Genomic DNA, 69,727 nt, shown 5'->3' with positions numbered 1-69,727 from the left:
CTGTAATCCCAGCTACTTAGGAGGCTGAGGCAGGAGAATCACCTGAACCCGGGACGCGGAAGGCAGTAAGCTGAGATTGCACCACTGCACTCCAGCCTGGGTGACAGAGCAAGACTGTATCAAAAAAAAAAAAAAATAGGTTAACTCTATCTGGAATTTCCCTGTCCCCAGATCCCCTAGTCTTTACCTCTTCCCTAAGCAGACAAACTTCAAGTCAACTCCACCCACCTTGGTCTCATCCCTCTGATCTTGGGAGGATTTAATGAGCAAGTGCACGTAAAGCAACACAGGGCTGGGCAAAAAGTGAATGCTCCACAAATAGAGCTATCTTCTGTGGCTCCCAGAGTCCTCAACAAAAACCCAAACCTCAGCCTGGGCAACACAGTGAGATCCCATCTCTATAAATACAAATTATATACAGAGATGTGTATATACACAAAAATACATATATACAAAATAAACATATACATACATTATATATATGTGTATGTATATATAGATATATTTTTTTTTTTTTTGAGACAGAGTCTCACTCTGTTGCCTAGGCTGGAGTGCAGTGGCACGATCTCGGCTCACTGCAACCTCTGCCTCCCAGGTTCAAGCAATTCTCCCGCCTCAGCCTCCCAAGCTGGAACTACAGGCATGTGCCACCATGCCTAGCTAATTTTTGTATTTTTAGTAGATATGGGCTTTCATCATGTTGGCCAGGCTGGTCTCCAACTCCAGACCTCAAGTGATCCACCTGCCTCGGCCTCCCAAAGTGCTGGAATTACAGGCGTTGAGGACCGGGCCCAGCCCCAGCCAATTTTTTTTTTTTTTTTTTTTTTTTTTTTTTTTTTTTTTTTTTTTTTTTTTTTGGAGTCGGAGTTTGCTCTGTCCCAGGCTGGAGTGCAGTGGCATCTGGCTCACTGCAAGCTCCGCTCCCGGTTCACGCCATTCTCCTGCTCGCCTCTCCTATCTGGCTACAGGCCCGCCACCACGCCGGCTAATTTTTGTATTTTTAGTAGACAGGTTTCACTGTGTCTCGATCTCCTGACTCGTGATCCCCGCCTCCCTCCCAATGCTGGATTACACGTGGCACCGCCCGGCAATTTTTTTAAATATTTTGTAGAGACAAGGTCTTGCTATGTTGTCCAGGCTGCTCTCAAACTCCTGGGCTTAAGTGATGTTCCTGTCTCGGCCTCCCAAAGAGCAGGGATTATAGGCGTGGGCCACCTCTCCAGGCCCAAATTTCCAAATTTTGTAAAGACACCAGTCATGATGGTTTAGGGACCATCCTACTCCATTATGACCCCAACTGATTATATCTGCAACGACCCTACTTCCAGGTAAGGTCACATTCTAAAGTACGGTGGGTTAAGACTTCAACATGCCAATTTAGGGAGTGGACCCATTCAACCCATAACAACATCATTCAGGCTGGGCACGGTGGCTCGCGCCTGTAATCCCAGCACTTTGGGAGACCAAGGCAGGCAAACCGCTCGAGGCCAGGAGTTCGAGACCAGCCTGGTAACATGGTGAAACCCCATCTCTACTAAAAATACCAAAAAAAATTAGCCAGACCTAGTGGTGCACATCTGTTGTCCCAGCTACTCAGGAGGCTGAGGCTCAAGAATCGCTTGAACCCAGGAGGCAGAGGTTTCAGTGAACCAAGATCATGCCACTGCACTCCAGCCTGGGTGACAGAGGGAGTCTCCATCTCAAGAAAAAATGAAAACTAAAAATAAAAATAAAAATAGAGATGAGGTCTCACTATGTTGCCCAGGCTGGTCTCAAACTCTTGGGCTCATGCAACCCTCCTACCTCGGCCTCCCAGAATGCTGATTACAGGCATGAGCCATCATGTCCGCCCCATGTGTTCATTTTTAGATCTGCAGGACAGTCATGGTTTTCCCTTTTTTCCCATAATTATCTTGTAACAATATTATCCTCAAGAAGGCCCTCTCTAAGCCCCTGGCTCCTCCATTGCTGGCCAAGCCACTGTGGTTGTCACAGGTCCTGTGCCCTCATTGATGTCCTCAGCACACTCTGCAAGTGGCCGGGCTCAATGCAAAAGCTCACAGGACCTTTTGTTGACCAGGCTCAGGGCTGAGAACTTGCCAGGGCCCTCAAGAGAGAAGGGACATCACTGCTTCTGCCACTGTGAACAAAGGGGCCTCTGTTGCCCAGAAATGGGGGATGCTGGAGGAATTAGTAATGACTCCTGGGCTGGGAGGCGCTCTCTCTCTCTCTCTCTCTCTCCTCTCTCCTTCTCTCTCTCTCTCTTTCACACACACAGACACACACACGACAAATGGTAACACAAAAGTGATCACCCTCACCCACTTACACAATTGCACATCCAGACAAACCCAATCCAGCCAGAGACACAACACATCAAACACACCTTTATTCAGCCACACAGCTATACAAAAGCACACCTTGCTCTCAATACATGACAGCCCTGGCCAAGCACGGTGGCTCATGCCTATAATCCCAGCACTTTGGGAGGCCGAGGTGGGCGGATCACTTGAGGGCAGGCAGGCATTGGAGACCAGCCTGGCCAACATGGTGAAACCCCCGTCTCTACTAAAAATACAAACTAGATGGGTGTGGTAGCGGGCACCTGTAATCCCAGCTACTCGGGAGGCTGAGGCAGGAGAATCGCTTGAACCCAGGAGGCAGAGGTTGCAGTGAGCCAATACTGCATCACTGCACTCTAACCTGGGCAACAGAGTGAGACTCTGTCTCAAAAATAAAAAACAAACAAAAAAATTCTACTACATTAGGCAGGGAGAGAATGGGCAGTTTTCACAGGTTTAAGACACAAGGCACACTCCCACGTTTTAAAGGTTGTGAATATATGCAAATTCCAAATGCATATTTCCAGCCCAGGAATTTTCTTTGAATTCCAAATTTTTACCTCCAACTCCTACTTCACATCTATACTCGGGCGTCTGATGGGCGTGTCAATCCCGAGTTCCCGTTTCTCCCCTGCACCTGCCCCACCTCGGAGCCCCTCCTTCCTCAGTCTTCCCCATCTCAGGCAATGGCAACTCTAGACCAAGTCTGGAAACCTTGGAGTCACCTTTGGCTCTTTTTTATTCCCCTCGTACCTCGGCCAGTTACGGTGGATCTACTTTCAAAGTATATTCCTAGGCTGGGCGCGCTGTGACTCACACCTGTAATCCCAACACTTTGGGAGGCCGAGGCGGGTGGATCACCTGAGGTCAGGAGTTCGAGACCAGTCTGGCCAATATGGTGAAACCCTGTCTCTACTAAAAATACAACAATTAGCTGGGCATGGTGGCAGGCGCCTGTAGTCCCAGCTACTCCGGAGGCTAAGGCAGAAGAATCACTTGAACCTGGGAGGCAGAGGTTGCAGTGAGCCGAGATCACGCCACTGCACTCCAGCCTGGGTGACAGAGCAAGACTCCATCTCGAAATAAATAAATAAACAATACAAACGATACACATAAGCTGAAATGTACCGTTAGGGATATTCTGTGCATTGACACTGTTGTACAGCCATCACTCCTGTCTAGCTCCAAGGCATCTTCACCCTAGACGCTGCCCCGTATTCATCAAGCAGCCCCTTTCCACTTCTCATCTCCCCAGGAGTCTCTGGCTCCATGAATCTGCTTTTTGCCTTAAAGGATTTGCCTGTTTTGGATATTTCACATAAATGGACTTGTACAACAGGTGACCTTTTGTGTCTGACTTAGCAAAACGTTTTTGGGTTTTTTGTTGTTGTTGTTTTGAGACGAAGTCTCACTCTGTCACCCAGGCTGGAGTGCAGTGGTGCGATCTCGGCTCACTGCAACCTCTGCCTCCTGGGTTCAAGCAATTCTCCTGCCTCAGCCTCCTGAGTAGCTGGGATTACACACACCCACCACCACGCCTGGCTAATTTTTGTATTTTTAGTAGAGACGGGGTTTCACCATGATGACCAGGCTGGTCTTGAACTCCTGACCTCATGTGATCCACCTGCCTCGGCCTCTCAAAGTGCTGGGATTACGGGTGTGAGCCACTGCACCTGGCCTAGCACAACGTTTTTGAGGTTCACACACGTTGTAGCACGTATCCACCTCACAGTTTTTGCATTTACTGTGCCCTCTGCCTGGAACAGTTTTCCTTCAGATAACTGCCAGGTTCTCTCCTCGCTTCCTTCATATCTTTGCTCAAATGTCACTTTTCTTTTCTTTCTTTTTTTTTTTTTTTTTTGAGATGGAGTTTTGCTCCCGTTGCCTGGAGTGCTAAACAACAAGGCTGGAGTGTAGTGGCACAATCTCAGCTCACTGCAACCTCTGCCTCTGGGGTTCAAGCGATTCTCCTGCCTCAGCCTCCTTAGTATCTGGGATTACAGGCGCCCGCCACCACACTCGGCTAATTTTTATAAAAGTAGAGACAGGGTTTCACCATGTTGGCCAGGCTGGTCTCGAACTCCTGACCTCAGATGATCTGCCCACCTCAGCCTCCTACCAAGTGCTGGAATTACAGGCATGAGCCACCATGCCCGGCCAAAATGTCACTTTTCATTGTGACCTCCCCTGACATCCTATTTAAAACTGCAACCCCACCCCAGCATTCTGTGCCCCCTCTTCCTCATGGCACTCATCACCTCTGACATTCTATGTATCTTACCAATAATGATTTTGGTTTTTTTTTTTTTGAGACAGAGTCTTGCTCTGTTGCCCAGACCGGAGTGCAGTGGCATGATCATGGCTCACTGCAGCCTCGACCTCCTGGGCTCAGGTGATCCTTTCAACTCAGCCTCCCAGGTAGCTGAGACTACAGGTGCACATCACCATGCCCGGCTAATTTTTGTATTTTTTTTCATAGAGATGGAATCTCACTATGTTGCCCAGGCCAGCGTCAAATTCCTGGGCTCACGTGATCCACCAGCCTCGGCCTCCCAAAGTGCTGAGATTACAGGCATGAGCCACCATGCCCAGCCTAAGCATAATTTGTTCATGTTCTGTATCCATCTCTCCCTACTGGAATGTGCACCTCAAGTTTTTCTTTTTGGTTCGCTTTCCTGGTATGTGCCCAGAAACTAAACAGTGAGTGGCACATGGCAGGCCCTCAAATCCTTGTCAGATAAATGCATCTTTAGGAAAATATTTAGTAAGCTTACTGTTGGCTGAGTGCAGTGGTTCAGGCCTATAATCCCAGCGCTTTGGGAGACTGAGGTGGGCGGATCACTTGAGGTCAGGAGTTCGAGACCAGACTGGCCAACATGGTGAAAGCCTGTCTCTACTAAAAATACAAAAATTCGCTAGGTGTGGTGGTGCATGCCTGTAATCCCAGCTACTCGGGAGGCTGAGGCATGAAAATGGCTTGACCCCGAGAGGCACAGGTTGCAGTGAACTAAGATTGTGCCATCGCACTCCAGCCTGGGCGACAACAGCAAGACTCTGTCTCAAAAGAAGAAAAGAAAAAAAAAGCTTACTGTTGAGTCGCTTTTATTAATGAATACAATTTCGAACATTATTCATTTTCACAAAAACCATCTATAAAAACACATGGTGAAGCTGTGGCAGGAGAATCACTTGAACCCGGGAGGGGGAGGTTTCGGTAAGCTGAGATCGCACCACTGCACTCCAGCCTGGGTGACACAGCGAGACTGTCTCAAAACAAAACAAAACAAAAACACACATGGTATTTATCTGAATGTTCACAAACATTTAAAACAATTAAATCATGTAAAAACCGTATGTGAAACAGGAAAGCAAACTCGTTCCTTTGTTAGCACCAACCAAGGAAATTCTTATCTCACTCTCCCTGTGATAACTCTTATCTCTCTCTAGGCCAGCACCAGGCACTTGGAATTCAGGCATGTTGGTGGGGAGGGGGTATCTGTTTAATTTCCGGCTCAAATAAGCCTTTGTACATCCTTAAAGGGAAAAGGCATATTTCAGATTTAAATTTTTTTTTTTTTAAGTAGGGCTTATAGGCTCTTCTTCCACTGGGTGCAGAATTTTTCAAAGACCCACTGAGTTCCCGTCAGGCCTCTTCAGTTTGCCAGGAACACAGGGTACCACAATACAAGTGCATATGGTGCGAGGCGGGAATCTGGTATAATTTATTCTGGTCAATACGGTACTCAAAGGAGCCATCCCAAGTCATTTGTGTGCTGGCTACACAGAGGTATACGGTATCTGCAGGTGTCTGGGAGCATTCTGCGGTGCAAGTGACACGGGTACTTCCTCAAATGCCACCTTCTCAGTGAGGTCTTTTTTCTTTTAAAAATATATTTTTTACATAAATCTTCAAATGTACAGGTCAGTGAATTTTCCGTATGTATAATACTATTTAACCACCCCAAATCAACATATGGATCATTTCCAGTTCCCCAAGTTTTCTCACGCATCCTCCCAATTAATTCCCTCTTAAGGGTCACCACTGGCCTGACTTATTTCATCATAGATCAGTTTTGCCTGTTCTCAAACTTCATATAAACGTAATCACATGCTGTGTACTCTTTATGTCTGGGTTCTTTCCCTTGACATTATGTCTGTGGCGGGTGGATGGATGGATGATGGATGGATGAGTGGATAGATGATGGATAGATGATGGATGGATGGATGGATGGACGGACGGACGGATAGATGGATGGATGAATGGATAGACAAGTGGATGAGTGCATGAATAATTGGATGGATGAGTGGATGGATGGATGGATGAGTGGATGGATGGATGGATGGGTGGATGAGTGGATGCTAAACCTAATGATTTTTTTTTTTTTTTGAGATGGAGTCTTGCTCTGTCACCCAGGCTGGAGCGCAATGGTGTGATCTCAGCTCACTGCAACCTCCACTTCCCGGGTTCACGCAATTCTCTTGTCTCAGCTTCCCAAGTAGCTGGGATTGCAGGCGCCCGCCAGTACACCTGGCTAATTTTTTGTATTTTTAGTAGAGATGGGGTTTCACCATGTTAGTCAGGCTGGTCTCGAACTCCTGACCTCAAGTGATCCGCCCGCCTCAGCCTCCCAAAGTGCTGGGATTACAAGCATGAGCCACCGCACCCAGCCTAAACCAAATGGTTTTAGCAGCCATTGATGATGGTTGCCCATGAATGGATGGATGAGTGGATGGATGGAATGAATGATAAATGGATGGATGGATGGATGGATGGATGGATGGATGGATGGAATGGATGATGATGAATGGATTATGAGTGCTGGAATAAGTGGATGGATGAATAATGGATGGAGTGACATGAATGAGTAGATGAATAGTGGATTATGACTGGCTGGATAAATAAGTGTATGGATGGATGAGTGGACAGATGGATGGGCAGCTGGGTGGATAAATGGGTTGATGGGCAAGTAGGTGAGTGGGCAGGAGTCTAGCCAGGTGAGGTTTCCCCCAAGAAGGAAGACCACTGATATGACATCCTGTCCTTCACACCCACCTTCTTTCTCCTCTCTCCTACTACCCTTAGTCCCTCCTGCTGTTCAATGTTCCCTGGACACCAGCAGCAACTGCGCCTGCCTGGTGGTTCACATCTAGCTGGAGCTCCAGCTAGTGGGCAGGGAGACATGGTGCTGCTCCCGGCAGCCACGCTGCAGCTCCATGCCCACTGGGAAAATACCTAGAAAGACAGCTGGGCCCTCAGGCCAGAGGCAACAAGAAGCTCCAAAAATCAACTGCAAGGAGGTGGCAGCCCTAAGTAGACTTTTCTTTCTTTTTCTTCTGAGCTCCTTATATAGTAAACAATCATACAGCACTTGGCAGTGTGCTGGGCACTGCTGTCAGCATTTACAGCATAAATAAGGTAATAGGCATAACCTTATTTAACGCTAGACACCAGTATTATCTCTCGTGAGGCTCAGAGAAGTTAAGTGACTTCCTCAGACACACAGCTGGTAAGGGGTGGAGCCAAGATGTGATTCCAGGAGCTTGGCTCCAGGGTCCATGCTACTAACCAATGCCCTGTATCACCTGCATCAGCAGGTGTTGATTAAGCACCTTCTGCATACAAGTTTCACGTTACCCCCATCTAATAGTTAAGGGTGTTTGGGATGTCAGAGGGAAGCTGTAGTTACCTGTTCATAGAGTTCAGATGGGAAGAATCGGACTGAGCAGACTTGAAACCAACCCCCCAGCTCTTAGGTGGGGAGTCCAGTATTGCTCCTGATTCTACTTCATGTGGGTGGGGTGGGGAGAAGGGTGCAATCCAGGCTGACTTCCTGGAGTAGAGGGGCTTGAGGACAAAGGGGCAGGAATCCAGTGAGCCAGGGAGAAGGGCCCAAGGCTGATGTGCCAGGAAAAGGAGGGGTGAGGTGGCCAGACTTGAAGGCCAGACTCAAGGTTTGGATGGATTCCCACCAGTGACAGGGCCAGAAGCGAAGCCTGGGGAAAGCAGCTGAGATGGGGGAGGGGGCATCAGGGCATGTTTCAGTTAAGTTCTGGTCATAAGTGTCTGAAGCCAAGTTGTGACTGGCTTAAGCACTTGGCTCCTGTAATTGAAAAGCCTGAGGGAGGGCTTCAGGCACAGCTGGATCCAGGTGTTCTGATGTCATCTCCCTGAGTCTGTCTCCCTCTATCTCCTGTCTCTCCTTCCTTAGGTTCCCTACTACCTCTGGTGGCTCACTGGACTGGAAGCCCAGAACCTCTATGTGGAATCCTAGACCATCACAGCTTTGGGATATGTGACACCCTGAGATTCTGTCCCTGGATTCTAGCCCCTAGGGGTTCTAGGTAAGGTCACAGACTGGCAATGGGAGAAAAGACAGGTGGGTGGTTGTTAGGGGTGAAGCCTGACACCCTTGCTCACTGAAAAGCAACAAGGGTTTGACAGATCTCTCTCAGCAACTTCTCACCCTGCCCCCACCATGGCAGACACATGGCCCTAATGGCCAGAGACCCCTGTCTGCCTCCAGGCCCACTGCCAGAATCCACACCCTTCCCTCCCACTCACCCTCTACCTTAAACCCCCCGTCTCCCACTCTCCAGGTCAGGAACCCCTGCTGGCTCCCACTCCCCAACTCTAATGGGCGGCAGTCCTGGTCAGGGCCGGTGTGGAGGCCTTTGTAACCAGTGTGAGCCACTCAAGTCTCATCAACTGACCCCCAAGCCACAGCCCCCAGACCTCCAGAAGGCCCACTGGACAGACCTAGGAAGCGGTCTCCACGGACCTGCTCCCGCCCATTCAGAAAGCAGCACTAACCCGCTGGCCCTCCCAGGGTCTAGCTGTCACCCTGCCTGCTGCAGTGTGACCCCTTGAGGGATCCTGCGCAGGAGTGACAGGAGAGTTAGGGCCGATTGGGACCTCCCAGACTGTCTGGTTCCTGGCACAGGCTCAAGGCGCCTCCTGGCGGCCACTGTCTCCCACGTCCAGATTCTCCTTGAACTTGGGCAACCCTGCATTTGATGGTCACACAGGATCAGGGAGTGGGGGCATTAGTGATTACGCAGGACCACAGCGGTGCTATGAGGTTGCTCCCAGCCCTGAACACCCCCTCCCCGGGCAGTTCTCAGCAATGGATACCCTGCCGCGGCCTGCTGGCTGACCCTCCTGGGCTACCTTCCAGCCTTGTGTGGGCAGGCAGGGGATTAGCTCATCCGCAGCCCTGATTCTCTCCCACACCCTCCCTGCCACCTCTGCTCAGTGCTCTGTGCTGGTCCCCACCCCCCACCTTTTTCTCCTTCCCCCAGACCTCCCTGCCTTTCACCTGTCACCTTTGGTCTACGTGCAACTCCTACCCAGTCCCACTGCCTCAAATGCCACAAACCCACACGCTGACCACACATCTCTCCCGGCCCGCCAGGTCCCCTGAGCTCTGGCTCCTGTGGCCGCCAGCTCAGCAACACTGCCATCCACAAGCCAAACAGGGAGCTCAGGGCGAATCCGGCCAAAGCCTAATCTCAATTTCTCGGCCCCAAAACCTACTCTCACTTGAGTTGTGTCTACCCGATAACATGGATTTATTTTTCTTTTCCTTTTTTTCTTTTTTGAGACGGAGTCTCGCTCTGTCCCCCAGGCTGGAGTGCAGTGGCGGGATCTTGGCTCACTGCAACCTCCGCCTCCCGGGTTCAAGTGATTCTCCGACGTCAGCCTCCTGAGCAGCTGGGATTATGGGCACCTGCCACCATGCCCAGCTAATTTTTGTATTTTTAGTAGAGACAGGGTTTCACCATGTTGGCCAGGAGTCCTCTGACCTCAAGTGATCCAACCCCCTCAGCCTCCCAAAGTGCTGGGATTACAGGCATGAGCATGAGCCACCACATCCAGTCTTTTTTTTTTTTTTAAATAGAGACAGGAGGACAGGAGTCTGGGCAAGATGGCCCACGCCTTTAATCCAGTACTTGGGAGGCTGAGGCAGGAGGATCACTTGAGTCTAGGAGTTTGAGACCAGCCTGGGCAATATGGCGAGACCCCATCTCCACAAAAAATACAAAAATTAGCCAGGCATAATGGCATGCACCTGTGTTCCCAGCTACTTGGGAGGCTGAGGTAGGGGGATCACCGGAGCCTGGAGAGGTGGAGCTTGCAGTGAACCATGATCGCACCACTGCACACCAGCCTGGGAAACAGAGCAAGACCCTGTCTCCAAAAAAAAAAACAAAAACTGCAATGCATGATTGTCTCTAGCACCTAAATAGAAACCACTCCAGGTACCTTTTTTTTTTTTTTTTTTTTTTTTTTTTGAGACGGAGTCTCGCTCTGTCGCCCAGGCTGGAGTGCAGTGGCGCAATCTCGGCTCACTGCAAGCTCCGCCTCCTGGGTTCACGCCATTCTCCTGCCTCAGCCTCTCCCAGTAGCTGCGACTACAGGCGCCCGCCACCACGTCCAGCTAATTTTTTGTATTTTTAGTAGAGAGGGGGTTTCACCGTGGTCTCGATCTCCTGACCTCGTGATCCGCCAGCCTCGGCCTCCCAAAGTGCTGGGATTACAAGCGTGAGCCACCACGCCCGGCAACTCCAGGTATCTTACAGGGAATTGGGTGCTTACAAAATCATGGGAAGCTGGCCGGGCGCGGTGGCTCATGCCTGTAATCCCAGCACTTTGGGAGGCCGAGGCGGGCGGATCACGAGGTCAGGAAATCGAGACCATCCTGGCTGACACGGTAAAACCCCGTCTCTACTAAAAAAATAGAAAACATTAGCCGGGCGCAGTGGCGGGCGCCTGTGGTCCCAGTTACTCGGGAGGCTGAGGCAGAATGGCGTGAACCAGGGAGGCGGAGCTTGCAGTGAGCCGAGATCGTGCCACTGCACTCCAGCCTGGGTGACACAGCAAGACTCCGTCTCAAAAAAAAAAAATCATGGGAAGTGGGAGCAGCAGCTCTAGGCCAAGCCCTCAGAAATGACACCCAGGACAGCACTGAACTGACCCAGCAGGGGCACTGCTGCCTCAGGTTCTGCTGCTGGAACTGCTCGGTTCAAGGCCGCCAGGCCCAGCTGCGATTCCGGGATCACTACTGCCGTCCACGCCTCACAGCGTGTCTCTAATTGTTGGCACCGAATTCTCATCCAGAATCCCAGCTGCTGAAGTGTCTGGGAAATACAGATGTTGCTTCTAACCTCTGATGAGAGGATGGAGGGAGGTCAGCCCCGCCCACCCAGCACCCACCACCACGAAGAGTGTGGGAGCATGTGGAGAGGACACAGAAAAGCGGATCTAAGGAAGAAAATAAAAATCCCCCAGCCAGGGCGTGGTTACAGGGCGTGGCTCACACCTGTAATCCCAGCACTCTGGGAGGCCAAGGCGGGTAGATCACCTGAGGTCAGGAGTTTGAGACCAGCCTGGCCAACATGGCCAAACCCAGTCTCTACCAAAAATACAAAAATTAGCGGGGCGTGGTGACACGTGCCTATAATCCCAGCTACTCGGGAGGCTGAGACAGGAGAATCGCTTGAACCCAGGAGGCAGAGATTGCAGTGAGCCAAGATGGTGCCACTGCATTCCAGCCTGGGAGACAGAGCGAGATTCTATCTCAAAAAGAAAAACAAAGGAAGAATCCTATGGATTCCTTTTTTTCAAGTTTGCTCCATTACAGAAAATTTGGGGCCTGGCTCAGTGGCTCACACCTGTAATCCCAGCACTTTGGGAGGCCGAGGTGGGTGAATCACTTGAGGTCAGGCGTTTGAGACCAGCCTGGGCAACATGGCAAAACCCTGTCTCTACTAAAAATACAAAAAGAAAAAAATTAGCCAGGCGTGGTGGTGTGGGCCTGTAAGTCTCAGCTACTCAAGAGGCTGAGCTTAGGGGATCACTCGAGCCCAGGAGGTTGAGGCTGCAGTGAGCTGAGACAGAGCCACTGTGCTCCAGAATGAGAGCCTTCCTCAAAAAAAAAAAAAAAAAAAAAAAAAAAAAAAAAAAATTGGAAATGCTGGAAAACAGAGTAAGGAGGAGTCCTCTGAAATCCTCCCACTCAAGAAGAGACTGCTGGCATGGGGGTTTGTCTGATGAACGCCAGTGTGGACGGCAGCAGATCCTGTTTGCTTTTTCCCACAAAGTATCCAAACACGAACACCTCCCAGTGGCTGCAGGCACTTCCGACCCCTCGGTTAATGGCCACAGAGGTGGCGTCCATGTGGCCAGGGCCCGCCCCGTGTCCATGACCACGTTTCCTCCCATTCTGCAGAACATTCTCAAGGACCAGCCTGTGCAAAATGCTCTTCCCCAACTTCCGGCTGTTTCTGTAGGCCACGTTCCCAAGTGTGCAATCACTGCGTCAAAGGGTCAGAGCATTTGGGAGGAGCCTCTGGCACAAATTGCAAGTTTCTGCATCTTTTCAAAATCATCTTCCCCCACCCTAACATTGTTATTAACAGCAAATGCTCACCTAGAGCTTCCCCTGTGCCAGGGCCTGTTCCGATCGCTTTCACGTGCAGACTCACTCATCCTTGTAATAACCCACAGCAAGATAAGCACTAACGTTATGTCGGTTTCACAGACATGACACTGAGGCACAGAGAGGTTGAGTAACCTGCACAACATCACACAGCCAGTATATAACAGAGCGGGTCTGAAATCAGGACACAGACTCCACCATACTCTTCACAACCTCATACTGCTGCTTACAGATGGTCTCCATGTTTTTTGTTTGTTTTTTTTAAAGAGACAGGGTGGCAGAGATTACAGTGAGCCGGGATCGCATCATTGCACTCCAGCCTGGGTGACAGAGGGAGACTCAAAAAGGAAAAAAAAGAGACAGGGTCTCACTCTGTCGCCCAGGCTAGAGTGCAGTGGCACGATCATAGTTTACTGCAGCTGCAAACTCCTGGGCTCAAGAGATCTTCCCACCTCAGCCTCCTGAGTAGCTGAGACTACGGGCACATGCCATTATGCCCAGCTAATTTTTTTTTTCTTTTACAGATGGGGTCTTGCTATGTTGCCCGGGCTGGTCTCACTCCTGGCCTCAAGCAATCCTCCCATCTCAGCCTCCTGAAGGGCTGGGATGACAGGGGCAAGCCACTACATTCGTCTGGTCTCCATCCTTTTAAAAAGCAAAGTCATACCCATGCCACAAGCTTTTCTTTTTTTTTTTTTTGAGATGGTGTGTCACTCTGTTGCCCAGGCTGGAGTGCAATGGCATGATCTCGGTTCACTGCAATCTCCGCCTCCTGGGTTCAAGCCATTCTCCTGCCTCAGGCTCCTGAGTAGCTGGGATTACAGGTACCTGCCACCACGCCTGGGTAATTTTTGTGTTTTTAGTAGAGATGGGGTTTCACCATGTTGTTCAGGCTGGTCTCGAACTCCTGACCTCAGGTGATCTGCCCACCTCAGCCTCCCAAAATGCTGGGATTACAGGTGTGAGTCACCGCACCTGGCTGATGCCTGAGGCTTTTATAATCTGGGGGACCCACTTTAGGAAAAATAACACCAAGTTACAGACTCAAAAGCAGATGCAGGGACATGATGGAAACCTGTGCCATTACATGGCCCCGAAACCCCAATGTGCCATTTCCCTATTAGGACACTTTCAGTCAAAGTCAAGGGAATTTTTCTGTGCATACTACCCCACCACCTAGATTCTACCCTTAACATTTCAGTGCTTTTGTTTTATGGGGCATCTATTCATTAATCCACCTTGTTTTACATTTTTGTTTTGTTTTTTTCTTTTTTTGAGACAGTTTCACTCTTGTTGCCCAGGCTGGAGTACAATGGCATGATCTCAGCTCACTGCAACCTCCATCTCTGGGGTTCAAGTAATTCTCCTGCCTCAGCCTCCCAAGTAGCCAAGATTACAGATGCCCTGCCACTACGCCCAGCTAACTTTTGCTATTTTTAGTAGAGATGGGGTTTCACCATGTTGGCCAGGCTGGTCTCAAACTCTTGACTCTCAGGTGATTCGCCTGCCTCCCAAAGTGCTGGGATTATAGATGTGAGCCACCGTGCCCGGCCTGTTTTACATTTTTCAAAGGAAACTGCAGACATTAGTGAAATTCAGCTTGCAAACTGTTAGCCAGAGTTCTGTATTTTATGTTTTAGTCTTGCTGTCACCGAGGCTGGAGCACAGTGGCATCATTATACTACACTGCAGCCTCCGCCTCCTGGGCTCCAGCCTCAGCCTCATTGAGTAGCAAAGACTACAGGAGCACAACACCATGACTAAATAATTCAAAACTTTTTTTTTTTTTTTTTTTTTTTTTTTTTTTGAGACAGGGTCTCATTGTCACCCAGGCTGAAATGCAGATTTTGGCTCCCTGCAACCTCAACCTCCAAAGCTCAGGTGATCATCCCCACCTCAGCCTCCTGAGTAGCTGGGACTACAGGCATGCACCACCATGCCTGGCTAATTTTTTCCATCTTTTATAGAAACCAACGGGATTTTGCCATGTTGGACAGGCTGGTCTTGAACTCCTGGGCTCAAGCAGTCCACCCACCTCAACCTCCCAAAGTGCCAGGATTACAAGTGCCACTGCACCAGCCTAAAAAGTGTTTTTCTAGAGAGGGAGTATCGCTATGTTGCCCAAGGTGATCTCCAATTCCTGGCCTCAAGCAATCGTCCTGCCTGGGCCTCCCAAAGTGACGAGATTACAGACATGAGCCACTGCGCCCAACTGAGTTCTGTACTTTCAGGCTTTTGACATAAAATTCGGATGTGAAATGCCATTTCCATGCAGACACACACAAACGCCTTTGCTGTGGATCCCCCATTTTGCACACGGGAACAGACACATTTTTCCAGGCAATTAAATACCAAGGACTTCCTGAGGACACTAAGTGTCCAAGCCACAGAGTTTGTCCTTGAGTGGCTGTGACCACCCTCACCCCTGGGTATCCAGGAATGTGCCCGATGCCCCAATCGCCGTCTCCAGGCATTAAGAGCTTCCTCCCCATTTCCAGCAGTTTCCTTCAGTCACCCCTGAGCAGAGTTACAGGGTCAGAGGCTGGCCTCCTTGGCAGATGGCGTTTTTTTTTTTTTTTTTTTCCTGAGATGGAGTTTCACTCTTGTTGTCCAGGCTGGAGTGCAGTGGCGCGATCTCAGCTCACTGCAACCTCCGCCTCCCAGGTTCAAGTGATTCTCCTGCCTCAGCCTCCCAAGTAGCTGGCACTACAGGCGCGTGCCACCACGCCCAGCTAATTTTTGTAATTTTTAGTAGAGATGAAGTTTTGCCATGTTGGCCAGGCTGGTCTCTAACTCCTGACCTCAGGTGATCCATCCACCTCCACCTCCCAAAGTGCTGGGATTACAGGCATGAGCCACTACGCCCATTTTTACCTCTCCCTACTGCTCTATTGTCCACACATCCACCCCCCGCCGCCCCCAACACACACACACACACACACACACACACACACACACACACACACACAAAGCTGTTTTCCTACCTGCAGAACACCCCTTTTTATTTAATATGGGAGGAGGAAGAGCAGAAATAGCTCCTTAAAGCCTTGTTCTATGGCATGTGGTGGGGAGGTGGGAAGTTCTGAGGTAAGTCTCTCCCTTCTATTTTATTCATTTATTTATGTAATTATTTTTTGAGATGGAGTCTCACTCTGTCGCCCAGGCTGGAGTGCAGTGGCACGATCTCGGCTCACTGCAACCTCCGCCTCCCGGGTTCAAACAATTCTCCTGCCTCAGCCTCCCAAGTAGCTGGAACTACCGGCACACGCCACCACACCCGGCTAATTTTTTAGTACTTTTAGTAGAGACGGGGTTTCTCCATGTTGGTCAGGCTGGTCTTGAACTCCTCACCTCAGGTGATCCACCACCTCAGCCTCCCAAAGTGCTGGGATTACAGGCATGAGCCACCATGCCTGGCCTCACTCATTTCTTTTATAAACTGCCTGCTCTATTCTTATAAACATTTTGTCCTAGAGAAGCCTTCCTAAAGGCCATAGTATAAAACGGAGAAAGACCAACAGAAAACCTAACACTGAACCCTTCTTCCTGACAAAAGACGCCACATACAAAGTCAAAAGTCAAAAGCAGCCTAGGGGAAATGTTTGTGACATGTATGACAGACTGTGGATCCACAATAAATAGCTACTACAAATAAACAAGAAAATGACAAACAGCACAGGAGGAAAATGGTCAAAAGGTTTGTACCAACACAGAAGAGGAATAGGAATGAATGGTCAGTAATCATATAAGGAGAGAAGTTTAAGACAGGCACAGTGGCTCATGCCTGTAGTCCCAGCACTTTGGGAAGCCAAGGTGGGTGGATCGCTTGAGGTCAGGAGTTTGAGGCCAGCCTGGGCAGCATGGCGATTCCCCATCTTCAATAAAAATACAAAAGTAGCCAGGCATGGTGGCATGTGCCTGTAATCCCAGCTACTTGGGGGGGCTGAGGTGGGAGGATCACTTGAGCCCAGGAGGTCAAGGCTGCAGTGAGCCAGGAAGCTGGGATTGCACCATTGCACTCCCGCCTGGGGAACCCTACCTCAAAAAAAAAAAAAAAAAAAAAAGTCCAACCTCACTGGCAACCAGACACAATCAAATAAAAATAGTGGGATCGCACTGTAGCAAAGATACACAGAAACAGGCAGGCTCCTCCTACGCTACCAGAGAGTAAAAATCAGCACAGCCCGTTTGGAGAGCAACTGGCTTGAACCTATCAAATGACCTGTTACAGATACATGTATTCTTCAGCCAAGACTCACTTCCAGGTACTTAACTACAGAGCAAGTAAAAAGGCACGTGGACAAAGACGACAAAGACATTGTTTCAGTTTCATTAGGAGGAGCCACGCTGGCCTGGTTAAGAAACACAAGGCACATCCACGTAATGGGATTCCACGCAGCCACAAAACAGAAGGAAGCAGCTCTGTACAGACGCAGAATTACCTCCACGATGCACTGACGGCCAGCTGCAGAATCACACACAGTGTGATCCTAAGACACCGAAAAAAAACAATTCTATCCTCACAAGTACATGTGTGAAATTTACGTTAGTTTTTTGGGGGGGGGGGGGGGGTGAGCCAGGGTCCTCTTTGTCATCCAGGATAGAATACAGTGGCGCAATCTCAGCTCACTGTAGCCTCCACCTCCCGGGCTCAAGTGATTCTCCTACCTCAGCCTCCCCAAGAGCTGGGACTACAGGTGCACACCACCATGCCCGGCTAATCGATTATGTAATTTAATAGAATCACATAGGGAGCATAATCACTCACACCACACTGCAGTAACTGCTTGACAGGCAGCTCCAGAAGAGGGGCGTGAACGTGACTGAAGGGCAAAGGTCAACAGTGACAGACACGTTTTGACAATGATTTACAGTGAGAATAAGTTCTTCATTTCTTGTGAAGATTTTAAAAACGTTTTCAAAATAGGCATAGAAGGGAGGAAAATTACATCATTTTATGTGCCTCAGTTTCCTCACCTTTGTTACTTAAGTTTTTGATACAGGTCTCCCTCTGTCACCCAGGCTGCAGTGCAATGGCATGATCACAGCTCACTGCAGCCTCCACCTCCCAGGCTCAGGTGATCCTCCCACCTCAGCCTCCCCAGTAGCTTCGACCATAGCTGCATCCCACCACACCCGGCTAACTTTTGGTAGAGATAGGGTCTGGCTGTGTTGCACAGGCTGGTCTCAAACTCCTGGGCTCAAGTCATCTGCCCGCCACAGCCTCCCAAAGTGATGGGACTACAGGAGCGAGCCACTGTGCCCAGCCCTGTTTCCTCACCTTTAAAATGGGAATAAGTACAGCCCTCATTGGTTGGGCCGCTGTGAGTTCAATGAGTGATTCCACCTGCTTAAAGCCGATAGCAGGTGTTCTATTGGCCGAGGTCAGCTGCTGCCACTCCTTCTATCAGTGTGGCGAGAGCTGCTATGTCACCCGCAGCAGAAGGAACTGGGCTATTCTCCAAGTCGGAATCCAGTGGGGGAACCTCCTCCTCACCTCTGCTTCACCTCCCACCTCCGGCCAGGCCATAAGCCCTGCGCCCTCTGCTTCACCTCCCACCTCTGGCCAGGCCATAAGCCCTGCGCCCTCTGCCTGTTGGCTTTTTAGGATCTGCCCAGGCTTGGAAGGGCTGCCAACTTCACAGCTATTGGACAGACCACGATCCAGTCGGCTGACGACCCCTTCGGACACACCCTAGGCCCTCACCAGGCTCTGGGAGTGAGTTCTGGCACCTACATGCTTGTGCGCCACGGGGGGACACGCAGAGTCTGCACCTGGGAGCAGCCGCCCGCAAGAGGCACACAAGCCACACGCGGAGCCCACTGATTAGCTAGAAGGGACTTTTTATTGAAGGGCGAGGCTCCGGCATCTGATGGCAGCTACAACCTAGGGACAGAGGAGAGGGGCTGAGGGTGGGTGAGAGGGTGCCCCATACCCCCTGCCGACCTGACACCCCCTGCCTTTCAGTTTCCCTTTGGGGACCCTCCCAACCCCACTCTGGTTTCAGGGCCTCTTCTGGGCATGGCCAAGGGGGTGTGGCTCAGCCACTGGCCACACTCTGGGAGGGGCCCTGGGACTCGGTGGGAGAAGAGCTCCCTTCCTTGCGCCGAAGCCGGGTGGACTCACTGGATCTCGCGGAACGCCCGCTTCTCCACCAGCTTCACCTTGTACTTGCGTTTGAACCTGGAGCAAGGACGATGCAGCAATCAGTGCCCGGGGCCAATCCCAGATGCCCTCCCCACCACAGCAGCCCCGGCCGCCCCTTACTTGGCTCTCTCTCGAGGCTCGATCATATTCCTCCTCTGGAAGCTCTTAAATCGGTCTCGAAGGATGTTGCCCTCGGGCTGCGGGACAGAGAGGGAGGCCTCAGCAGGGCCTGGCAGAAGCCCGGGGGCCTGGACCTCTCCCCGGGGTCCTGGCAGGGCTCAGCCCCATGCAGTCTCCCCAGGGCAGCCTGTGGGCACCAGGGACTCAGCCTGGCCCTCAGCTGCTGGGGCTCAGCGTTGGGGTGACAGCCACCAACCCACGGCCATCTCTAAGCTGGGCTTAGAGGAGTCACGGGAAGGGGGCTGGTGACGACACAGAAAAGGGGACAGCAAGCGCAAAGGCCAGGTCAGAGGAAGAAGGCGCAGTCCACCCATAGCACAGCTGGCTGGAGCCCCACGGCTGGGCCGGCCCAGTGTGTGGCTGACAGAGGAGCTGGGCTTCCTCAGGGGCACTGGGGAGCCACAGCAGGTCCTGAGCAGGGGAGGCACAGGGTTGGTTCTGAGCTTCAGAAAGGTCCCTCTAGTCCTCAAGGTGACCGGGACTGCAACAGGGACCAGTTGGAAGGAAAGGCCTTCTTAGGGTCCCAGACTCAAACCCTAGCCTGGCCCCTCACCCTGGGATCCCATCCCAGTACCCCGTGCCCTCAGCCCCTGAGCATTGGCCCCACTGGCCCAGCCCAGGGGTAGCCATGGTGTCGCCCATAGCCCCTGGGGGCACGGGGAGCAAGGATGGTGTCATCACTGGGCACGGGGCTCCGCGGTGGCACACAATGAGCACCTTCAGGGTCCTGAGTGAGTCTGTCAGCTCCGAGCTCAGCTGCACATCAATGTCGGGTGCCTGGTACCTGCAGAACAGGGCGGGTGTTCAGAAATATCACCCCCGCAGGGCCCAGTCCAAAGCCCCCTGCTGGAGAAGGGGCCTCTGAGAACGTGGGGTTTTATGGGTGAAGAGGTGGTCTCCCGGTGCGGGGGGTGGGCAGTTCCTGAACAAAGGCAGGAAGGTGTCAGGAAGTGGGACCTGGCCCCCTCCCCAGCCTCTCCCAGAACCCCCAGTCTGGTTCTCACTTGAGCCGCCCCAGCCTTCGGGGCTTGTCAGCCTCGGCCTCCCGCCGCGCCTGCCGCTGCCTCCGCCGCCGCGCCAGCTCCGCCAGCCTCAGAGCCACCTGGGCCTTGATCCCGCGCAGCCGGAACAGCTCCTGGTGCCGGAGCCGGGCGGCCCGCAACGCAGCCTGCTGCACCCGCTGTGGAGACAGGGCAGGGTCAGGGCCCAGGAAAGTGCTGCCCACCCAGGGAGGCCTTCTCTCTACACAGGGAACTCTCCCTGCACAAATCTGCCTGTCCCCGGAGGCCCTTCCTGACCCCGTCCCCATCACATCAGCGGCCGCTTCAGTGCCTTCCCAGCAGCTGTTTGCTGAAGCGCCCTTTGTCATCCATCTCCCCTGGTCTGTGGTACAGACACCTCCCCCCACCCCGCCCCTCAAACAGAAGCGCCAGGGACCCTGTCCCACCCCAGCCCAGAGCCCTGCCTGGAAGAGGCTGGGAAATGAGTCTCAGCTGTGAGGATCCCGAAGCGCCACACGCGGGGCTTGGGGTGGGCAGGCTGCCCGCAGCACCCAGGGCAACCCGTGGGTGGAAGGAAGGAAGGGGGCGAGGCATCAGAGGCAGGCCCCGCCGGCCCAGGCGCTCACCAGCCTGCGCACAGCCTTCTCCCGCCGCCGCTGCTGCTCCGTCTTCTTCTCTGTGGCGGCCAGGCGGGCAGGCATGGGACCGACCTCGGCATCCCCAGCCTCTGGCCCCTCGCCCTGGCCTGGCTCCCCCTCACCATCCGACTCCTCCAGCAGACCCTCGCACAGCTCCTGGAATGTGGACTCCTGGGGAGGCGGGATGCAGTGTCAGAGGTGGGGAGGAGGCCCGGGGAGGGGAGGGAGTGGGCAGGTGCAGGGCTCACCTGGGTGGCGGCCTGCTCTGTGGCGGGCAGGGCCAGCTGCCGCTCCAGCTTCTCCGCCTCCTTCTGCCGCTGCAACTCCACCTCGTGGGCCGCTGAGAGCAGGGTCTGTGAGGGGCGGGAGTGAGGGCCGGTCCCTGAACCTCTCCTGGGACACTGAGACTCGACCCTCTTACCTCCCATCTGTCCCTCACCCAGTGCCCACGATCCCGCCCTGGCCCAGGCTTTCCTCCCCACGCCCCATCTACCAGCACACCCACCCTGCACAGAGCCAGAGGGCACCTCAAACCCTCGCCCTCACACCTGCTCTGTGCATCTGTGAAGGCGGTCTGGCCTGTATGCTTCATAGTTTTTATTTATTTATTTATTTTTTTTGAGACAGAGTTTCACTCTTGTTGCCCAGGCTGGAGTGCAATGGCGCGATCTCAGCTCACCACAACCTCCGCCTCCTGGGTTCAAGCAATTCTCCTGCCTCAGCCTCCCAAGTAGCTGCAATTACAGGCATACACCACCACGCCCGGCTAATTTTGTATTTTTAGTAGAGAGGGGGTTTCTCCATGTTGGTCAGGCTGGTCTCAAACTCCTCACCTCCAGTGGTCCACCCACCTCAGCATCCCAAAGTGCTGGGATTACAGGTGTGAGCCACCACACCCAGCCCACAGTTTCATTTATGTGAACTGGTTGGGGTGGGTAAGTCCCTGAGACAGGAAGCCTGGCGTCTGCCTAAGACCACACGAGATAGGGAATTGGGAGGTGATGGCTGACATGTGAGGTTTCCTTTAGGGACAGTGAAAATGTTCTAAAATTGACTGCGGGGATGGTTACACGATGGTCACTAAAAGCCACTGAATCAATCACATACTCTAACTAGGTTGACTGTATGGTAAGTGAATTTTATCACTACGAAGTAGTTCTGTACAAATCTAAAAGCGAATGTCTGATCTCCACGCCCCCTCCCATATCTGGTCCAGGAACAGATGGCAGTGAGCGGCACCCTCATGCTTTCAATCGTGAGCACACTGCTGCTTTTTTCCGCAGACACTTTTCTCTACCAGATGAGGAAGCTGCCTCTGTTCCTGGCTAGCTGTCTCCTTCTTATGAATGCTTAACACGATTAGGGCAAGCATCCTGCATTTACTGCGAACAGCTCAGCGTCTCTCCAGTCACATGACCCCATGAGAAGGGGTGTTCCTGGAGGGAGGGTTGTGCTTGTTTTTTGAGAGTCTCTGTTACACAGGCTGGAGTGCCGCGGTGCAATCATAGCTCTGCAGCCTGGACCTCCTGGGCTTAAGCAATGCTCCCACCTCAGCCTCCCAACCAGTTGGGACCACAGGCGCTCGCTGCCACGCCCTGCTAATTTTCTGTATTTAGTAGAGACAGGGTTTCACCATGTTGGTCAGGCTGGTCTCCAACTGCTGACCTCAAATGATCTGCCCGCCTCAGCCTCCCAAAGTGCTGGGATTACAGGTGTGAGGCACTGCACCCGGCCAAGGGAGGGGTTTTTGTCCCCTTTGTCCACAGCATCTGTGCCAACAGATGCCCGCTAAATGCACAGTGGCTCCAGCCAGACTTTCCCATCGCTGAGGTAGCCTCGCCCGTGAATAACTGTCACTTGGCTGCCAGTGTGCCACCGTGTCACCACAGCCTTTTGCATCTCTGTCCCACAGGCTTCCTGGAAGATGCCACGGTCTCACTCACCTCTGTGCCTTTGCAGCGCTGTTCCCGCCACCTGGAAAACCCACTCCCCTCCTCCCATTGCAAACCCCTCCCTCAGCCTCTGCCTCGGCTCAGGCGTCCCCTCCTCCTGGGAGCCCTTCCTGACCCCCCAGGCTGGGCCAGGTGCCCCGTCTGGGCTCCCAGCCCCAACCACTCTGCCCATCACTGTCTGGGAACAGGTCTCTTGCACTGGACCGTGAGCCCCGTGAGGACAGGCCCAGGGCTGCCTGGGTCACTGGAGATCCCAGCACCACCCAGCACAGGGAGGACGCTAGTGAAGGCCTGACTGAGAGGCAGAGCCCGCTGAGGAGGGGGGCCTGGACGGGGCGGTGTACCTGGTGGTCTTCAAAGGACGGGTTGTAGGAAGCTCCGGCAGGCGCCACCTCCACGGCGGGTGCCTGGGACGGCTTGGTGTGCAGGCGTGATGGCCGCTGTGGAGAAAAGGCCGAGGCAGGGTAAGGCCGTGCGCTGGGGCCGCGGGTGACCTGGGACACAGTCGTGGGGCAGATGCTCCAGGCCTTGCCAGCAGTTGGGTGTGGGAAGAGCTTGAGGGGCATTCAGGTGACTCGAGAGCAAGACTCCGTCTCAGAAAAAGAAAAAAAAGACGCCTATGCTCTGCTACCCACGAGGCTGAGCCCTGGAGATTGTGAGCACCTGGGTTCTAACACGCGGGGTCCAGCAGCTCAGGGAGGAGGAGGAGGCTGCAAATCCAAACTCAAACCCGCGACACTTCTGCCACTTGCCAACACTGGCTCCACCTTCTCATGCGCTACCTCTTTAAATTCTCCCCACCGGCCCATGATCTAAGTACAATTTCATCTGTATTTTATTTTATTTTATTTTTTGAGACGGAGTTTCGCTCTTGTTGCCCAGGCTGGAGTGCAGTGGCATGATCTCGGCTCACTGCAACCTCCACCTCCCTGGTTCAAGCGATTCTCCTGCCTCAGCCTCCCTAGTAGCTGGGACTACAGGCACGTGCCACCAAGCCCAGCTAACTTTTTTTGTATTTTTAGTAGAGACAGGGTTTCACCACGTTGGCCAGGCTGGTCTCAAACTCCCGACCTCAGGTGATCCACCTGTCTCGGCCTCCCGAAGTGCTGGGATTACAGGCGTGAGCCACCATGCCCGGCCCTCATCTGCGTTTTAGAGGAAGATACAGGTCGCAGAAAGGTTAGACCACCTTCCCAGGATCAGTCAGCACTGGAGCTGGGACAGGAATCCCAGCCACCTGGCTCCAGCACAGAGTTCTCGGCCACTGGGATGGAAGGGCTCCGAGACTGACACTCTACTGCAGGAACACAGAGCAGCTCCCAGCCCTCCTCACCCTCCCATCACCCAGGACGCCCTTCCCACACGTCTCACCTTCACTCCTTTCTTCTTGGTCTGCTCCAGGAAAAACTCATCCTGGCCAACCAACGGCCTGTCCAGGGGGTCTGTGGATACAGCGAGCGGAGCTGCTGAGACAGTCCCAGCATGGAAGAGGCACCAAAGGTCTCCCCCCAATCCCTCCCCATTTCAAAAAGGTGACCCTGAAGCTCAGGCAAGGGAAGGACTGATTCTAGACCCCAAGGGGCCTTGATCACCAGGATAAAACTGTGTCTGGATGGGTTCAGAAAGTGGATGAGACCAAAGCTGAAGGCAGGAGCCTCACAACTCAGGAAAGGAAAAGCACGAGTGGGAAACGGCCGCCCCTTCAGGACGCGCGACTCTTCCGGGAGGTCACCAAAGCACCCACAGAGCACTCCCTTTCACACTGTACTCTCGTGCGGTGCACCACACACACAACTGCACATGGCAGTCCTGTCCCCATTCATAGGTGACAGCAGGGTCACTCACTGTCTGAGGCCCAGAGGTCGTAGAAGGGCCGCTCCACGGTGTCCTGGGGCCCCGGCTTGGCCCTGGCTGTGGGAGGGTTGAGGAGCCGGGCCTGGGCCCTGCGCACCTCCCGGGGCAGCTCGCCCTGCTTGGCCAGCTTCTCCCATAGCTGCTCCTTCCGCCTGAGCTTCTTGGCGTTGGGGACCTGGTGGGCGAGGACGCTGGTCGGGAAGAGGTGGCACAAGCGCAGCAGGTGAGGTGGCAGCCTGAATGGCAGCCGGGCCTCCTCCCCGTCAGGGTTCCTCCCACCATTAAGGCAGCTCCAGCACCCCCTCTCCAAACAGTGGCGCTCCGCCCCCTCTTCAGAGAACTCCTCTCTCCACGTCTGTCTCCAGCCTAGGCCTCCCCTCTGAGCCCCAGACTCAACGAAGCAACAGCCCCCTCCTGGACATACCCCAGGCACCTCACACCACCATGTCAAAACCAACCTCAGCATCACCCGAAATCCTACTCCTCCTCCATATCCCCATCTCAGGGGAAGGCCAGCTGTCCACCCTGTCACCCACTCATGCCCCAAGACCCACCTAATGCGCCTCCTGAACACGCCTCCCACTCAGCCCCTCCTCTCCAACCCCAAAGCCCCCAGCCGGGTCCAGGCCCCTCCTCACCTGCCTCGGCCCAGCACCAGGGCACCCAGACTCCCTCCCTCCAATCTGCACTCCAAAGTCCAAACCTGACCCCGCCCTACCCTCCAAATGACCCTCACCTACCACCCCCCAGCCCCGGAAACCCTTTAGGACCAGAGTCTGGCGGGAAAGAAGGGCCCAGGGACGCTGGGACACTCACTCTTTGGGGGCAGGGCCTGTGGATGTGTTCTCGAGGATGAGGTCAACCCGAAGGGGTTTCTTGAGAAGCAGTGACTTCTTCTGGACTTTGGTTCTCTTCTTAGTCAGCCCTAAGAGTGGGAAAGAGAACAAGTCAAGGCCTCAGGCCTACCCGCTGCCAAAGACCACCCACCCTATTCACCTCTATGGGAGCCATCAGACCTGAATCCCAAGTCACCCCAGGAGACTTGGAGGTCCCCAGGCTCCTACCTGGAGGTAGAAGCCCCTAAGGGTGGGGCCCAAGGTGCCCAAGCCCTGACCCTCCACAACCAAGTGCTGGGCCAGCAGGAGGCAGGCCCCATGCTGGGGACACGAAGAGTGACGCCCACAGCCACATAGGAGGGTCTCCCAGACAAAGAGGGAAGAGGACCAGGCATGGTGGCTCACGCCTGTAATCCCGGCACTCTGGGAGGCTGAGGTGGGAGGATCGCTTGAGCCCAGGAGTTTGAGGCCAGCCTGAGCAACATAGTGAGATCTCGTCTCAGGGGAAAAAAAAAAAAAAGGAAAGAAAGCAAGTGATCAGTTGACACCGAAGCCCAGGGAGGGCCACAGAACTGGACTTGGGCCCCAGGACGGCCACTTCTCAGCATAACTTCTAGTTCTCTGGTTTTTACTGCCTTTTTCCTCCCACAAAGGTACCTATGGTTTTTACTTCAAAAGCCTAACAATTAAAAGCAGTAACTCTATAGCAAAACACCCTAGAATGGAATTATGCCCTTGCATGGACTGTGGGACCTCACACAAGAGGCTTAGCTCCTCCGTGCCCCCAAAACAAGGATGTGGATACCTCCCTCACTGGGCTGCTATGAAGATGTAATCATTTAAGGCCCACAAAGCACAGGGGCTGACCTGCGACTGCTTACAACCACTATGATCTTTGTCCATGTTTTCTTACTGAAGTGGAACCCATGAACTGCTTCTCTTCCGCCCCGCAAAGAGGCTTCCCACTCACCAAAGCACGCCAATAACCACTTCCCCATCTGTTCATTACAGGCAGGTCAATGACTTACCCTTTATGCTCACACACCAGATCGACTCACTTCGGTCAAGGCTGACTTCTCTAATAACGACCTGCCCTCTTTTTTTTTTTTTTTGAGACAGAGTCTTGTTGCCCAGGCTGGAGTGCAATGGTGCCAACTTGGCTCACTGCAACCGCTGCCTCCCAGGTTCAAGCAATTCTCCTGCCTCAGCCTCCCGAGTAGCTGGGATTACAGACATGCACCACCACGCTCGGCTAATTTTGTATTTTCAGTAAAGATGGGGTTTCTCCATGTTGGTCAGGCTGGTCTCAAACTCCCGACCTCAGGTGATCCACCTGCGTCAGCCTCCCAAAGTGCTGGGATTACAGGCATGAGCCACTACGCCCAGCTTGAGACACAGTCTTGCTCTGTCGCCCAGGCTGGAGTGCAGTGGTATGATCTTGGCGCATTGCAACCTCCGCCTCCCGGGTTTAAGCGCTTCTCAGTAGCTGGGATTACATGCGTGTACCACGACGTCCAGCTAGTTTTTGTATTTTTAGTAGAGACAGGGTTTCGCCATGCTGCCCAGGCTGGTCTCCAACTCCTGACCTCAAGTGACCGACCCGCCCCGCCTTGGCCTCCGTGTAGGCCACTGCACCAGACTCTAATAACCACTTTTCACCTGCCTATTGGAAGTCTCCTGTACCTCAAGGCAGCTCCTTCCACTCTATCTGGTCACTGAACCAGGTCCTCTCGTTTTCATTAAAACAGACCCTTTGATCTCACACAAGCTCCCCCTCTTGCTCATTAAAGCAGACCCCTTCGCTTGCTTCCAGGCCATTCATTAGAGCAAATCATCTGTTCTTAGTTTGTTTTTCTATGTATTGAAGCAAACATTACTACTCATTAGAGCAATCCCTCCCTCACTCCTCATCTTGTTTCAGCAGATCCCCACCCTGCATTCTGGCAACTTAAGGCAAACAAGTTAAGACTAGTGTGTTACCTGCTCACTAAGGCAGGTCCTCTTGTTCCTATTAAAGCTCATCTTGGCCGGGCGAGGCAGCTCACGCCTATAATCCCAGCACTTTGGGAGGCCAAGGCAGGTGGATCACCTGAGGTCTGGAGTTTGAGACCAGCCTAGCTGACATGATGAAGCCCCATCTCTACTAAAAATACAGAAATTAGCCAGGCTTGACCAGGCATGGTGGCTCATGCCTGTAATCCCAGCACTTTGGGAGGCCGAGGCAGGCGGATCACCTGAGGTCAGGAGTTCGCGATCAGCCTGACCAACACAGAGAAACCCTGTCTCTACTAAAAATACAGAATTAGCCGGGCATGGTGGCGCATGCCTGTAATCCCAGCTACTCGGGAGGCTGAGGCAGGAGAATGGCTTGAACTGAGATCGCACCACTGCACTCCAGCCTGGGTGACAGAGCAAAACTATCTCAAAAAAATAACAGTAATCCCAGACTGGGGTTCAGCAGCACGATCTCGGCTCACTGCAACCCACCGCAACCGGCAGGACTGATTTGTTTAAGCAGGTCCTTGACTTGCTTTTCTGCAAGCTAAAAAGAGATCCTTTAATGTGTTTCTAACCTATTCATCAAGGCAGACTCCCAGCAGCTTATCTGTGCATGGAGATCACTGACATCTCAAAAGAAAAATCTGCCTTCTCTCCAGCTTGCTTTCTGCCCATTTGAGGTCCCCTTGTTTGTATTAAGGTTGACCTGTTTCCGCAGATATTTGCCTCCCAAGCCACATCCTTAACACAGATCTCAGAGGCTATGGTAAGCTGGCTAACAACGTATAACGGCCATTCCCCACCACAAAAGCCTCTCCTCACCTTTTTCCTTGGAGCCAGTGTCCACGAAGAAGAGTTTTTCATTTGGGGCCTCTGACAACAAGCCACTGGGGGACAGAAATACAGAACATCAGCCAGAGATGTTGGAGACGAACGAGATTTAACCTGGCAGGTCCAGCCTTCCTCTTCCGCTTAGTCAAGTCCCGCCACGGCCTCGCCCAGCAGTTTACAGAACTTAGTACTTAGGAAGGACTGCCGGGCGCAGTGTCTCACGCCTCTAATCCCAGCACTTTGGGAGGCCCAGGTGGGTGGCTCACCTGAGGTCAGGAGTTCAAGACCAGCCTGGCCAACATGGTCAAACTCTGTCTCTACTAAAAATACAAAAATTAGGCCGGGTGAGGTGGCTCACACCTGTAATCTTAGCACTTTAGGAGGCTGTGGCGGGTGGCTCACCTGAGGTCAGGAGTTCAAGACCAGCCTGGCCAACATGGCAAAACACTGTCTCTACTAAAAATACAAAAATTAGCCGGACGTGGTGGTGCATGCCTATAATCCCAGCTACTTGGAAGGCTGAAGCAGGAGAATCATTTGAACCCAGGAGGCAGAGGTTGCAGTGAGCCAAGATCGTGCAACTGCACTCCAACCTGGACTACAGAGACTCCGTCTCAAAAAAAAAAAAAAAAAAAAAAGGAAAAGAAAAATAGCTGGGCGTGGTGGCGCCCGCCTGTAATCCCAGCTACTCATGAGGCTGAGGCAGAAGAATCGCTTGAGCCTGGGAGGCGGAGGTTGCGGTGAGCTGAGATCGCACCTACTCCAGCCTGGGCGATACAGCGAGACTCCGTCTGAAAAACATATATGTATATATACACACACACACATATTTAGGAAGCAGCAAGCTAAGGTGAGTGCATGGAACGTATTTACACTAAAAATTATTCATTGTTTACCTAAAATCCAAATTTAATTGAGCGTCCTGTATATTTATCTGCTAAATCTGGTAACTGTATCAAGCTCTCCAGCTTCCCATGCTGAGTCCCCTGCCTATGCTCTCCATTTTCTCGGTGGCTTCCGGGACAGGCGACTCCCGACCCCCGGCCCCCGGCCCCCGGCCCGTCCACGCAAGCACGCCTGGCCTTGCACCTGGACGCAGGAACCGTCCCAGCTCCCGGAAGTCCCGCCCCCCGTACCCGCTCGTGCGCTCCTGTAGCCGCACGTCTTCCAGGAACTGGTCAACCTCCAGCCCCAGCGGTTCCTGAGCAAGCCGCCGCCAGCCCCGCTTCTTATTTCTTGGGCCTCGCCGCCGCCGCCTCAGCGCTGGGTCCACTGAAGTGGGCCGCAGCCCCAGGAAACCAGAATCGGCATCTCTTTTCGAGCTGCGCTTCCCACCAACGCTACTGCCTCCTGCCGCCATCTTGTCAAAGGAAGAATTCGGCTACTGGCGTCCTAAAAAGCGCCTTTGCAGCGTGCGCGCGCAGATTTCCCACCCTCTTCCGTGACGTACTTCCTGTGGCAGCCATATTTGTAAAGTGACTGGAGTTGCCAGGAGGCTGCCATCTTGGTAAAGGATAAATGGCTCTTTCTTCCTCCATTGTTTACAGCGGGATCTGAAGATTCCTAACGGCGGCGGGTGGTAGGAGAGAGACGGGAAGGTTGCAGGTTCTTAGCTTTCGCCCTTAAGCGAACACCTTTCCCGGCCGCCTGGGGTCTTTGCTCAAACTGATTTTTTTCTTTAATAGACAAGGTCTCACTTTGTTGCCCCCAGGCTGGAGTGCAGTGGAAGGGTAATGGCTCACTGCAGCCTCCCAACTCCTAAGCTCAGGGATCCGCCTACCTCAGCCTCCCGAGTAGCTGCGACCACAGAAGCGTGCAACCACACCTGGCTAATTTTTTATTTTTATTTTTTGTAGAAATGGAGCCTCCCCATGTTGCCCAGGCTGGTCTCAAACATCTGGTTTCAACTGATCCTCCTTCCTAGGCCTCCCAAAGCTGTGGGATTACAGGCTCACACCACCGCTCCCGGTCCAAACTAATGTGTTTTTTTTTTTAAGAGACAAAGGTCTCACTATGTTGTCCAGGCTGGTCTTGAACCCCTGGGCTCAAGTGATTCTCCCTCCTCAGCCTCCGAAAGTGCTAGGATTACAGATGTGAGCCACCATGCTCGGCCTGATTATTTTTTAATCTCATTTTCTTAGAAAGTCAGAACCGTCAGTGGTAGATTCTGCACAACACACATTCCAATCTCAGAAGTTTTGTCCTCTCAAATGTTCCAATCTTAGTATCTTAGAAATCAAGTAACTTTCGGAATATCAAAGTTGGAAGCACAGAACATTAGAGGAATGTTAGAAACATACACTTTTGGCCGGGCGCGGTGGCTCACGCTTGTAATCCCAGCACTTTGGGAGGCCGAGGCGGGCGGATCACGAGGTCAGGAGATCGAGACCACGGTGAAACCCCGTCTCTACTAAAAAATACAAAAAATTAGCCGGGCGTGGTGGCGGGTGCCTATAGTCCCGGCTAGTCGGAGAGGCTGAAGCAGGAGAATGGCGTGAACCCGGGAGGCGGAGCTTGCAGTGAGCCGAGATTGCGCCACTGCACTCCAGCCTGGGCGACAGAGCGAGACTCCGTCTCAAAAAAAAAAAAAAAAACATACACTTTTAGGACCCTGGAAGTGCAGACTCAGAATCATTCATCTTGAGCGGGGTACTTCACTGTGCCTCAGTTTCGTCATCTGTAAAATAATGATGATAACGGTACATCTGCCTCATAAATCATGCAGAAGATTAAACATATGTAAAGCGCTGAAGGCTGCGTCTGGTATCTGAGTGTTAGCTATTGTTACTGCCTTGCCCTCTGAGGCTTCATCTTAGAATCAACTTATCTTTGCTATTTACAAATAAGGAAGGAAGCTCAGAGGCTCTTGGGCCCTGGCAGCCATTCAAAGGGATCCATGGCAGGGCGTGGTGATTCACGCCTGTAATCCCAGCACTTTGGGAGGCCGATGCAGGAGGATCGCTTGAGCCCAGGAATTCAAGACCAGCCTGGGCAACATGGTGAGATCCTGTGTCTGCCAAAAATTTAAAAATTAGCCAGGCGTGATGGTGTGCGCCTGTAGTCCCAGGTACTCGGGAGGCTGAGGTGGGAGGATCGCTTGAGCCCAGGAGTTGGAGGGTGCGGTGAGCTGTGATTGCACCATTGCACTCCAGCCTGGGTGACAGAGCAAGACCCTGTCTCAAAAACAAAACAATCAAATCAAAGGAATCCAGGCCTCATAAAAGCCACTCTGGACTCATAAAGGAAAAAGGCACAGAGAGGGCAGGCGACACACGCATGGTCACACAGCGAAACTCAACTGGATCCTTGCGCAGAGCGTTGGAAAGGTGACAGGCCCTAAAGGTGACAGGCCCTGGATCGCAGCCCCGAGACCTGACGCCGGATCACCTGGGCAGGGATTTTGGCGACCACAGCCTGTCTGTTTCCTGAGCGTCGGCCAGGGGGCGCCGCGAGCCGCGAAACTGGGCCCGCGTGGGCGGGATGAGTGCGCGGCCAGCGTGTCCCGGGACGCCGTGGGTGTGGCCTGGGTGTGAGTGCGCGGGACTCGGCGCGCACGGTGCGCTGCCCAGCTCTAGCCAAGAGTCCCCGGGGCGTGAGCGCGCGCACACTCCTGGCAGCCTTTGTGGGCAAGGTCACCACTTCCCCAACCAGAAACCAGTGTGTTCCTGGTGTTACGCGTCGGGAGTTATGTACCCAGGTTGTGCAAGGGCACGTTGCCGGCAGAGCGGGAGCTGGGAGAGCACTTTGTGCCCGAATACACACAGACACCCCGCGCGCGCCCCAGGGCTTGGTTCCCAGGCCCCCGCCGCGGGAGGTGGGAGGGAGGGATGTCCCGGGGGGAGGGCCCCAGAGTCACTTTTCTTCGGAAAATATGCCGTTCTGGCCCCCAGCCCAGGCCTGAGTCACCAGGCCTCGCTGCATTGAGTCACGGACTCCACCCCGCCCCTGAGAGCACGGAAGGGGGCCTCCCCCCACCCCAAATCCTGCCCAGGTCTCTCCTTCCCTGGGGGAGGGCGGGCGATCCCTGTCCCAAGCCAGCCTGACTGCCACATGGGAAGAAGCCTTGGCTTTATTCGCTCTGTGGGGACACTGTTCCATTCAGAGGCCCCTCCCAGCCACGGGGTGGGGGACAATGGTGGGCGTGGGAATCCCAGTGAGCATCCTGGAGGGGGCGTCGTCTCCATGTATTTTGCTCTTCCCCATCTTTTCCATGGGGTCCCCTGCCCAGGGTCAAGCACTAATACGTGGTGAAGGCAGCAAACTGCGTCGGGGTCCCTTTAGGGGTGGGGAGAGGGCTGTAGCACCAAGAACCCCCCTCCCCCACCCACGACATCCCTGAAAAGGAGACTAAAATAAAGCCCCGGGGCCTTTCTACATAGGGGTTCCACTTAAATATGGAATGGTGGTGGGCAGAGAGGCGGTGGCCCAGCAATCCTTAAGTCCAGACCACCAGCTGTGGGGAGGCTTCAAGGGAGCCAGGAGCAGGCTGGGCATTTCCAGCCAGGGACACGTGGGTGGAGGACGGAAATACCTACAAGGGGGTACAGTCTCGGAAGAGCAGGATGGAAGGGGCTTTTCTGCCTGCTACGGGATCCTTTTTAAAGGAATGGGTGTGAAGCCGGGCACGGTGGCTCATGCCTGTAATCCCAGCACTTTGGGAGGCCGAGGCAAGCAGATCACCTGAGATGAGGAGTTCGAGACCAGCCTGGCCAACATGGTGAAACCCCGTCTCTACTCAAATACAAAAATTAGCTGGGCGTGGTGGCGCGTGCCTGCAGTCCCAGCTACTCAGGAGGCTGAGGCACGAGAATCACTTCAACCCAGGAGGTGGAGGTTGCAGTTAGCTGAGATCTCACCACTGCACTCCAGCCTGCGCGACAGAGCAAGATTCCATCAAAAACAAGAAAGACAGAAAAGAAAGGAAGGGAGGGAATGGGTGTGGACAGAATTGGGGGCAAAGACAAAAAAAAAAAAAAAAAGGAAGGAAGGAAAAAAGGAAGGAAGGAAGGAAGGAAATAAATGGGTGTGGGCAGAATTGGGGGCTTTCCCCGAGCAAGGGGAGGGGCTGCGGAGGGGCCCATCTGAGGAAGCAGTAGGTGTGTCTCCCCTCTGAGCCCCCCATGGTCCCGAGACCTGAGGATGTGATGGAGCGGGTTGAGGGTGTTGCCTCGCTGGGCAGGAGTAAGCGGAGCAGAAGGGGGTCTGTTTATCTGTTAGTCATTTCAACCACAGGGCTGCTCACCCAGGGGAGGGGCTGGGGTCCTGCCAGGAATTAATGTGTGTTCGTGTGACTGTAGATGCCCTCTCCTGGGAATGTCACCTTCCATGAGGGCAGATGTATTTGTCTATTTTGTTCTCTATGGTAATGCCCAGTGCCTAGAACAGGGCTGGGCACATAGTAGGTGCTCAATAAGTATTTGAATGAATGACAGATGGATGGATGCCTGTGCGTGCCAGTGTCTGTGTGATGTGCCTAAGTGAACGTGAGGCTGGAAGTGTAAAGGGTGGACAGAGAAGCCTTGTCCCTCCCGTGGTCTCCTCTAAATGCTTCCACCGGGGTGTCTGGCGGTAGTTGGGAGGGAGATCCCTGGTCCTTACAGCTGGGCAGGGAGGGCAGGCAGGGCATGTGTGAGCCGGGGCAGGGATGTGCATGCAGCCAACTGGAGCTGGGGAGCCACAGCAGGGCCATGGGAAGGGGGGCCTGCTCACTCGGCGGAGCCCTTGTGGCGTCGCTTGGAGGGTGGCACCAGGCGACGGGGCAGGTTGGTGGGCAGCCCGTGGCCCTCCAGCTTGGCCTCGATGAGGTGGCTGGCCAGCGCGAACTCCTCATCATCCAGCATGCCGTCGCGGTCCACGTCGCTGAGCTTCCAGATGCGCCCCAGCACCGAGTTGGGGAGCTTGGTCCCCACCATCCAGGTCTTGGCCTTGGAGCCGCTCAGCTTGCCGTCGGCAGGCGCCAGGTTGTAGAAGATCTCGTCGTATTTGGACTTGTCCTTGGTCACCACCCACTCGGCCTCGTCATCCGAGCCCTCCTCGCCGTCCTCCATGGCCTCGTCAGGTCCCCGCTCCACAAACGGGCCCATGTGGGTGCCCTCAAAAGCGCCCCCCTGCACGCCCACCTCGGTGCTCTCCAGCTCTTCCTGCCGTAGCAGGGGCATGAGCTTGGCGATGTCGTGTGTCAGCATCTCGTCCAGCGCCTCCAGCAGCTTCGGCTTCAGCGAGTGAAACTTGGTGAAGTCGTGCGCCATCAGCACCTCCTGTGGTGGGGGAGAGGGGCACCCAGAATTCAAGCGGCGCCATCCCTGAGGCCCTCAGGCTGCAATGTGGTACCAGGACACTGGAGAAGCTCAAGGGGGCAGCTGTTGTGGGTTTTTTTGTTGTTTGTTTTGAGACAGAGTCTTGCTCTTGTTGCCCAGGCTGGAGTGCAAATGGCACGATCTTGGCTCACTGCAACGTCTGCCTTTCGGTTTCAAGCGATTCTCCTGCCTCAGCCTCCCAAGTAGCTGGGATTACAGGCATGCGCCACCATGCCCAGCTAATTTTTGTATTTTTAGTAGAGACGGGGTTTCACCATGTTGGCCAGGCTGGTCTCGAACTCCTGACCTCATGATTCGCCCGCCTCAGCTTCCCAGTGCTGGGATTACAGGCGTGAGCCACCATGTCCGGCCGTTTTTGTTTGTTTGTTTGTTTGTTTTGTTTTTTGACAGGGTCTCGCTCTTTCACTAAGGCTAGAGTGTAGTGGCGCCAACGTAGCTTACTGCAGCTTCCAACTCCCAGCCTCAAGCGATCCTCTGGCCTCAGTCTCCCAAGCAGCTGGGACCACAGGCACACAACACCACACCCAGCTACATTTTTATTTGTAGAGACAGGGGTCTTGCTATGTTGCCCAGGCTGGTCTCAAACTCCTGGGCTCAAGCCATCCTCCCACTTCAACCTCCCAAAGTGCTAGGATTGCAGGTGTGAGCCACTGCACCCAGCCAGGGTGGCAGCTCTTTACTGACACATGCAGAAGTATTTGAACATCTGAACAACCTGTTCTGCTTGGGCACCCACCACTGAGAAGATACTTGGACAACAAGGTCCCAGAGGCTTTCTCCTGTGCCCCAGAATTACTGGAGGGTGGGGAGGCTGGGGACCCTCTGATGAGTGGGAGCAGCGGCCCTTTGCCAGCTAGCAGAGAAAGACTTCAATATTTTCGCATCAAGTATAGCTTTCTCAGAGCATCCACACCGGCCTAGAACCCTAACCGCCCTCTACCCAACTCCAGCTGCCCAGCCAGCACGCACAACATTGAAAGTTAAAAAAAAACTCAGCAGGCTTGGGTGGCTCACACCTGTAATCCCAGCACTTTGGGAGGCTGAGGTGGGAGGATCACCTGAAGTCAGGAGTTCGAGACCAGCCTGGACAACACGGTGAAACCCCGTCTCTACTAAAAATACAAAATTAGCTGGGCATGGTGGTGGATGCCTGTAATCTCAGCTACTTGGGAGGCTGAGGCAGGAGAATTGCTTGAACCCGGGAGGCAGAGGTTGCAGTGAGTCGAGATTGTGCCACCGCACTCCAGCCTGGGCAACAGAGCAAGATTCCATCTCAAAAAAAAGAAAAAAGAAATACACTTTAACATTCCATTTTAATGTGGCTAGTGGCTACCACATTGGACAGTGCAGAATGAAACATTTCCATCATTGTAGAAAGTACCGCTGGACAGCTCTGGTCTAGAAAGTGTTCTTGGCCAGGCATGGTGGCTCCTGCCTATAATCCCAGCACTTTGGGAGGCCGAGGCAGGAGGATCGCTTGAGGTCAGGAATTCGAGACCAGCCTGGCCAACATGACAAAACCCCATCTCTACTAAAAGTATGAAAAATTATCTGGATGTGGTGGCACATGCCTGCAGGCCCAGCTACTTGGGAGGCTGAGGTGCGATAACTGCTTGAACCCGGGAGGCAGAGGTTGCAGTGAGCCAAGATCACACCTCTGTACTTCAGTCTGGGTGACAGAGTGAGATTCTGTCTCAAAAAAAAAAGTTAGCCAGTCATGGTGGCATGTGCCTGCAGTCGCAGCTACTCTAGAGACTAGGCAGAAGGACCTTTGAGCCCAGGAGTTCAAGTACACAGTGAGCTATCATCACCCCATTGCACTCCAGCCTGGACAACAGAGTCTCTGAAAAATATATAAATCAATCTCTAAAAAATATATAAATAAATTTTTTTAAGTATATATTTTATTTATTTATTGAGACAGAATCTCACTCGGTCACACAGGCTGGATTGCAGTGGCGCCATCTCAGCTCACTGCAACCTCTGCCTCCTGGGTTCAAGGGATTCTCCTGCCTCAGCCTCCCGAGTAGCTGGGACTACAGGCATGCAACACCATGCCCAGCTAATTTTCGTTATTTTTAGTAGAGACAGGGTTTCACCATGTTGGCCAGGCTGTTCTTGAACTCCTGACCTCAGGTGATCCACTCACCTTGGCCTCCCACAGTGCTGGGATTACAGGCATGAGCCACTGCACCCAGCTGTATATATATTAAATATTTATATTTTACAAATATAAATATTTAAGTCTCAAATAAATAAATGAAAATAAAATAAACAGCGTTGTTTTTTTTTTTTTTTTTTGGAGACAGAGTCTGGCTCTGTCCCCCAGGCTGGAGTGCAGTGGAACCATCTCGGCTCACTGCAAGCTCCACCTCCCGCCATTCTCCTGCCTCAGCCTCCCAAGTAGCTGGGACTACAGGCGCCCACCACCACGCCCTGCTAATTTTTTTGTATTTTTAGTAGAGACAGGGTTTCACTATGTTGGCCAGGATGGTCTCGAACTCCTGACGTCGTGATCCGCCCACCTCGGCCTCCCAAAGTGCTAGGATTACAGGCTTGAGCCACCGCACCCAGCTGATAAACAGCATTCTTAAAGAGACTACACTTTTCTTCCCCTTCCCAACTTCTTGCTGGCTGGAACGCAGACACAATGGCTGGAGCCTTCACAGCCCTTTTGTACCATGAAGTTCCTTGGGCCTGGAGGCCAGGCATGAAAGAGAAATAAGACAGAAGGGGACTAGATCCCTGGCTCTGAAAAGCACCAAACCAGTCCTGGACCACTTTCTGGGACTTTTTAGGGAGGAAAGAAAGAAAAACTCTCTATCTTAATTTAGCCACTGTTATTTTGGGTTTTCTCTTCACTCCCCTAGCCTGACTCATAAAACCATGCTCCCACGGAACTATTTGAGGGAGGCGCTTTCCAGAACCTGCCGTCCATCCCTCCGGCTTTTGAGGTCCCATCTCAGAGTTTCCAGAAAACAACCTTCCCATCACCCACCCCCAACACTCCCTCCTGGGCAGCTTCCCACCTGCATTTTCTGGCAATCAGGAAAGTCCCCAGGGGAGATGTGATGTTCCAGCTGAATCTTCGCAAAGATGACGGGCAGTTTGAGGATCAGCTGCTTCTTTTTGTTCTCCTTCCCAAACACAGAGGGCATCTCCTTCTTCAGGTAGCTGATGATGTAAGCGTGAACCTGTGGGAAGGGTTCTCACCTCAGCCTGCATCAGGGTCCACCAGGGGGCTTGTTAAAACACAGGCTGCCGGCCCCACTCCCGGAGATTCTGATTCACTTGATCTGGGCTGGGGCATGAGAATTTGCATTTCTTTTATTTCTTTTTCTCTTTTTTTTTTTTTTCTTTGAGACGGAGTCTCGCTCTGTCGCCAAGGCTGGAGTGCAGTGGCACGATCCCGGCTCACTGCAACCTCCGCCTCCCGGCTTCAAGCAATTCTCCTGTCTCAGGCTCCACAGTAGCTGGGATTACAGGCATGTGCCACTATGCCCAGCTAATTTTGTATTTTTAGTAAAGATGGGGTTTCACCATGCTGGTCAGGCTGGTCTCGAACTCCTGTCCTCGTGATCTGCCCACCTTGGCCTCCCAAAGTGCTGGGATTACAGGTGTGAGCCACTGTGCCCAGTCTTTTTTTTTTTTTTTTTTTTTTTTGAGACAGAGTCTCGCTCTGTTGCCCAGGCTGGAGTGCAGTGGTGCAATCTCAGCTTGCTGCAACCTCTAGCTCCTGGGTTCAAGCAATTCTTGTGCCTCAGTCTCCCAAGTAGCTGGGATTAACAGGTGTGCACCACCCGGCTAATTTTTTGTATTTTTAATAGAAACGGGGTTTCTCCATGTTGGTCAGGCTGGTCTTGAACTCCTAACCTCAGGTGATCCACCCGCCATGGCCTCCCAAAGTGCTGGGATTACAGGCATGAGCCACCATACCCAGCCTGCTTTTTTTTTTTTTTTTTCTTTTTTTTTAGAGACAGGATCTTGCTCTGTCACCCAGCCGGGAGTGCAGTGGTGCGATCATAACTTACTGCAGCCTCAAATTCCTAGGCTCAAGGGATCCTCCCGCCTCAGCCTCTCGAGTAGCTGGAATTACAGGCAAGAGCCACTGTTTGGACAAGAATTTGCATTTCTGACAAGTTACAGGTGCTGCAGGTGGAGGCACCACACTGTGAGGCCCATGGCCTCCTCCTGCTGGGGCTCACCCTGGGCTCCTCCTCTCTGCTAACTAAGTGAGCTCAGTCCCTCCCAGTTTTAAACATCCCTCCAAGAGGTCCACTCCCGAATCTGCATACCAGCCTAAGCTTCTCCCTCCAGCTCAGGACTCAGAGCTAATTGCCTTGTCAACATTCCTGGACAGCTGCATCCCAGGATGCCCTAAGTGGAATTTGAGCCTAGCCCCCAGAGCTGTGTCGCCCTCAGCTGTGCCCATCTCTGGAAAGGGCATCCCCAGCCCTGGCTTCCCAGTTGAGGCCAGAAATCTAGAAATTTTATTTATTTATTTATTTATTTTTTGAGACAGAGTCTCACTCTGTCACCCAGGCTGGAGTACAGTGGCGCGACCTCGGCTCACTGCAACCTCCACCTCTGGGTTCAAGCAATCCTCCTGCCTTAGCCTCCCGAGTAGCTGGGATTACAGGCACGTGCCACCATGCCTGGCCAATTTTTGTATGTTTAGTAGAGACTGGGTTTCACCATGCTGGCCAGACTGGTCTCGAACCCCTGACCTCAAGTGATCCACCCGCCTTGGCCTCCTAAAGTGCTGGGATGACAGGCGGGAGCCACTGTGTCTGGCTCTAGAAATCACTTTTATTTTTCTTTTTGAGACGGAGTCTCACTCTGTTGTCCAGGGTGGAGTGCAATGGCGTGATCTTGGCTCACTGCAACCTCCACTTCCTGGGTTCAAGCGATCCTCCTGCCTCTACCTCCCGAGTAGCTGGGATTACAGGTGCCTGCCACCGCTAATTTTTGTATTTTTAGTCGAGAGGGGTTTTCACCATGTTGGCCAGGCTGGTCTCAAACTCCTGACCTCAAATGATCTGCCTGCCTCAGCCTCCCAAAGTGCTGCATTACAGGCGGGAGCCACGGTGCCCAGCTCTTGAAATCATTATTGATTTGATATTTGATTCTTCCTCCTGTTTAGAAGCCACATCCAACCTATCAATGAGTCCTTTTTGCCTCCTGCTATGTCTCTCCCTCTCTCCCCTACTTTTCTTTTCTTTTTTTTTTTTTTAGACAGGGTCTGGCTGTATCCCCCAGGCTGGAGTGCAGTGGCACAATCTCGGCTCAGTGCAACCTCCACCTTCCCGGCTCAATCCATCCTCCCACCTCAGCCTCCTGAGTAGCTGGGACTACAGGCACCCGCCACTACACCCAGCCTCTCCCCTACTTCTCATTTCTCTCCACCTCAGTGGCCACAATGTCCATTCAAGAGTCATTCTCTCTTGCCTGGGGAGATACCCAAGTGGCCCGACAGGTCTCCCAGCTCCCCATCCTGCCCCAGTAACCCTTCCTCCATGCAGCAGTGGCCCGAGAGGACATTTTTAGGGAAGGAACATGAGCCCATGAGATGCTGCTCATAACTCTCAATTTGCTTATTCAAGTTCAAAATTTCTACCGAAGCCGACAAGGCCCTACAGCAGCAATTCACGAAGTGCGGTCCAGGGAAACCCAGGGGTCCTCAAGATCCTTTCAGGGGTTCCTATGGTCAAAATTATTTTAATAACAATACTAAGACATTATTCGCTTTTTGCTTTCTTCGCTCTTATTTTCTCCCAAATGGACAGTGGATTTTTTTTTTTTTTTAAGACAGTCTTGCTCTGTCACCCAGGCTGGAGTGCAGTGGTGCAAATAATGACTTCATTTATTTGTTTATTTATTTTTTGAGACAGAGTCTCGCTCTGTCCCCCGGGCTGGAGTGCAGTGGCTTAGTCTCGGCTCATTGCAACCTCCACCTCCCAGGTTCACGCCATTCTCCTGCCTCAGCCTCCCAAGGAGCTGGGACTACAGGCGCCCGCCACCACGCTAATTTTTGTATTTTTAGTAGAGACCGGGTTCCACCATGTTGGCCAGGATGGTCTCGATCTTTTGACCTCGTGATCCACCCGCCTCAGCCTTCCAAAATGCTGAGATTACAGGTGTGAACTACCGCGCCCGGCCTAATGACTTGATTTATTAATCTTCTCAAGAGGCTGAGATGGGAGGATCACTGAAGCTGGGGACGTCAAGGCTGCAGTGAGCCACGATCACTCCACTGCACTCCAGCCTGGGTGACAGGGCAAGACACTGTCTCAAAAAAAGAGAAAAACAAAAAAAAGAAGGGCTGGAAACTTGTCTGTTCCCTCCATCTCCAGCATCAGTACGATGTGTACAGAAAGCACTCAGGAAATATTTGTGGAATAAACCAATGAACTTGAGAACCTTTGAAACACCATCTTTTTTTGTTTTGTTTTGTTTTTTGAGATGGAGTTTTATTCTCATTGCCCAGGCTGGAGTGCAATGGCGCAATCTTGTCTCACTGCAACCTCTGCCTCCTGGGTTCAAGCGATTCTCCTGCCTCAGCCTCCTGAGTAGCTGGGATCACAGGCATGTACCACCATTCCCAGCTAATTTTATATTTTTAGTAGAGATGGGGTTTCTCCATGTTGGTCAGGCTGGTCTCGAACTCCTGATCTCAGATGATCCGCCCGCCTCGGCCTCCCAAAGTGCTGGGATTACAGGCGTGAGCCACCACGCCCAGTCCACAATCTTATAAATTATCGAAAAATAAACAAGGAGAGCAGAATAATGAATATTGGTATGTCTATATTTTATAGGAAGCTCAAAAATTAAATATTGCTCATGCCTATAATCCCAGCACTTTGGGAGGCCAAGGGGGGAGGATCACTTGAGGCCAGGAGTTCAAGACCAGCCTGGGCAACATAGCAAGACTTGGCTTCTACAAAAAATTTTTAAAACTAGTTGGGCATAGTGGCGCGTGCCTATAGTCCCAGCGAATTGCGGGGGCTGAGGAGGGAGGATCACTTGAGTCCAGAGGTTTGAGACTGCAGTGAGCTATGATGTCGCCACTGCACTCCAGCCTGGGCGACACAGTGAGCCTTTGTCTCCAAAAAAATGAATAAATAGGCCAGGCGCGGTGGCTCATGCCTGTAATCCCAGCACTTTGGGAGGCCAAAGTGAGCCGATCACCTGAGGTCAGGAGTTAGAGACCAGCCTGGACAACATGGTGAAACGCTGTCTCTACTGAAAATACAAAAATTAGCTGGGCATGATGGTGCACACCTATAATCCAAGCTACGTGGGAGGCTGAGGCAGGAGGATCACTTGAACCTGGGAGGTGGAGGTTGCAGTGAGCTGAGACTGTGCCATTGCACCAGCCTGGGCAACAGAGTGAGACTCAGTCTCAAAAAAAAAAAAAAAAAAAAGAACAAATAAGTGCTTTTATAAAATGCAGTATATCTGGAAAGAGACACAAGAAACTACTTATGGGGGTTGCCTCTAGGAAAGAGGCCCTGGGAGCTGGTGGGGTGAGGTATGGGAGAATCATGTCTGATAAAGTATGAATGCCTTTCCATGAGATAATCTTAAACGTTCAATAAAAAAGACTTGTTAAAAAATTCTTTTAGGCCAGCTGCAGTGGCTCACGCCTATAATCCCAACACTTTGGGAGGCTGAGGCCAGCGGATCACCTGAGGTCAGGATTTTGAGACTAGCCTGGCCAAGATGGTGAGACCCCCCCATCTCTACTAAAAATACAAAAATTAGCCAGGTGTGGTGGCACCTGCGTGTAGTCCCAGCCACTCAGAAAGCTGAGGCGCAAGAATCACTTTAACCTGGGAGGCAGAGGTTGCAGTGAGCCAAGATCATGCCACTGCTCTCCAGCCTGGGTGACAGAGAGAGACTCCATCCAAAATATATATATATATATATATATATTTAAAATAATCACAGATTTAGAATGCTGAGAACATTGGTGGTCCCTGACTGGTTCTAAATCCTCATCTCTTCCACCCTCCACCACCACCCTGTCTCCAGCCCCGTTAGGCTCTCAGTTCAAACACATCAAGTATATGGCTGCCCCAGGGCCTTTGCACATGCTGTTCTCACTGCATGGACTGCTCTTCCACCCAATCGCCACTCGGCTCACCCCTTCCTCTCCTTCAGACTGCTCTAAAATAGTCCCTCGCCAGTCCCTCTTTCCTCCACTTCATTTTTCTTCATAACCATTGATTTGTTTAATGTTTGCTTCCCCACTAAAAAGTAATTCTATGAGAAAAGGAATTTATCTTTGTTCCCTGCTGTATCCCCAGAGCCTAGAAGAGTGCCACATGCGCTCGGCAACTGCTGAATGAATGTCACTGGGCCACTGCAGAGAATGTGGTCTGAAGGTTCAGGGCATCTTGGCATCTTTAGAATCACACCCTCCCAAGATCTTGGCCTTACATATCACAGCATCATAAAATCGCCCCTTCTAACAGCTATCGCTTCAGCCAAAGGACCTAAAGCCAGAGGATTCGTCCACATCCTCCATCGTACAGATGGGAAACTGAGGCACTGGGAGGAGGGTGAATGCCTCCTCCCAGAAAGTCCGGGAAGGCCTGGTATCTTTGGAGGAGAGCATGAGGGGAGGTTAACAGTATGGCTATTGTTGGTGACGACCAAGTGTGGCGGACTCATATGTGAGAAGTAGGGGTGGGGGTGCGACACGGGGCAAAGGAGGGGCAGTGAGCCTTGGTCATAGCGGACCCTGAATCCCATGCTCTTGTGTCCTGAACGGCACTGGGGAGCCATGGATGAACCTGCAGGAAGAGGGGGAGGGAGTGCCTAAGGGTCTGAAGGACCAATCAGGGCAGGGGTGTGGCCGGGCTGGGGGCGGGGCCTGTGAGAGCGGGCCAATGGAGCCAGGGGGCAGGGCCGAAGGGCGGCTCCGTAGGGACCAAAGGAGGGGAGGCGGGAGGGCGCTGATGGCTTTTCCAGAGAGGAAGCAGGGGAAGGTGCCAGGAAGAGATAAGGTGGGAGGGCGGGCTGGGCCGGGGCTGGGTCCCTGACTCCGGGGTTTGTCTGGGTTTCCGGTGCCGCCCCCAGCCCGGCGGCGGCACCAGGTGTCTGGCCCGGCCCCACCCCTCTGTCCCTGGGCCTTGTGCTCCAGCTCCCGCCAAGGGACCAGCGGGAACGAACCTGGGGGAGTCTAAGCAAGACCAGGAGGAAGACAGAGAGAGGGCGGCGGCGGAGCGGAGGAGAGATGGAGAGACAGGAGGAGACAGAGAGAGCGAGAAAGAAAAAGAAAGGGAGTTAGAATAAAAGAAAACGTAAAAATGGAGAAGAAAGAGATTGAGAGAGAGGTAGAAAGGAGACTGATATAGAGACAGAAAAAGAGAGAGACAGACATTGCAGAGCCGCCTGGGCGGAGGAGCGCAAGGTGAATTCCGAAGGTTCCAGGAGTGGCAGCCCCGTCCACAGTGGGCCGCTCCCTCCGAAGGAGGATTCCTGGGGTGGGGGTGGGGGCTCTGACTCACCCACTCTCGCTGCTCCTTAAACCAACACCTCAGGCTCCTCCACCCCCTAGAACCTTCTTGGCCTCCCTGCCTGCCCAGCTTCCTGCCCCGCCTCCACCCTGGCAGCCTCCCCTGAGAATGTTCCATTTGACATCCAAAATCGCTCTGAAACCCGCGCTCTCCTTTCTCCTCTCCCTCCTCAAGGCCTGTCCTGATCCAGGAACCTCCACGCCTTTTGCCTGGTCTCCAGGCTCCTAGACTCACCTGCCTTGAATCCACCCTCCAAAAGGTAGCTTGAGTCTAATTATCCCCTTTCCCTGCTCCGAACTTTTCCATGGCTCCCCAGTGCCCTAGGGACAAAGCACAGATTCCCGGACACAGCCCACACCACCTCTGATCTCAGCCACATCCTCAGCCTCTAATTGAGTTATGCACACTGTCTACACTGGATTCAACACTGACATTTCCCCTCAGATGCCCTCTCCTCCAAAGAAGCGCTCTCTGCCTGCCCCAGCTACCCCGCCCCAGCTCTGACCACACTGGGTCATCGGTGCCTGGGGATGGGTCTGTCTCCTCTCCAGGAGCCCCAGGGAGGACTGAGCCCTGGAACTGCCGTCATTATTTAGGAGTAGGAGCCCCAGCAGGACAGGACTGGAACCACTGTGGTCACTGCTGTGTCTCCTGCACCACCCAACACCAGGCCAGGCATAGAGGAGATTTTGTTCAATGCAACTGTTTGTTTAATGTCATTCATTCAATAAATATTTACAGAGCACCAATTCTGTTCCGGGCGCTGGGGATAAATCAGTGAAGGAATTCAAAGAGCCCTGATTGGCTGGGCGCAGTGGCTCATGCCTGTAATCCCAGCACTTTGGGAGGCCGAGGCGGGCGGATCACCTGAGGTCGGGAGTTCGAGACCAACCTGACCAATATGGTGAAACCCCCATCTCCACTAAAAATACAAAAAATTAGCTAGGTGTGGTGGCACACACCTGTAACCCCAGCTACTCAGGAGGCTGAGGCAGGAGAATCACTTGAACCCGGGAGGTGGAGGTTGCAGTGAGCGGAGATCACACCATTGCACTCCAGCCTGGGCAACAGAGGGAGACCCTGTCTCCAAAAAAAAAAAGAAAGAAAAAAAAAGAAAAAGAAAGAGAAAGAGAGAGAGGAGAGGAGAAGAAAGGAAAGGAAAGGACAACGGGTTAGGGTAAAGAAGGACCCATATGGTGGAAGTTATATTCATTCAAAGGAGGGCAGGGACAGCCTTCCTGAGAAGGGAGCATTTGAGCAGAGTCTTGAAAGGGGTGAGGAGGGAGTGAGCCTTGTGGATGGCCAGGTGACGGGGGAAGAAGGCAGAAGAGGTTTCCAAGAGGAGGGAGCAGCAAGTACAGGACTGAGGCTGCCAGCATGAAGTGAAGGGGATGATGGGAAGGGAATGGGAGATGAGGCCAGAGAAGGAAAGGAGTGAGGGAAGGGGACAATCTGTGGCCACAATCAAACAGGAGTCGTGGGAGACCGGAGCTGTGAAGCACCTAAGATGTAATAAATTCATCTTTTTTTTTTTTTGAGACAGAGTCTCATTCTGTTGCCCAGGCTGGAGTCCAGTGGTGCGATCTCGGCTCACTGCAACCTCTGCCTCCCAGGTTCAAGCAATTCTCCTGCCTCAGCCTCCTGAGTAGCTGGGGTTACAGGCATGCACCACCATGCCCGGCTAATTTTTGTATTTTTAGTAGAGATGGGTTTTCCCCATGTTGGTCAGGCTGGTCTTGAACTCCTGACCTCGTGATCCACCCACCTCAGCCTCCCAAAGTGCTGGGATTACAGGCGTGAGCCACTGCACCAGGCCTTTTTTTTTTTTTTTTTTTTTTTTGAGACAGAGTCTCTTTCTGTTGCCCAGACTGGAGTGCAGTGGTATTATCTCGACTCACTGCAACCTCTGCCTCCCGGGTTCAAGGGATTCTTGTGCCTCAGCCTCCCAAGTAGCTGGGATCACAGGTGCCTACCACCACACCTGGCTAATTTTTGCATTTTTAGTAGAGATGTAGTTTCACCATCTTGACCAGGCTGGTCTCGATCTCCTGACCTCAAGTGATCTGCCCCCCTTGGCCTCCCAAAGCGTTGGGATTACAGGCGTGAGCCACCGCGCCCAGCCTTCATCGTTATTTTATGTCTTTTACTTATTCTGTCTCCCTCCATCAAAAGATAAGCCCAGGGCTGGTCCAATGGTAGTGGGTTATCAGAACTTTTTTTTTTTTTTAATAGAAATGATGTCTCACTATGTTGCCCAGGCTGGTCTTCAGTGCCTGGGCTCAAGTGATCCTCCCAAAGTGCTGGGAGTACAGGCGTCAGCCACTGCACCTGGCCTTGGTTACCAGAACTTCTTAGTGTCACTAAAGTTGGCATGCACCCCCCACCCCCACTCCTAAATTTGACTAGCTTATAAATAAATTAATTAATTCAATTAAAAAAAAGATGAGCCCCAGGAGAGCTGGACCCTTGTCTGTTCCCTCCATCCCTGGCGCCAGCACCATGTGTACAGAAAGCATTCCAGAAATACTTGTGGGCCGGGCACGGTGGCTCATGCCTGTAATCCCAGCACTTTGGGAGGCCAAAGCGGGCAGATCACCTGAGATTGAGAGTTCAAGACCAGCCTGACCAACGTGGAGAAACCCCGTCTCTACTAAAAATACACAATGGTGGCGCATGCCTGTAAACCCAGCTACTCAGGAGGCTGAGGCAGGAGAATCGCTTGAATCCAGGAGGCGGAGGTTGTGGTGAGCCGAGATCGCGCCATTGCACTCCAGCCTGGGCAATAAGAGCAAAACTCCGATTCAAAAAAAGAAAAAAAGAAAAAGAAATATTTGTGGAATAAACCAATGAACTTGGAAACCTTTGAACCACAATCTTATAAATTATCAAAAAATAAACAAAGAGGGTAGAATAATGAGTATCGGTCTGTCTATATTTTATAGGAAGCTCAAAAACTCAATATAGCTTATGCCTGTAATCCCAGCACTTTGGGAGGCCAAAAGGGGGAGAATCACTTGAGGGCAGGAGTTCAAGACCAGCCTGTGCAACACAGTAAGACTCCGACTCTACAAAAATAAAAAATTAGCTGGGCGTGGTGACACGTGCCTGTAGTCTCAGCTACTTGGGGCAGGCTAGGGAGGGAGGATCACTTGAGCCCAGGAGTTCGAGGCTGTGGTGAGCTGTGATTGCATCATTGCACTCCAGCCAGGGCAAGAGAGCGAGACTCCATCTCTTAAAAAAGAAGGAAGAAGAGGGAACGAAAGAGGATGTAAGGAAGGAGGAAGGGAGGAGGGAGGAAGGGAGAGAGGAACAGAGGAAGGAAGGAAGGAAAGAAGGAAAGGAAGGAAGGAAGGAAGGAAGGAAGGAGAGGAAGGAAGGAAGAAGGAGGAGGAGGAGGGAGAAGAAGAAGAGGAGGAGAAGGAGGAAAGAGAGAAGAAAGAAGAAGAAGAGGCTGGGCGCAGTGGCTCACGCTTGTAATCTCAACACTTTGGGAGGCCGAGGCGGGCGGATCACGAGGTCAGGAGATCGAGACCACGGTGAAACCCCGTCTCTAATAAAAATACAAAAAAATTAGCCGGGCGTGGTGGCAGGCGCCTGTGGTCCCAGCTACTCGGAGAGGCTGAGGCTGGAGAATGGCGTCAACCCGGGAGGCGGAGCTTGCAGTGAGCCGAGATCGCGCCACTGCACTCCAGCCTGGGTGACAGCGAGACTCCGTCTCAACAAAAAAAAAGAAAGAAGAAGAAGAGGAAGAAGAAGAAAAAGAAGAAGAAGAAAGACGAAGAAGAAGGAGGAGGAGGAGGAGGAGGAAGAGGAGGAGGAAGAAATAGAAATACCAGGACAGAGAAGCCAGGGTGACACAGAGTTGACACAGAAATCCAAAGGCAGAGGAATGAGTCTCCATACAGTTCTTCCTCCCCGCTCCACTCTGTGCCAGAATGACCCAACTTCAAGAGAACTAAAGTTCTCTTGAATAATCACTGGGCACTGATAAGTCAGGGACTCACAGCACTGGTAGGAGAGGAAAGGCAGGGGCTCCCCCTGCGCCCTCCTCAAGAATGCGCACCCAGCCCCCAGGACTACTCACCCGCACCAGCCGGGCCCTCTTCACTAGGTCGTTGAGCTTGCGCAAGGCGGCGTGCCGGGGCAGGCCCTGGATGTCGCGGAAGAGGTCCTGCTCCTCCAGCTCGAAGAGGCGCCGGTTGTCCGGCACGAGGAGAGGCTGGGACCAGAAGGAGCCGATGTAGACGCGCAGCACCTCGGGCGTGCCCACCACCTTGCCCAGCGCCCACATGAGCGCGCCGTAGACGCGCATCAGCTGCTGCGTCTCCACCATGTCGGCCTTGTTGAGCACCACGCGGATCTTGTCCTCATGGCCCCGCAACGCGCCGATGGCCTCCGAGAACTCGTCCGAGATCTCCAGCTTGTGCGCATCAAAGAGCAGGATGATGAGGTCCACGCGCTCCGCGAACCAGCGCAGCACGGCCGGGAAGTCATAGCCTGGAGTGGGAGTAGAAAGACAGGGGCGCAAAGGGCAGAAGTCAGACCCCCACCATCCGGCCATTCTCAGTAGCATCCATTCTCTCGCATATTGGACTGTAAAGATGTTCACGTTGTTGGCTGTCCAAATCCTGTCTGGGCAAAATAGCCAAGGCCCACAGTGGGTACCACTGCTCTGGCTCCCCAGTGACCAGAATTTCCCCCCTCACTCTGGCCCCAGCCCCCCAAGCCATCTGGCTACAGGGGACAATCATCCCTTTTCCTTTGCTGGAGTGCAATGGCGGGATCACGCCTCCCTGCAACCTCCACTTCCCCGAGCTCAGGCGATCCTCCCACCTCAGCCTCCCTAGTAGGTGGGACTGCAGGTGCGTGTCACCACACCTGGCTAATTTTCTTTCTTTCTTTTTTTTTTTTTTTTTGTAGAGACGGGGTCTTACTCTGTTACCCGGGCTGGTCTCGAACTCCTGAGCTCAATCGATCCTCCTGCCTCAGCCTCCCAAAATGTTGGGATTACAGGTGCGAGCCACCGCACCCAGCCTCCCGGCCTCCATTTTTTCATTCACTCATTCATTAAGCAGTTATTAGTGGTGTGCGTTGGTATGTATGTGTAGGTTGTTAAAAATACTGACATGTTTGCTAAGAGATCTCCCTGTGCTTCTATGGAACCCCCAAGCTCGCCACGTGCCTCTGTCACCCTAGCTCCTCCCCAGGACCTGTTGGATCTCCCCACGATCCACCAACTAGAGTTCACGCTGGATAGCTGTGCTCTTGCCATAGTAGATGTTAATTTTTTTATTTTTTATTTTTTGAGACAGTCTCACTCTGTTGCCAGGCTGGAGTAAAGTGGCATGAATGCGGCTCACTGCAACCTCCACCTCCCAGGTTCAAGCGATTCTCTTGCCTCAGCCTCCCGAGTAGCTGGGATTACAGGCATGCACCACCACGCCTGGCTAATTTTTGTATTTTTAGTAGAGACGGGGTTTCACCATGTTGGCCAGGCTGAGATGTTAAATATTTTGCATTTATTTAGCAATATTTACTGAGAGTCTCATGTGTGCCAAGCCCTGTCCTGGGAGCCTGGGATACCACAGAGAACACACAGACAAGATTCTTGCTCTTATGAAGCACCCGTCCCAGCCGTGGGTTCCCATGCTCATTCATTCATTCCTTTCACCATTCATTTCCTCATTCACTCCTTCATCCACCCATTCTCACCTTTGCTTGTTCACTCATTTATTCACCAACAAGCAATGCTGAGGAGAGCAGAGAGGAGCGATTGAGACCCCCTGACTTAGCTGTCTGGAAGACGTGGAGTTGAGTCCCTCCTCTGCCCCCATCCGCTGTGTGACCTTAGACAAGTAGCTTAACCTCTCTGAACTTGTGTTTTCTCTTCTGTAAAATGCAAATCATAGGACTGTTGTGAAGCCAGGTGTGATGGCTCAAGCCTATAATCCCAGCACTTTGAGAGGCTGAAGCGGGCAGATCACTTGAGGCCAGGAGTTCGAGACCAGCCTAGCCAACATGGCGAAAACCCATCTCTACTAAAGCTACAAAAAAATTAGCCTGGTGTTGGTGGCTCATGCCTATGGTCCCAGATATTGGGGAGGCTGAGGCATGAGAATTGCTTGAGCCTGGGAGGCAGAGGTTGCAGTGAGCCGAGATAGTGTCACTGCACTCCAGTCTGGGTGACAGAGTGAGACTCTGTCTCAAAAAAAAAAAAAAAAAAGACTGTTGTGAAGATTAAAAGAATATAAATGAGCTAATATATATAAAGAGCTTAAAATAATGCCTGGCATTGAGCTGTACATTTAAAAATGATGGAGGTGGCCAGAGTGGCTCACACCTGTAATCCCAGCACTTTGGGAGGTTGAGGCAGGAGGATTGCTTGAGCCTGGGAGTTTGAGACCAGCCTGGGCAAGATGACAAGACCCTGTCTCTACAAAAAAATAAAAATAAAAATAAAAAATTATTCACACGTGGTGGCATGCATCTGTAGTCTCAGCTACTCAGGAGGATGAAGCAAGAGGATCACTTGAGCCCAGAAGTTGGAGTTGGAGTCGGAGGCTGCAGTGAGCCATGATTGCGCCACTGCACTCCAGCCTGCGGACAGAGCAAGACCTTGTCTCTTTAAAAAAAAAAAAAATGGTTGAGCTTTTTTTTTTTTTTTTTTTTTGAGATGGAGTCTAGCTCTGTCACCACGCTGGAGTGCAGTGGCGCGATCTCAGGTCACTGCAACCTCTGTCTCTCGAGTTCAAGCAGTTCTCCTGCCTCAGCCTCCCGAGTAGCTGGGATTACAGGTGCCACCACACCCAGCTAATTTCTGTATTTTTAGTAGAGATGGGTTTTCACCATGTTGGCCAGGATGGTCTCCATCTCTTGACCTCGTGATCCGCCCACCTTGGCCTCCCACAGTGCTGAGATTACAGGCGTGAGAGCCCGGCCATAATGGTTGAGCTTTTATGGCATGTAAGTTAATCCTCAATGAAACTGTTTTTTTCAAAACAGTGCTGGATGGACGGTAAGCACTCAGCAAGTCATGGTGATGTCACCCACCGGGAAGCACCCTCTGCGGTCCCTGCTGTGTGTGTGGAGGCTGAGGCAGTCTCAGCCCTGTCCTTACATCTCTCAGCCCACTGGGGACACAGACCTGGCCCCTGAGTGGTCAGCCCAGCGTGGGCAGGGGCACCCAGGGAGCTGTGGGAGCCCAGGGCCAGTGCCTGACCCAACCCCCAGCCTGGGGAGTCAGGGAGGACTTCCGGGAGGAGGGAAGGCAGAGTGCGAACCCAGAGGATAAAGAGTTAACTGGCAGAACAAGGAGCTAGCCCTGATTTACTGACGTCACGCCCTCCAGCTAGAGCTCACTCAGTGACTCTTCACAACAACCCCTGGAGGTGGGCGCTGTTCTCACCCCATTTTCCAGATGAGGAAACTGAGGCACCGAGAAGTTAGAGGACTAGCCAGGCGTGGTGGCTCACGCCTGTAATCCCAGCACTTTGGGAGGATGAGGCGGGTGGATCACCTGAGGTCAAGAGTTCGAGACCAGCCTGATCAACATAGTGAAACCTCGTCTCCACTAAAAATACAAAAAAATTAGCTGGGTGTGGTGGTGGGCACCTGTAATCCCAGCTACTCGGGAGGCTGAGGCAGGAGAATCGCTTGAACCCAGGAGGCGGAGGTTGCAGCGAGCCGAGGTCCTGCCACTGCACTCCAGCCTGAGCAACAAGAGCGAAACTCCATCTCAAAAAACAAAAAAAAGAGAGAGAGAAGTTAGGGGAGTTACTCAAGACACACAGGTAAGAGGCAACAGAAGAGGAGTCCCATGGGCCCCATGCTCCTCCAGGGAGCTGGTGCTTGCGCCCATCCTGCCTGGGAGGAAGCAGCCTCCTTGCAGGCAACGCAGGATCCAGGATGGGGTTGGGGGGTGTTGTTTTGGGGGAGGAAGGGCCAAGTCACTGGAGGGACAGCAGCTGGAGCCCCCCTCCCTCCCGGTGTCGCCACAAACACACATACTGGCCCAGATTCGGAAAGTGTGTCTCATGGGGCGGGGAGGGAAGGAGGCAGAGAGGTTGAGTCAGTGTGGGATGGGAGACGTGGCAAAAAGGAACCTTGGGCCCTCAACGGCACTCACCCAGCAAAAACAGGCATTGTTGGCACGTCCATAGCACCTACTGTGTGCACACATAAGTGTGCACCTTCTAAGTGCTTTGTATGTTTCAACTAATTTAACCTTTAGGACAACTACGAGGCCACTAGTATTATTATTGCCATTGTGTGTGTGTGTGTGTTTTGTTTTTCTGTTTGTTTGTTTTTGAGACGAAGTCTCACTCTATTGCCCAGGCTGAAGTGCAGTGTCATGAGCTCAGCTCACTGCAACCTCCGCCTCCTGGGTTCAAGCAATTCTCCTTCCTCAGCCTCCGGAGTAGCTGGGATTACAGGTGCCCACCACCACACCCAGCTAATTTTTGTATTTTTAGTATAGACAGGGTTTCACCATGTTGCCCAGGCTGGTCTGGAACTCCTGACCTCAGGTAATCTGCCCACCTTGGCCTCTCAAACTGCTGGGATTACAGGCGTGAACCACTGCACCCAGCCCATTATTCTCATTTTTCAGGTAAGAAAATTGAGGCAAAGAGAGGTTAAGTGGCTTGCCTAAGGTCCCACAGCTTAAAAACAGCAGAAAATAGGCTGGGTGCGGTGGCTCACACCTGTAATCCCAACACTTTGGGAGGCCGAGGTGAGTGGATCATGAGGTCAGGGGTTCAAGACCTGCCTGGCCAAGACGGTGAAACCCTGTCTCTACTAAAAATACAAAAAAATTAGCCGGGCATGGTGGTGGGCGCCTGTAATCCCAGCTACTTGGGAGGCTGAGGCAGAGAATTGCTTGAACCCAGGAGGCGGAGGTTGCAGCGAGCCGAGGTCGCACCACTGCACTCCAGCCTGGAAGACAGAGTAAGACTCCATCTTTAAAAAAAAAAAAGTAGCATAACATAAATAAATAAAAGTAGCAGAGCCCAGATTTGAGGGCTTTACTATGCTACAGTCACACATACCTGTGTTCACACATCTTACATGCAGAGGCAGCCACACACATGAGCTCGTGTACACACACACACACCCAGTAGCACACCCAGACACAAACATAGCCAATTACTACAAGATGCAGGCTCCAGAACACACCCGTATTCACAATCTGGGGCCTGCACAGATGTTTGTGGTCACACAATCACAAAGATAATGTGAGATGCACACACACATAGACACAGAGACCTGCACGAACGCATAGGTACAGAGACACACTTGCACATTCACACAGACACAATCGCACACACACAACCTCCCATGCCCTCCCAAACCCAAAGGCACACACACAGACATAATCACACACAGTTACACAAAAGATGTCCTCCTGCACACACACACATTCTCACATACACAACACCACACAGAAGCACACAGCTGTATCCGGAGATACAATCACAGGTAGTCACACACAGCCCCACAAAATCCCCGCAGCCCTGTACTGCCCGACGCAGCCACACAAAGTCACACATAGCCCACAACGCAGATACACATATATGCCTAGACCGTCTCACACACAGGCACACAATGTCAGACTCACACCTACAATGATACACACTAAATCCACATAGACACATAGACAAAAGATGCCCTTTATGTCTCTCTGTCTCTCTCACACACACACTTCACGATATAACAGTATATAGGGACAGAATCAGTTGCACACTATCCCACAAAGTCTCTCATAGCCCTACACAGCCCTTCAGAGTCACACAAAGTCATCCAGCAGGCTGGGCGTGGTGGCTCACACCTGTAATCCCAGCCCTTTGGGAGGCCAAGGCAGGAGGATCACCTGAGGTCAGAAGTTCAAGACCAGCCTGGCCAACATGGTGAAATCCTGTCTCTACTAAAAAAAAAAAAAACACACAAAAATTAGCCAGACATGGGTGTGGCAGGCGCCTGTAGTCCTGGCTACTCAGGAGGCTGAGGCAGAAGAGTCACTCGAACTTGGGAGGCAAAGGTTGCAGTGAGCCGAGATCGCACCATTCCACTCCAGCCTGGGTGACAGAGTGAGACTCTGTCTCAAAAACAAACAAAACAAAGTCATCCAGCCACAATTATAGGCACATGCACACACACACACACAGAGGCATGTACACAATTCAAAGTCATACGACCTCAGAGCCATGGCCACAATGAGGCACGTCCGCTGCTATACACAAATGCGTGGAACCACCACACCCAGGAGTACACTCATAATGACACACTTTCCCAAGATATACACAAAGTCACACACACACACACACACACACACACACACACACCAACAGCTGGACACTCTCTCCTCCTCTTCCTCTATCCTCAAGGCCAGGGAGGGAGACCCCGTTCCACACTCCCCCACCACCCACGGCCTTTGGACCCCCCTGCCGGCACCCCGGCCCTGGCTGAGAGCCGTTCCCTCCCACTGTCCCAGGCCCAGGCCCTGGGGTGGGAGCCCCAGGAATTCCTCCCCCTCAGCTGGCAGCACGTCCTCCCAATCGTTTCTGCAGCTGCCTCCTGCCTTTCTCCCGTGGGGCCTCTGGACCTCGGCCAGGGACATGGTCACCCCCGGTGTCCCCGCCCCACCCCAGGCCCAGCCTTCTCACAAGGGCCTCCCATCCCCTCTGCCCCACATGGCAGCCTCCTTTGCCCCAGTTCCAGGCCTCCAAGGCCATGGGGGGTGGGGGACACAGATCTGTAGGGCTGGGGGACCACAGATGCTGAGCTGGGCTGGGCAGGGGTGGTGGGGGCTCAGCACACCCGGAGGCCCCGGCTGGAATCCACCCCCCGCCGCTCTCCTTGCACAGCTGTTTATAAATTCCAGGCCTGGCCTTGGCCCCCACCCAGATTCCCTTCCCATCCTCTTCTCGGCCCCATCTGTGGCCCAGACGTGGAGCCAGGAGCTCACAGGGCCCAGCCTCCCCTGCCCGGGCTCTGCCTCATCTCCAGGCCTTGTGTCTCCCTGCATCGCTGTCTCACTGCCTCGGAATCCCTGTCCCTCTTCATCTCTCCCTTCCCATCCTTCTCGCCTGCCCAGACGTGCAGCTCCTGCCTGCTCCCACCACGTGGTCACCCACACACCTCCCCCACCCATCAATGTGAGCCAGCATGGAGCAGTCATGGCCTCCACTAGCTCCCTGCCGCTGCCCCGCCAGCCAGGGCCAGAGGACACAGGCCCAGGTCCCAGCGGAGACACCACCCCTCCTCCCTCAGACCCAGGAGTCCAGGCCCCAGCCCCTCCTCCCTCAGACCCAGGATCCAGGCCCAGCCCCTCCTCCCTCAGACCCAGTAGTCCAGGCCCCAGCCCCTCCTCCCTCAGACCCAGTAGTCCAGGCCCCAGCACCTCCTCCCTCAGACCCAGGAGTCCAGGCCCCAGCACCTCCTCCCTCAGACCCTAGAGTCTGGCCCCACTCACCGCGGCTCACTCTCTGCTTGGCACCCGACAGGATACCCGGGGTGTCGATGATGCTGATGCTTTCCAAGACCTGATTAGGGAGCTGCGCACACATGAACCTGGGGGCAGAGGGAGGGTCAGGGTCAACAGGGAAGGACAGAAAGAGGGAAAACATGAAGGGGGACTCGGGACCGCACGGCAGAGCATCCTGTATGGGCGAAGAAAGACACCGGACAGAAAAAGGGCGACCAGGACCATCTCAGAGCTATAACCAGCCACAGCTCATGTTCAGTGAGCACTTAATTTGTTCCAGGTACTGTTCTTTTTTTTTTTTTTTTTTTTTTGAGACGGAGTTTTGCTGTTGTTGCCCAGGCTGGAGTGCAATGGCACTGTCTCAGCTCACCGCAACCTCTGCCTCCTGAGTTCAAGTGATTCTCCTGCCTCAGCCTCCCGAGTAGCTGGGATTACAGGCATGCACCACCACACCCAGCTAATTTTTGTATTTTTAGTAGAGACAGGGTTTCACCATGTTGGCCAGGCTGGTCTCAAACTTCTGGCCTCAAGTGATCTGCCCGCCTCAGCCTCCCAAAGTGCTGGGATTACAGGCATGAGCCACCGCACCCGGCCGCCAGGTGCTATTCCAAGTCCTCGCAGCAACCATGGCATAGAGGCCATGGTGATCCTGATCCCTTTTTTTTTTTTTAGACAGAGTCTTTCTCTGTTGCCCAGGCTGGAATGCAGTGGCACGGTCTCGGCTCACTGCAACCTCCGCCTCCCAGGTTTAAGCAATTCTTCTGCCTCAGCCTCCCGAGTAGCTGGGATTATAGGCGTGAACCACCACGCCCGGCTAATTTTTTGTATTTTTGGTAGAGATGGGGTTTCACCATGTTGGCCAGGCTGGTCTCCAACTCCTGGCCTCAAGTGATCCACCTGCCTCGGCCTCCCAAAGCACTGGGATGACAGACGTGAGCCACCGGGCCTGGCCCAAGGTGATTGATCCACATTTTGCAGATGAGGCTACAAGAAGGGCAGTGAGGTCAAGTCATTTGCCTGAGGTCACCCAGCTGGCCGGGATTTGAACCAGGCATGCTGACTTCACTAGCCTAGGTGCTCCCTTGGATAACAGAGCAGAGACAGGCATGGGAAGAACTGGGTAGAGAGAACGGAACTGGGGCTGAGAAGGAGGGAAACACAGTCAGGGAGGGGACAGAGAAGGGGGACAGCAAGATGCACGCCCGGGACAGAAAGATGCGCCCCCAGGGCCGGGCGCGGTGGCTCACACGTGTAATCCCAACACTTTGGGAGGCTGAGGCAGGTGGATCACTTGAGGCCAGGAGTTCGAGACCAGCCTGGCCAACATGGTGAAACCCTGTCTGTACCTAATAATACAAAAACTTGCTGGGTGTGGTGGTGGGTGTCTGTAATCCCAGCTACTCAGGTGGCTGAGGCAGGAGAATCGCTTGAACCCAGGAGGTGGAGGTTGCCGTGAGCCGAGATCACACCACTGCACTCCATCCTGGTCGAAAAGAGCGGAAACTCCATCTTAACGAAAAGAAAAAGAAAGATGCGCTCTGGGCTCGCGGCTGGCACACCTATTGAGGAAGGTGTTTCCGAAGGGGTTGAGTTTGCGGAAGGGCTTCTCTGGGTCCACGACGAGGGCGTTGCCGGGCACGGTGCCTTCAGTGTCCCCGTGCATGACGGCCACAAAGCAGTCGGTGGTGGGCTCAGGCCCCACACGGGAGCCGGGCACCTCCTGCTCCAGCAGGTACTGGATGAAGCTGGTCTTGCCCGTGCTGTACTGGCCGGCCACCAGCACCATGGGCTTGCCGTCGAAGTCTGCGTCCTCCAGGGCCGGCGAGTGGAAAGCTCCAAAGCGGTAGTGCTCCTCCAGCGGCAGCAGCTTCGTGCGGTACAGCTCCTTGAGGGCCGAGGTCACCGTGCGGATGGCCTCGGGCTGCTGGCCCCGTGCCCCGCCCCGCTTCAGCCAGCTGAACATGGTGGCTGCACACCGCTCACTGGGTTCACGGAGAGACGTGCAGATGGAGAGCTGCCTGTGGGAGGGGGAGAGGGCATGAGCACGGGCGGCCCGGCCAAGGACGAAGAAAGGGGTCTGAGTGTAGACTGTGTGGGTGACAGGATGGGTGGAGGAGGAGGAGGAGCACAGATATTTGTGGTCACAAATATGTGGTCACAGAGCATGGATGGCGGGTGGCAGAAGGAAGAATGGAATTGGGCCAGGCGCGATGGCTCACACCTGCAATCCTAGTATTTTGGGAGGCTGAGGTAGGAGGATTGCTTGAGGTCAGTAGTTGAAGACCAGCCTGGGTAAAATAGTGAGACCCCCATTTCTACAAAAAAAAATAATTAGCTGGGCATGGTGGTGCATGCCTGTAGTCCTAGCACTTTGGGAGGCTGAGGCAGGCGGATTGCTTGAGCTCAGGAGTTCAAGGCTGAAGGCTGCAGTGAGCTATGATCATGAGATCATGACGCTGCACTCCAGCCTGGGCTACAGAGCAAGACCCCATCTCAAAAAAAAAAAAAAAAGGCCGGGCACCGTGGCTCATGCCTGTAATCCCGGCACTTTGGGAGGCTGGGGCAGGTGGACCACCTGAGGTCAGGAGTTCGAGACCAGCCTGGGCAACATGGTGAAACCCCGTCTCTACTAAACATACAAAAAATTAGCCAGGCATGGTGGTGGCCACCTGTAGTCCCAGCTACTTGGGAGGCTGAGACAGGAGAATCACTTGAACCTGGGAGGCAGAGGTTGCAGTGAGCCGAGATCCCGCCACTGCACTCGACAGAGCAAGACTCCATCTCAAAAGAAAAAAAAAGTATAGGGAGATCATAGCGAACCAGCTGAAGGAGGAGAAAGATTAATGGTGACATGGTTGAAGAAGGGGGATTGATGGTAGTCGTGGAAGACCAAGAGATGGACAAGGCAGAGGATGCAGAAGCTGCCTGGAAGAAACGGATTCCTTAATCGCTTCATTCATTTCTTCCTCCCTTCTCCCTTCCATCATTTGACACATTTTCACTGAAATCACGCACTCCTTGCTTCAGGCACTGTGGATCCAGAAATGAGCCAGAGGTCATCCCCTATCCACCCACAGGCCCCAGTGAGGACCCAGACACATGCTAGACATCCAGAGGAGGGCATGAAAAACAGACCACAGCACCAGTAAGACTCAGGGCAGGGTTGACTTTTGAGCTGCTCCATGAAAAGCAGGCGAGACAAGGGGATTTAGGCAGAGAGGATGGTGCGCGCAAAGGTCTGGGGGTGTGAAAGGTCCTGGTGTGTTGGGAGCCATGAAACATCTGGGTAGGTGACCAGACACGGGGGCACAAAGAGGAGGGGTGAGAAATGGAGCGGAGAAGGTTGCCTGGGTGCACCCAGGTCATGAGGGCTGTTGGGTGTTAACAAGAAAAATAATGCAACATTTATGATCACTGTATGCCAGGTACTGTACTAACTCACTTAACCTTCATAACCCTGTAAAGTAGGTCGATTTTCTTTTCTTTTCTTTTTTTCTTTCTTTCTTTTTTTTTTTTTTTTTTTTTTTTTTTTGGAGATGGAGTCTCACTCTGTAGCCCAAGCTGGAGTGCATTGATACAATCTCGGCTCACTGCAACCTTCACCTCTGGCGTTCAAGGGATTCTCCTGCCTCAGCCTCCCAAGTAGTTGGAGCCAGAGGCATGCGCCACCACGCCCAGTTAATTTTTTTTGTATTTTTAGTAGAGATGGGTTTCACCATGTTGCCCTGGGTGGTCTCGAACTCCTGAGCTCAGGCAATCCACCCACCTTGGCCTCCCAAAGGGTTGGGATTACAGGTGTGTGCCACCATGCCAGCTCATCTCTGCTTTTTTAACGAGGCAAAGGAGGCTCAGGAAGACAGCAATAAATTACCCAAGATCACTTAGCTAGAAAATGCTCAAGCTGGGGCTCATACGCAGGCAACCTGACCTCAGAGCTTGCAATCCTATTATAGGTCTAAAGATCTGAGTTAGGGAGGTTAACCATGACCAACCCAGGAGCAATGAGCACCTCCAGCACCCAGACTGTGTTCTCTATCTTCCCTTACTATCCTTTTATTCACCATAGGATCTGTAGTGATGTCCCCTCTTTCATTCCTGATATCAGCCATATGTGTGGGTCTTTGCTTTTTTAAAAAAAGGAAAACAAAAACGATTGGTCCCCTTTGATGCTTATGAGTTTACTGATCTTTTCAAAGAATCAACTTCTGGTGAGATGGGAGTCTCTAAATACCATTCCCCACTAAAAGAACCTGAGACTCCTTAGAGAAATGGTGGATTCCAGGGCTGGGGCAGGGAAGAACAAATGAGCCTGGGTCAGACGGTGAGGAAGTGCTCAAAGGCCGATAGGGCATGTTACACGGACAGAGGACCCAGCTTGCAGGGGTGCCCAGAGGCCAAAAATGGGGCAATTTGAGCATCAAAATAACTGCAAATCAAATTATGCTAAAATCCATAAAATCATGAGACTTTTAAAAGGGGTGGCAAGGGGATAGGGGAGATAAAAGGAAAAGGAGTTCGTAAAGGAGTGGCAGGAACGGAAAAGAGAGGCAGGATCTGGGATGCGGGCAGAGGGAGAGGACTCTGGGCGGTGTCCCAGGCAGGGAGGGCCCTGCGAGAGAGCTGGGGAGAATGCCATCAGCAGTGGCCCATCGAGCTGGTGAGGCAGGAGAGGGGCTCTTGAGTGGCTGGAGGGACCAAGTTAGCCGATATGGATGAGGGCGTGGAGCGAGACCCTGCAGAGAGGATCTCCTCTAGCCAGGGGATAGGGAGGGGTGTTGGGGGAGGACGGAGGAGATTGGGGGAGTGGGAGAGGCTGCGAAAGACTGGAGGAAGAGTGGGAGGACTGGGGGAGTGGGGGACATGGTTACGACTGGGGGGACTGGCGAAGACTGGGGGTGACTGGGGGACACCTGGGGAGACCGTTACAGACTGGGGACAGGGTGGCGGGGAGCAGGGGTCAGGCATGAAGAACCAGGGCAGGCTCGGGCGGGGGTCGGGAGGCGACAGCTGCGGTGCTGGGAGCACTCACCGACGGGGCGCGCTGGCGGCTGCAGCGGGCTGGGCAGGCTGGGCGGGGGTGGGGTCCCGCGAGGATCCGAAGTGCCCGCGGAGCGGCCTGTGCTCGCGGTCCCGTCCGGAGCCGTCTGAGCCGGGTGGGGCCCGGAGCGGGGAGGACGGGAGGGAGAACAGGAGGGAGGGGCGGGACGAGGCACCCCCTTCAAAACCGGGCGCCCGGCCTCTGGCGCCCCCTTGTGGGGAGTGGGGAAGACGCCTTAGCACGGCGGGCGAGAGCTCCTTAGCGTCCAGCCTGGGGTTCGAATTCCGCCTCCACCTGCGGCCTTAGGCTGCTCCCCAGTCTGTCTCTCTTCTTAACACGGGAATCACAACAACAGCAGCAATAATAGTAACAATAACTTAGGTCGGGCGCCCTGGCTCACGCCTGTAACCCTAACACTTTGGAAGGCCAAGGTGGGAAGACTGCTTGAGGCCAGGAGTCCAAGACCAGCCTAAGCAACATAGCGAGACCTCATGTCTATTTAAAAAAATAAAAAATAACAAAACAATTTAGCCAGGCACAGGGGTGCACACCTGTAGTCCCAGCAACTTGGAAGGCTGAGGTGGGAGAATCTCTTGAACCCAGGAGGTCGAGGCTGCAGTGAGCTATGATTGTGCCACTGCACTCCAGCCTGGGTGACAGAGCGAGACCTCACCTGTAAAAAAAAAATAATAGGACCGGGCGTGGTGGCTCACGCCTGTAATCCCAGCATTTTGGGAGGCTGAGGCGGGTGGATCACTTGAGGTCAAGAGTTCAAGACCAGCCTGGCCAACATGGTGCAAAACCATCTCTACTAAAAATACGTGGGAGGCCGAGGCAGGCGGATTATGAGGTCGGGAGATCGAGACCATTCTGGCTAACACGGTGAAACTCCGTCCCTACTAAAAATACAAAAAATTAGCTGAGCGTGGTGGCGGGCGCCTGTAGTCCCAGCTACTTGGGAGCCTGAGGCAGGAGAATCACTTAAACACAGGGGAGGTGGAGCTTGCAGTGAGCCAAGATCACGCCACTGCACTCCAGCCTGGGGAAAGAGCGAGACTCCGTCTCAGAAATAAATAAATAAGCAAAAATTAGCTGGGTGCAGGCACGCACCTGTAGTCCTAGCTACTTGGGAGGCTGAGGCAGGAGAATCACTGGAACCCAGGAGGCAGAGGTTGCAGTGAGCCAAGATCACGCCACTGCACTCCAGCCTGGGCGACAGAGTGAGACTCCATCGCAAATAAATAGATAAAAATAATATTAATATTAAAACTTAAGGGAGTTCATGCAACTTCTCGGCTGACAACCTCCCTGGCTCTCCTCTCTCTCAGAGTAAAAGCCAAAGTCCACACCGAGGCCCACAAAGCCCAGCATGATCCACCTACATCTCCCCTGTCTCCCTTCCTCAGGCGACTCCAGCCACCGTGGCCTCCTCATCGTTCCTCAGACACACCCACAACCCTCCAAGTTCATGGCCTTTGCACTTGCTGACCCCTCTCCGTGGAGTACTTTCCCCATGGGGATCTCAATGCCTGACTCTCTCCCCTCCTTCAGGTCCCTGCTCAAATGTCACCTCCTCAGAGAAGTCCTCCAGGATCGCCCTGCCTAAGGTAGAACCCACTCTCTACCTCTTATCACTGCCCTATTTTTCTCCACAACCCTTCCAACCACTCTGCATATTCCACATTTCTCTGCCCAAGGGACTGTCTTTGCCCTGAGAACATGAGCCCCGTGAGGGCTTTGCACAATGCCCAACTCCCTGCAGGGGCTCAGTAAACATTTGTAGATACAATCCCTAATGTTGACTGAGCCATTCCTACACGCAGGCACCGCTCTGAGCTCTTTGCACGCATTTATTAGCTCATCGAACCCTCATCATATCTCCAAGAAACAGGAGTTTTGGGGTTTTTTGTTTTTTTGTTTTTGTTTTTGAGACAGTCTCACTCTATCGCCCAGGCTGGAGTGCAGTGGCACGATCTCAGCTCACTGCAACCTCCACCTCCTGGGTTCAAACTATTCTCATGCCTCAATCTCCCGAGTAGCTGGGATTACAGGTGCATGCCACCACACTCGGCTAATTTTTTTTTTTTTTTTGAGTCAGAGCCTCACTGAGTGGCACAGGCTGGAGTGCAGTGGTGTGATCTCAGCTCACTGCAAGCTCCACCTCCCTGGTTTATGCCATTCTCCTGCCGCAGCCTCCCGAGTAGCTGGGATTACAGGTGCCCGCCACCATGCCCAGCTAATTTTTTGTATTTTTAGTAGAGACAGGGTTTCACCATGTTAGCCAGGATGGTCTCAATCTCCTGACCTCGTGATCCGCCCACCTTGGCCTCCCAAAGTGCTGGGATTATAGGCATGAGCCACTGCACCCGGCCTAATTTTTGTATTTTTAGCAGACATGGGGTTTCACCATGTTGGCCTGGCTGGTCTCGAACTTCTGACGTCAAGTGATTTACCCACCTCAGCTTCCCAAAGTGCTGGGATTATAGGCATGAGCCACCATGCCCAACTGAATTTTATGCTTTAAATGGGTGAATTGCATGGCTTCTGAATTATACCTCCATAAAACTGGTATTATATATCATATTATTATAATATAATTATAACTTTTTTTTCTATGTTTTTTGGAGGTAGACTCTTGCTCTGTCACCCAGGCTGGAGTGCAGTGGCACGATCTCGGCTCACTGAAACCTCTGCCTCCCGGGCTCAAGTGATTCTTGTGCCTCAGCCTCCCGAGTAGCTGGGATTACAGGTGTGCACCATCAGGCCCAGCCAATAACATATTACTATAATATTACTATTATATATATAATATATAAAAGGTCTGGAGCTTAATGATAACTTATGTTAATGTTGTTACTGCTAGGGGACAGGCCCTGTTCCAAAAGCATCACCTAGATCATCTCCCTTCCCCCAGGAGGGCAAGTCCTGTTATTATTGTTATTCTCATTATTATTCCTATGTCTCAGATGGGAAAGTTGAAGTACAAGGAAGTAGAGTCTCAGAGCTGGGTGCAGTGGCTCATGCCTGTAATCCCAGCACTTTGGGAGGTTGGGGCAGGGGATTGCTTGAGCCCAGGAGTTCAAGACCAGCCTGGGCAACATAGTGAGACCCCATCTCTGAAAGATAAAAAAATCTAAAAATTAGCCAAGTGTGGTGGTGCACACCTGTGGTCCCAGCTACTCGGGAGGCTGAGGTGGGAGGATTACTGGAGCCTAGGAGGCTGAGACTGCAGTGAGCTGTGATCGTGCCACTGCATTCCAGCCTGGGTGACAGAAGAAGACCCTGTCTCAAAACAAAAAAAACAAAAGTAGAGTTTGGTCTGCCAAGGTGTGGAAGAACTTGGAGCTGAGCCAGAGCTGTCTGATGGGAAAGTGTTATTTTGCTTCTACCCCAGGGCTTCTCAGCCTGTTGCAAAACATTCCGGAGGATCGGCCGGGCGCGGTGGCTCACACCTGTAATTCCCGCACTTTGGGAGGCTGAGGTGGGCAGATCACAAGGTCAGGAGATCGAGACCATCCTGGCTAACAGGGTGAAACCCCGTCTCTACTAACAATACAAAAAAATTAGCTGGGCGTGGTGGCGGGCGCCTATAGTCCCAGCCACTCGGGAGGCTGAGGCAGGAGAATGGCATGAACCCAGAAGGAGGCTGAGGCAGGAGAATGGTGTGAACCCAGAAGGCGGACCTTGCAGTGAGCCGAGATCATGCCATTGCACTCCAGCCTGGGTGACAGAGCGAGACTCCATCTCAAAAAAAAAAAAAAAAAAACATCCGGAGGAGCTGTGAACTTAGATGCGGGGGTAAAAAGACATCTGGAGTTTTCATTGAAATTCAGAGTTTCTGTCAGCCACAAATGTTAGCAGCAAAGCACAGTGTCATCAGCAGGACCTGGGTCCCCAGCACCCAGAGGAATGACTGATGCGTTCATTGGTTTGCAGTTGTGGATTTTTTTTTCTTTTTTCTTTTTTTTTTTGGAAACAGAGTCTCCCTCTCTTTCCCAGGCTGGAGTGCAATGGTGCGATCTCAGCTCCCTGCAACCTCTGCCTCCCAGGTTCAAGCGATTCTCCTGCCTCAGCCTCCCCACTAGCAGGGACCACAGGTGCCCACCACCAAGCCTGGCTAAATTTTTGTATTTTTTAGTGGAGACGGGGTTTCACCATGTTGCCCAGGCTGGTCTCGAACTCCTGACCTCAGGCAATTCACCTGCCTTGGCCTCCCAAAGTGCTAGGATTATAGGCATGAGCTACCGCGCCCAGCCCAGTTGTGGATATTTTCAGCGACTGTATACACTCAACTCTCACTGGCCCCACAGCCAGCTCTCTCTAATGAATGCATTGAGGTAGGTTGGTTCACAGCCCAGTCTGCCGTGTACTACATCTTTCAGGCCTCAGTTTCCTCACCTGCAAGCTGGGCCTATTAGTTCCCACGCTGGGGCCGCTGTGAGGACCAAATATGCTAACCCACGTGGTGCCCTGTTTAGTAAAGGTTAGTGACCGTTGTTCTTCCACTCTGCTTGCAGGCAGTCAGCCTTCCAGAATCGAGTCCCAGAGCCCATGGAAATTGTGGGTGAGTCCTTGTAAGTAATCAGGAGGGGTCTTTCAGGAGAGTCTCTCTGAGAGTTTTGTGATCCAAGGATGTTAAGAAACGGCCATTTAGGCCGGGCGCAGTGGCTCACACTTGTAATCCCAGCACTTTGGGAGGCCAAGGAAGGTGGATCACTTGAGCCCAGGAGTTCAAGACCAGCCTGGGCAATATGGTGAAACCCTGTCTCTACCAACAATACAAAAAATTTAATCAGGCATGGTGGCGCATGCCTGTAATTCCAGCTACTTGGGAGGCTGAGGCAGGAGAATGGCTTGAACCCAGGAAGTGGAGGTTGCAGTGAGCCAAGATTGCGCCACTGCACTCCAACCTGGGCAACAGAGTGAGACTCCATCTCAAAAAAAAAATTAATTTTTTTGAAAGAAACAGCTGTTTTCCTATAGTGCTTTATTTCACACGTGGAGGGAGTAGTTCTAGAGCTAGGAAAGGGGATGGTCCATCCCTCTGAGAGCCCAGATATCAGCTTCCCACCCACGCACAACCCCAGGGGGCCCATTGCCATGGCTCACGCCTGTAATTCCACCGCTTTGGGAGGCTGATGCGGGAGGACTGCTATAGGCCAGTGAGACCCCTGTCTCTACAAAAAATAAAAATAAAACAATAAAAATTAGCCAGGCGAGGTGGTATGCACCTACTCAGGAGGCTGTGGCAGGAGGATCCTTTGAGCCCAGGAGTTGGAGGCGTTAGTGAGCTGTGATTGCACCACTGCACTCCAGCCTGGGTGACCCAGTGAGATATTCTCTCTTTCTCTCTCTCTCTCTCTGTCTCTCTCTCTCTCTCTCTCTCTCTTTAAGACAAGGTCTGGCTGTATCACCCAGGCTGAAATGCAAGCAGTGGCGCAATCTCAGCTCACTGCAACCTCCATCTCCTGGGCTCAAGCAATCCTCTCATCTCAGCCTCCCCCGTAGCTGGGACCACAGACGCACACCACCACACCCAGCAAAATTTTTTTTTTTTTTTTTTTTTTTTTAAAGATCGGATTTCGACATTTTGGCCAGGCTAGTCTCGAACTTCTGACCTTAGGTGATCCACCTGCCTCTGCCTCCCAAAGTGCTGGGATTACAGGAGCAAGCCACTGTGCTGGGCCAAGACCCTGTGTCTTAAAAACAACCAAAAAGATAAACAAAACATTTCCAGGGGCCTGCAGAGAAACAGGGTGCATTACTCCGGTCCAGTCGCCACCACCACCCACCTGGACTCACAGCAGTCGCCTCCTTGCTGCACTTGGTTTCCGCGCTTGCCCCTCGTCTATTCCCCCAAACAGCCACCAGAGGGTGCTGGTGAACCTAAGTCCGCTCAGGGCCCTCCTGAAGCTCCCGTCTCACTCAGTGTAATAGCGCACTCATCCCCATGGAGGACACGGTCACAGACGATGAGGTGCCCTTTGTTCCCTCTCAGACCTCACCTCCAGACCTCTCCCCATCACTTATGGGCTGCAGCCGCATTGGCTTTTTCGCTGTTCCTCGACACTCCAGGCAGGCTCCTGCCACAGGGCCTTTGCACTGGCGGTTCCCTCTGCCTTGGATGCTCTTCCCTGAGAGATCTCCTCTGGCTTCCTCCCTCTTTTCCTGCATGTCTCTGCTCAAATATCACCTCCTCAAAGAATCCTTCCCTTCCCACCTGATCCCGAGGGCCCTGATGTGCAGCTGGGCAGGTTGTTCACTGCACAAGGCACTCACTGAATGGGTGAGAGGGGACTGGAGCCCAGCTCACACTCTGCTCTTCAAATTCTGGGCCCAGGCTGAGAGGGGTGCCCTTTTCTAGTTCACACAAAGGCATACTAGGGCCTGACAGCTGCCTTGCCCACTTGCAGAGTCCTAATTAGGGAGAGTCAGGCTGCTGAGAACGCAGGAAAGCAAAAAGATAAAGCAGCTAAGTTACAGGTCTGCCTTTCTTTACTGTCCAGGACAGCCCTCTTGTACAAATAACTCAATCTTCCTGCACCCAAGTATCACCAGACACCTGCAAGTGAGCTCACTGTAACCCTGGCATTATCAGTACTGCACAAAGCCCTCTTCGGCACACAGCATGAACTCTATCCTATACGCCGGGTGCAGTGGCTCACGCCTGTAATCCCAGCACTTTGGGAGGCAGAGGCAGACGGATCACTTGAGGTCAGTAGTTCAAGACCAGCCTGGCCAACATGGTGAAACCCTGTCTCTACTAAAAATACAAAAATTAGCTGGGCATGGTGGTGGGTGCCTGTAATCCCAGCTACTCAGGAGGCTGAGGCAGGAGAATTGCTTGAACCCGAGAGGCGGAGTTTGCAGTGAGCTGAGATCATGTCACTGCACTCCAGCCTGGGTGACAAAGCGAGACTCTATCTAAAAAACAAACGAAAAAACCAACTCCATCCTATACAACCCCTAGCAAGCCTTTGTTTCCTTGCAGTCAGCTTCTCCCTGGCTGTGGTGCCCATTGCAACCTTGCAATATATTTTCCTACTTTATTTCATAAATCTGCCTTTTTTTTTTTGATGGAGTCTCACTCTGTTGCCCAGGCTAGAGTGCAGTGGTGCAGTCTTGGTTCACTGCAACCTCTGCCTCCTGGGCTCAAGTGATCCTCCCAGCTCCCAATAGCTGAGACTACAGGTGTGCACCACCACACCCAGCTAATTTTCGTATTTTTATTTATTTATTTATTTTCGATGGAGTTTCACTCTTGTTGCCCAGGCTGGAGTGCAATGACGTGATCTCAACTCACTGCAACCTCTGCCTCCTGGGTTCAAGTGATTCTCCTGCCTCAGCCTCCTGAGTAGCTGGGATTACAGGTGCCCGCCACCACGCCTGGCTAATTTTTGTATTTTTTAATAGAGGCAGGGTTTTGCCAAGTTGGCCAGGCTGGTCTCAAGCTCCTGACCGAAGGTCATTTACCCACCTCAGCCTCCCAAAGTGCTGGGATTACAGGCGTGAGCCACTGCACCTGGCCAATTTTTATATTTTTTGTAGAGATGGGGTTTCACTATGTTAGTCAGGCTGGTCTTGAACTCCTGACCTCAAGTGATCTGTCCACCTCCCAAAGAGTTGGGATTACAGGCGTGAGCCCATAAATCTGCTTTTTGTTGTTGTTGTTGTTGTTGGGACGGAGTCTTGCTCTGTCGCCCAGGCTGGAGTGCAGTGATGCGACCTCGGCTCACTGCAAGCTCCGCCTCCTGGGTTCACGCCATTCTCCTGCCTCAGCCTCCCTCGTAGCTGGGACTACAGATGCCCGCCACCATGCCCGGCTAATTTTTTTGTATTTTTTTGTAGAGACGGGGTTTCACCGTGTTAGCCAGGATGGTCTCGATCTCCTGACCTTGTGATCCGCCCACCTCGGCCTCCCAAAGTACTGGGATTACAGGCATAAGCCACTGCACCCGGCTTTTTTTTTTCTTGTACCTACAACTGTCTTGGTAAATTCTCTTACCCCCACACCACCAGCCCAGATAATTGTCACTCACCTGTGACACCCACCTCCTTACCCTGCATTACGGATTGAGTTGTTCTGTCCTCTCAAAATACATGCTGATGTCCTAACCCTAGTGCCTGTGAATGTAATTTTATTTGGAATCAGGGTCTCTGATCTGAAGAAAGCTAGAAGGGCTGGGCGCGGTGGCTCACGCCTGTAATACCAGCACTTTGGGAGGCTGAGGCGGGTGGATCATGCAATCAGGAGATGGAGACCATCCTGGCTAACACAGTGAAACCCCATCTCTACTAAAAATACAAAAAATTAGCTGGACATGGTGGCACATGCTTGTAGTCCCAACTACTCGGGAGGCTGAGGCAGGAGAATCACTTAAATCCTGGAGGCAGAGATTGCAGCGAGCTGAGATCGCGCCACTGCACTCCAGCCTGGGCGACAGAGCAAGACATCCATCTCAAAAAAAGAAAAAGAAAAAGAAAAGAAAGCTAGAAGAAAAAAAAAAGGAATCAGGATCTTTGCAGATATGATTAAGTTATGACAAGGGCATACTGGTGGGACGGGCAAAAATCCAATATGGCTGATGCCCTTAGAAGAGAAGAGATACAGTGGGAAGTCAGCCGGAGATTGGACTGATTCAGCCACAAGCCAAGGAGCATCTGGGGCCACCGGAAACTGGCAGAGGCAAGAAAGGACCCTTCCCTAGCACCTCTGGAGGGGGCATGGCCCTGATGCCACCTTGTTTTCAGACTTCAAGCCTCTAGGGCTATGGGAGAATAAATATCTGTTGTTTTAAGCTGCCCTGTTTGGGGCATTTTGTTATAGCAGCTTGAGGGAACTAATACACCTAGCATGATTTTTTTTTTCTTCTTTTTTTTTGGTGGGGGGATAGAGTCTCACTCTGTCACCCAGGCTGGAGTGGCACAATCTCGGCTCACTGCAACCTCCATCTCCTGGGTTCAGGCGATTCTCCTGCCTCAGCCTCCCAAGTAGTTGGGACTACAGGCGTGTGCCACCATGCCAGCTAATTTTTTTTTTTTTTTTTTAGTAGAGATGGGGTTTCACTATGTTGGCCAGGCTGGTCTCGAACTCCTGACCTCAGGTGACCCACTCGACTTGGCCTCCCAAAGTGCTGGGATTACAGG

General features: G+C 52.7%; 2 protein-coding genes and 1 non-coding gene across 3 annotated transcripts; all 3 read right to left on the bottom strand.

Annotated features, from left to right (window-relative positions):
- Positions 1-18,608: 18,608 nt before the first annotated feature.
- Positions 18,609-29,664, bottom strand: NOP53 (NOP53 ribosome biogenesis factor). Its single transcript, XM_003277626.4, has 13 exons — positions 29,356-29,664; positions 28,211-28,275; positions 25,371-25,479; positions 24,546-24,745; positions 24,072-24,142; positions 23,045-23,140; positions 20,997-21,101; positions 20,737-20,919; positions 20,114-20,289; positions 19,827-19,893; positions 19,050-19,126; positions 18,909-18,965; positions 18,609-18,668 (listed from the first exon to the last, which is right to left on the bottom strand). The coding sequence occupies exons 1-13, from the start codon at positions 29,577-29,579 to the stop codon at positions 18,662-18,664; spliced, it is 1,437 nt and encodes a 478-aa protein (XP_003277674.2). The 5' UTR covers positions 29,580-29,664; the 3' UTR covers positions 18,609-18,661.
- On the bottom strand, positions 19,688-19,796 carry LOC115831066. The gene has a single exon (XR_004026613.1). It is a non-coding gene; the product is annotated as a small nucleolar RNA SNORD23 (small nucleolar RNA).
- A 2,606-nt stretch (positions 29,665-32,270) lies between the features above and the next one.
- Positions 32,271-60,761, bottom strand: EHD2 (EH domain containing 2). The gene is made up of 6 exons (XM_030796984.1): positions 60,572-60,761; positions 57,102-57,560; positions 55,531-55,628; positions 48,145-48,557; positions 37,566-37,730; positions 32,271-34,476 (listed from the first exon to the last, which is right to left on the bottom strand). The coding sequence occupies exons 2-6, from the start codon at positions 57,503-57,505 to the stop codon at positions 33,925-33,927; spliced, it is 1,632 nt and encodes a 543-aa protein (XP_030652844.1). The 5' UTR covers positions 57,506-57,560; positions 60,572-60,761; the 3' UTR covers positions 32,271-33,924.
- Positions 60,762-69,727: the final 8,966 nt, after the last annotated feature.

This window comes from Nomascus leucogenys, chromosome 17, assembly GCF_006542625.1.
Source record: "Nomascus leucogenys isolate Asia chromosome 17, Asia_NLE_v1, whole genome shotgun sequence".
Lineage (NCBI taxonomy): Eukaryota > Metazoa > Chordata > Mammalia > Primates > Hylobatidae > Nomascus > Nomascus leucogenys.
This window is presented reverse-complemented; position numbering and strand designations above follow the sequence as displayed.

Excerpts from the sequence above, each read along its gene's own strand:
- NOP53 (XM_003277626.4), bottom strand. The coding sequence starts at position 29,579 with ATGGCGGCAGGAGGCAGTAGCGTTGGTGGGAAGCGCAGCTCGAAAAGA. Across the intron at positions 21,102-23,044 it reads CGTCCTTTGAAGACCACCAG|ACCCTGCTCTCAGCGGCCCA; the intron begins GTACACCGCCCC and ends CGCCCCTCACAG. Across the intron at positions 19,127-19,826 it reads ACTCACTCAGGACCCTGAAG|CCCGAGGGCAACATCCTTCG; the intron begins GTGCTCATTGTG and ends TCTGTCCCGCAG.
- EHD2 (XM_030796984.1), bottom strand. The coding sequence starts at position 57,505 with ATGTTCAGCTGGCTGAAGCGGGGCGGGGCACGGGGCCAGCAGCCCGAG. Across the intron at positions 48,558-55,530 it reads CAAGCAGAGAGTGAGCCGCG|GCTATGACTTCCCGGCCGTG; the intron begins GTGAGTGGGGCC and ends CTCCCACTCCAG. Across the intron at positions 34,477-37,565 it reads CTGATTGCCAGAAAATGCAG|GAGGTGCTGATGGCGCACGA; the intron begins GTGGGAAGCTGC and ends CCCCCACCACAG.